General features: G+C 44.6%; 1 protein-coding gene across 2 annotated transcripts; it reads right to left on the bottom strand.

Moving 5' to 3' along the window:
* Window positions 1–52,452: 52,452 nt before the first annotated feature.
* Window positions 52,453–62,152, bottom strand: LOC123449724 (probable inorganic phosphate transporter 1-12). 2 transcript variants are annotated; one of them, XM_045127044.1, is made up of 3 exons: window positions 62,138–62,152; window positions 59,534–59,587; window positions 52,453–54,042 (listed from the first exon to the last, which is right to left on the bottom strand). In XM_045127044.1, the coding sequence occupies exon 3, from the start codon at window positions 53,974–53,976 to the stop codon at window positions 52,453–52,455; it is 1,524 nt and encodes a 507-aa protein (XP_044982979.1). In that variant the 5' UTR covers window positions 53,977–54,042; window positions 59,534–59,587; window positions 62,138–62,152. The 2 variants fall into 2 exon arrangements, with proteins under 2 accessions (XP_044982979.1, XP_044982978.1); XM_045127043.1 differs by lacking the exons at window positions 59,534–59,587; window positions 62,138–62,152 and having other exon boundaries at window positions 52,453–54,072.
* Between the last annotated feature and the right edge of the window lie 9,937 nt (window positions 62,153–72,089).

Below are 72,089 nucleotides of genomic sequence, written 5' to 3'. Positions count from 1 at the left end.
TGTATGAACGTCTTTCTCTCTACATCCTCCTAAACCTGAAATATGCAGATCTTTTGAAAGGTTCTAATTTGTATATATACGATGATAAGAAAAGGAAAAAAGTATTAAAACAGTTTCATATGTTTGGCCATGAGCCATTACAAACTTTGATATATCTATCTCTGCATATCGCAAACTATCACAAATGAAAACAATATTTTTTGTTTAGCTGCTTCATGGAACAATTCTCTATATACTAAACGTTCTCATAGATAACCAACAATGAAAATGCATATCAAGACATGAATATGTGTGTTTGACAAAGTAATTACCGGTCTCTAAACCATACTGCTAAAAATTGACATGAACATGATCATGAACTCCTCCCAAACGATCTCCGTGAAACCAAACACTAAAATTGACAAAAACAGAAGCAGCAAAATTGCACACGTTTACTGTTCGGATGATCTTGCGAATTTGTGAGGAAATGTTGAGATAGATACTTGATGAATTCCACTCTAAATTGCAGACATGTGTACTGACAATTTTCAGAGTTTTGTCTGAAAATAATAACAACAACAAAAGTGGTAACAATCCAGAAGTCAAGCGGTTTTATCAGTGTGACGAATCCACCAAGAAGCACGACACTATGGTAACCTGTAACCAACAATTACTGTCCCTGGTAGATACTAACATCTGCAAATTTACTGAACATGACCAAACGCATACAGGATGCCAATTTCAAAACAAGAGAGGTGATTACCAATTCAGAGACGTAGCAGAAACTGTATGCTAAGCTGTTGTAAGTGGGATGTTGTAGCGGCTGCGCAGGCCATCGATGGCTCTGGCCACGGACTTTGCCATCTCAGGTAAGGTCACCTTGCACACTGACCATTGTGAACCAAGTCAGTACTAAACGATACACCACTGCCATAGTGGCTTGAATGAAGACTGAAGTGCAGTAAAATTCAGATAGATAGATGTGAAGATTGAAGTGAAGTGAAATTGACAAGATAGAAGTGCAGTAAAATTCAGGTAGATGGAGGGCTCTGCTCGGTCGATGCAGTACCACGAGACGAAGAGGACTGCACCTATGTCACCAACTTCCTGTACGATCATGAATAGTTACGAGACGAAGTGTAACTTCCTGTGCAGTAAAAGCAAGTTGCACGCATGGTGAGTATTCTATGGCAGAGAGCATCATCGGATCAGGGCCATATAATTCTGAAGATCTGATCAGGACAGACCAAGGAGATCGTTAGTCAGAAGTTCGACATATCGCTCTGATGAAAGCGATGTGCAATCTCTGGATGAAGCGCAAAGTGTGGTGACTGAGCGCGAGATACATGTGAATTTTGAAGAACCAACTTACAGCGGTGCAGTGCCAGAGCTATCTGAAACTGGAGGAAAACTTGAGCATGATGGAAATTCTGACCATAGTTTATGTGGTGAACTACATGCACCGAAGTGGTCATACCTTCCCCGGACCCTGCGCAAGCGGGAGCTACATGCACCGGGTTGCCCTTTAGTTTATGTGGTGAACACGACTTATATAGCAGTCATGCAGTTCCAGAGTGGCAGGGGGAGGCTCAGTCTTCTGCACAGAACATGATTCTGGACCAAGAGCAGACATTTGCAATAGATGACCATTTTATTGTCCCTAGCCCACGATATTCTGCATCTCAGGTATGTTCATTTTATTGCTAAGCATTCATTGCATATACTTTATGAATTTATTATTTCTAACCCCTCTCGACAGATCGAAGATTTTGATTGGCCTATGAATTACTTATCTGTAGTTTACTATTCTTTATCCTCTGTAACAATTATCGATGAACTGACTGTTCTGCTGTACTCAGACTGAGAGGAATGAGCACGATCGATGTGAAGATAATCAAGCTCCATTCGATCATCTGACAGAAATAGTATCTGTCGTGAGCTCCAACGAAGACGAACAACCGAGTCCGGTGTCTGTCCTCGGATCTCGGTGGACGCAGAAGACTGTTGCGCAGGAGGTTTTGAGAAAATAAGTGCACACCTTCAAGGCAAGTGCACAAACCGTACATTGCCAAATCCATTTCCCTGGCACTGTCCATATCACCCACTTGCTTACTTTCTCTGCTACATGGCTCAGGATGCAACTTCGCCTGCTCAAGATGGAGGCGACAGAGACGCGGACGACACCGACCTCGCTCTATTCAGCGACGATGAAACTGCCGAGCTGACTAACCCTAGATAGATAGGTAGTAGCAGTAATGGAGTGGGGAATCGGTAGCTGCCGCGGTGAAATTGAAATTGAGCCTACGAAGGACAAGGGGAAGGGGGAAAGAAGAGGGGGTTATGTAAATCCGAAACGTTTTTAACTTAGAAACGTACTGCGGGTTGAATAACGGAAAAGCAAGGGGTGTTTTTGCAAAAATGCCACGACGGACGACAGAAGCGTTGCACGCTTTATTATTAGGGGAGAGGTAAAGATGGATGGCATAGTGGGTAATTTAATATAATATTAGAGTAATTTTAATGACATACGACCAGAAGCACTATTTACTTTATTATTAGAGAGATAGAGACTTCTTGTTTTATTTTACATAGTTTGGTTTCTCATTCTTCATTTTTTTTGTTCGCCTTTGTTTTTCTGTTTGTACGATTTTTATTTTTTATGTGACAACGTGAGTTTTTGTTAAGCCTTGTCCAGGCCATGAGCCATCGGATCAAATTTTGTCAAGACTTGAGCAGTTTTTCAAGTGGACATTATGTGTGGTCATCGTGATCATTTTTTCGTTCCCCTTTTTCTGATTCGTCCACTAACATTGCCGGCGGACCGTCATGTCATTTTCCATTTTTGGATATAACCTGGATCGACGGGCGACATTTGTTCATTCGTCTTCTTTTCATCTTTTTCTGTTGTAGAAAGTAAGAGAAGAAGACACAGCGTGTACACGGATACAATGGTTGTTCATTTCTTTGTTTCTTCTTTCTTTTATTTTATTTGTCATTTTATATTTTATTTCTAAGTTTTTTCTTTAATATTTTTTTATTCATTAATTACACCGTATGTTTGTTGAAATTAGTAGTGGGTTTTAGGTCCATAAGAGAATTTCAGAAATCTCCAAGGACCCATGTAGGTGGTGGCATGACAAGGTGGTGGTGGGAAGTTTAATCTCATCCCGCTAGTGGAGAAGAAGTTGAACCCCTTTATAAGGGTCTCTCTTCTACATTATATAGGCCCTCGCGCACTCGTTCTCCTCCTCCGCCTCCTCCCGACGCGCCGCGGGTTGCGGGAATGTGCCGAGCCGATCTCATACCTACGTGCTTATTTTTGTTGGTCAGGAACGGAGAATACCTAACGGATGTGCCACGATCTGAACGTCGCATCGTGGGCTGTTACCGACTCGGACGTGGGTTCAGCCCACGTCTCTCCACCCGGCTACCTATATAAGCAGGGCTAACGCCAACCCTAGCCGCCGTCACGAGATTAGATCGCCTCTGCCTCATGCGCTCGTTCCTTTTGCTGCTGCTGCCGCCGGCGATTCCGTCCCGTTCACCGCCTACACGGTCGACGGGAGAGCATGCCTCTGAAACCCCGCCTCTCCGGTTCCTATACGGGAGAGGGGCGATTAGGTTTTTGGGGGAGCGATCACGCGACTGCTCGCCTCCATCCGTCTGCTTCGTCTACGTCCACGTCGTCCTCGTCATCGCCATGGCTGAACCATCCGAGGCCGATCGTCTAGCCCTTAAAGCTGAGAAGAAGGCGACAGAGGATGCTGCTGCTATGGCTGCGTCCGTCGCCAACGCCGCTGCTACAACCAACTGGCCTATTGCATGGTATAACTCGTTTATCCCACTCCTGTTCGTTTCAATCCTAGCAGTACTACTTGCATGCATAGATGTATCAACTATATGCGTAGTATGTGCTAGATTAATTCATGATCAGTATGTTATTAGTCTAGTCAATGTCATGCTAGTTATTATCTCGTGGATTAATCTACTCGGAAAATTGCCTATTTCCTCAACAATGTTACCCTATTTCCTACATAGTTTTCTTACGTTAAATTTCCTTCTTATTTTGTCCTTCCCTTATTTATTTCTTAGTTTTTTTGAATTTTTAAAATGTAACAGCTAAAAGTTGAGGCCATGCAGTTGCATGTTGTTCTACAAAGAACACAAATCTATGACTTCATTGTTTTTCATATTTAATCCAGGAAATACTCACATGTGTATGAGTGAGACATGCAACTGAGTGAGACATGCAACTGTAAACATTGCAACACGACTGCAATTGCATGTGTCTAGGGTCGGATGGGGGCTTGTTGGAGCCAAATGCATGTCGACCACTAGGCATGCAATCGCAAGCATTTTAAGCTGATTGCAACTGCATGTGCACAAAGCGACCGCAGTTGGGGTTGGGAAGAGAGTTGTCGGTGCTACTTATATGGTTACCACTAGACATGCAACTACAGACAGTATAACTCGACTTGAGTTGTAGGGTACAAAGTGACTGCGACTGAGGTCGAGAGGGAGTTATCGGGGACCAGTTGCATGTCCATCACAAGACATGCAAGTGCAAGCATTGTAACCCGATTGCAACTGGGGTCATGATGGGGTTGTCGGGCTTTTGCATGTCCGCCAATAGACATGCAACTGCAAGTGTTGTAACCCGACTACAACTGCAAGAGCACACACTTTACTGCAATTGGGGTTAGTGGGGAGCTCTGGGGTTTACATGTCCATCACTATACACGCAACTACAGTAGTCATCGTAACTGGACTACAACCACACGTCCATAGAGTGACCACAACCGGACGAGCACAAAGTGGCTAACATGGTCACGACGAGGTTCTCAAGCCACTTGCATGTTCACCACTAGGCATGCAACTTCAAGCATTGTAATCCAACTACAACTGTAGGGACACGTACTTCACGGAAACTGGTGTCTGTTGGGGGTTGTCACGGCCAGTTGCAAGTGCACCACTAGACATGCAACTCTCGTAGCCCGGGTGCAATGCATGATTGGGGTCGGGTAGTGGGTCGTCGAGCAAGGTTCAAGGGCGCAACTGCAGGGGCGCGCATGTGACTACAACTGGGGTCGGGTGGGAGTTGTGAGAGCCAGTTGCACGTTCTCCACTAGACATGCAAGTGCAAGCGTTGTAACCTAGGTACAAGTGCAAGTGTAAAGCGACTACAACTAAAAATGGACCTATTGCATGTTCCTTTTTTTATGTTATCATGTTAGTTGTACGTGCGCAAACTTGATGAATATGCTCAATTTTTCTACTAGTCGCATGTGCACGAGTTACATGTGACGTACACATGCATAATTGCACCCATCGCTAAAATTATACAACATATGCGACTCAATTCTTTTTTCTCAAAAATAACATTTCTTCTACTCGCTCATCTTCGTGCAAGTACACATGACACACCTCTTTTTTTATTGTACCGACAACTATTTAAGATGCAATCGTTATATCCAGTTTGTATTGGTTTATATGTACGATTGTTAATGAACAAGACATGTGATGGGATGTTATCTAGGGGTATAAAAGGGCACGGTCCATGCAAATACAAAAAAACACAAAACACGAACAACAGTGGACATGATACGTCCTATATCCTACTCCGTACTTGACATGCTGCGTGTAAGCACTTCCTTCCTCTTTATCTCATAAATGCTCCAGCCATGCAAATGTAAAAAAAAAACAAGACACAAGCAGCAGTGGACGAGGCGTCCTATACATGGCAGAGCATTATGGAAGGAGCGAATACACTCAAGCTAGGATATGTTTGGCGAGTTGGAGATGGGAAAAATATTAATATTTGGTCTGATGCATGGATACCAGTCTCCATCTAGATTGCCGGTGACTAGAAGGGGCAATCAACTGCTCTCTAAGGTGTCTGATTTGATTGACCCAACCACATGTCAATGGAATATACAACTAGTTGAACATACTTTTTGGCTGGTGGATGTGATTATCCTCTCTATCCCACTACAATCATATGATATGGCAGATTTTGTTGCTTGGAACCTGACAAAAACTGTAGCTCTTTCGGTTAGGTCGGCTTACTATGCAGTATGGAAGGATAAATATGGATCAAGGGCTGCAATAGATCGTCCTAGTGCGGCTAATATTAACCCAATTTGAGATGTTGTGTGGAAACTGGGTTGCCCTACCAAAGTGATTTTCTTTTCTTTGAAGAGATCTTCATGGTACCCTACCATACCATGTAACCCTAGCTGATAGACATATGAAGGTAAATACAAAATGCCCAACATGCGAGTTGCGTGAGAGCGTCAAACATATGCTTTTCCAATGTCAGAAAGCTAGACAGGTTTGGTTGGGTTTGGGGTTGGAAGATGTTTTTGAGCCAGCTTGCAGAGTGGATCATGCGCGCGAGGCGATGCTTGAATATCTCCTTCGTCTTCCTGCACACGAAACATGTGTCCTCGGGCAAGTTAGATTGTATCATCTGATGGCTGTTGCGGTCTGGTACTTATCACTAGTAGAAAACAGGGCTTTGGTTTTTGTCAGATCAGAGCAACAGTCCTGATCGACTTACGAACTGGGACTAATGCGTGCATCAGTCCCGGTTCGAGCGTCCAAGGCGCCGGTCGGGCCTTGGCGGGCACCAGTCCCGGTTCTAGCCACCAACTGGGACTAAAGGGCCTGGCTCCTGACGCAACCCCTTTAGTCCCGGTTCGCGCGTGGAACTGGGACTAAAAGTCAGTCTTCAGTCCCGGTTCTAGATACCAACCAGGACTAAAAGAATGCCTATATATATGCTCGTCCCTGCCCGCTCACTCCTCTGTTTTTTGGCCGGTCAGCGTGTGGAAGATGTGTTCTACTATGTTCTCACCTCCTATGCACATGAGGTGTACACTGAAATGTCCGAGCCACACTTAAGCATTCTCTCCTCTTCAAGCTCGACCTCCAAGCTCCTTTTTCCCCAAGATTTGTCTAGATTTGGAGCTGCACCAACTATCCAAGTTTTGTAAAAAGGTTAGCAACTTCATCCTCATCTCTGACTACTAGTTTAGCTCATTTCAAATGCTCTAGAAGTAGTGTGGTTTGTGGGTTTTAGTGGAGGAGTGTATGTGGGAGTTTACTTGATTTAGATGCACAATTTAAGCTCAAATTAACTTTCAGTTTGCACATGTGTAGGGTGTCGTCCCATCCCCGTGCCCGGCGTCCTCACCCCCGTCGATCGCCTATGCCAATCTTGTCGCCAACACCATTGTGGTGAGCCTCTTGTTCTTAATTATCTTTTTTTAGAGAAAAAATTCTGACTTGTAAGATTTATATAGATACTTGTATAATTTTCTTACTTGTATTATTGTTTGTTATTATATAGTGCCATGGTTTTGGTACCCGCCCCTGTCAACTCTCGTCCGGTCTATGATTTAGATGTGGTATATTATGTTTTTTCAGTAATAACATTTGATCACTACTGAACTTTGGTTTTAATGTGATGATGAACTTGTATTCATTTGATCACTTCTCTATTCATGATGTTCTGTAATGGTTTTTTTATATACTTAATTATATAATGCATGCAGATGAACCGGCAATGGATATACCGTGATCTACGCACCTCCAACTACATTAATGGCATGCATAATTTTCTCGAAGTGGGTGAGGTAAACAAGCAGAATGGTTTTATGTATTGATCATGTACTGTTTGTGGGAATACGAAGGATTACATTTCCTCGAAAGCCCATCACTTGCAACTGCTTGAGAAGGATTTCATGCCACACTATAATTTTTGGACCAAGCACGGAGAAAGAGGGGTTATGATGGAATACAATGAAGAAGAAGAGGATGATGATGTTGGAAATATGCCCTAGAGGCAATAATAAATTAGTTATTATTATATTTCCTTGTTCATAATAATCATTTATTATCCATGCTAGAATTGTATTGATTGGAAACTCAAATACATGTGTGGATACATAGACAACACACTATCCCTAGTGAGCCTCTAGTTGACTAGTTCGTTGATCAAAGATGGTCAAGGTTTCCTGACCATAGGCAAGTGTTGTCACTTGATAACGGGATCACATCATTAGGAGAATCATGTGATAGACAAGACCCAAACTATGAACGTAGCATATTGATCGTGTCGTTTTATTGCTATTGTTTTCTGCGTGTCAAGTATTTATTCCTATGACCATGAGATCATATAACTCACTGGCACCGGAGGAATGCCTTGTGTGTATCAAACGTCACAACGTAACTGGGTGACTATAAAGATGCTCTACAGGTATCGCTGAAGGTGCCTGTTGAGTTAGTATGGATCAAGACTGGGATTTGTCACTCCGTGTGACGAAGAGGTATCTTGGGGCCCACTCGGTAATACAACATCATACACAAGCCTTGCAAGCAATGTGACTTAGTGTATGTCACGGGATCTTGTATTACGGAACGAGTAAAGAGACTTGCCGGTAAACGAGATTGAAATAGGTAAGCGGATACCGACAATCGAATCTCGGGCAAGTAACATACCGAAGGACAAAGGGAATGACATACGGGATTATATGAATCCTTGGCACTGAGGTTCAACCCATAAGATCTTCGGCGAATATGTAGGATCCAATATGGGCATGCAGGTCCCGCTATTGGATATTGACCGAGGAGTCTCACGGGTCATGTCTACATAGTTCTCGAACCCGCAGGGTCTGCACACTTAAGGTTCGACGATGTTTTATGCGTATTTGAGTTATATGGTTGGTTACCGAATGTTGTTCGGAGTCCCGGATGAGATCACGGACGTCACGAGGGTTTCTAGAATGGTCCGTAGACGAAGTTGATATATAGGATGACCTCATTTGATTACCGGAAAGTTTTCGGCATTACCGGGATTATACCGGGAGTGACGAATGGGTTCCGGATGTTCACCGGGGGGAGGGGGGCAGCCCACCCGGGGGAAGCCCATAGGCCTTAGGGGTGCCGCACCAACCCTTAGTGGGCTGGTGGGACAGCCCAAGAGGCCCTATGCGCAGGAATCAAAAGAAAAGGAAAAAAAGGGGGGAAGTGGGAATGTGTAGAAGGACTCCACCTTCCAATCCTAGTTGGACTAGGATTGGAGGAGGACTCCTCCTCCCCCCCTTCGGCCGACCCCTTGAGTCTCCCTTGAACCTCAAGGCAGGTCCCCCCTCACTCATATATATACTGAGGTATTAGGGCTGATTTGAGACAACTTTGCCACGGCAGCCCGACCACATACCTCCATGGTTTTTCCTCTGGATCGTATTTCTGCGGAGCTCGGGCGGAGCCGTGCTGAGATAGATCACCACCAACCTCTGGAGCGCCGTCACGCTGCCGGAGAACTCATCTACCTCTCCATCTCTCTTGCTGGATCAAGAAGGCCGAGATCATCATCGAGCTGTACGTGTGCTGAACACGGAGGTGCCGTCCGTTCGGCACTAGATCGGAGCGGATCGTGGGACGGATCGCGGGACGGTTCGTGGGACGGTTCGCGGGGCGGATCGAGGGACATGAGGACGTTCCACTACATCAACCGCATTTCTTAACGCTTCTTGCTGTGCGATCTACAAAGGTACGTAGATCCAAATCCCCTCTCGTAGATGGACATCACCATGATAGGTCTTCCTGCGTGTAGGAAAATTTTTGTTTCCCGTACCACGTTCCCCAACAGTGGCATCATGAGCTAGGTTCATGTGTAGATGTCATCTCGAGTAGAACACAAAAGTTTTTGTGGGCAGTGATGTGCGATTTGCTGCCCTCCTTAGTCTTTTCTTGATTCTGCGGTATTGTTGGATCGAAGCGGCCCGGACCGACATTACTCGTACGCTTACGAGAGACTGGTTTCATCGCTACGAGCAACTCCGTTGCTCAAAGATGACTGGCGAGTGTCGGTTTCTCCAACTTTAGTTGAATCGGATTTGACCGAGGAGGTCCTTGGAGAGAGGTTAAATAGCAATTCATACATCTCCGTTGTGGTGTTTGCGTAAGTAAGATGCGATCCTACTAGATACCCATGGCAACCACGTAAAACATGCAACAACAATTAGAGGACGTCTAACTTGTTTTTGCAGGGTATGCTTGTGATGTGATATGGCCAACGACGTGATGTGATATATTGGATGTATGAGATGATCATGTTGTAATAGTTAATATCGACTTGCACGTCGATGGTACGACAACCGGCAGGAGCCATAGGGTTGTCTTTAAACTAACGTTTGTGTTCGCAGATGCGTTTACTATATTTCTAGGACGTAGCTTTAGTAGTAATAGCATGAGTAGCACGACAACCCCGATGGCGACACATTGATGGAGATCATGATGATGGAGATCATGGTGTGGCGCCGGTGACAAGAAGATCGTGCCGGTGCTTTGGTGATGGAGATCAAGAAGCACATGATGATGGCCATATCATGTCACTTATGAATTGGATGTGATGTTAATCCTTTTATGCACCTTATTTTGCTTAGAACGACGGTAACATTATGAGGTGAGCTCTCACTAAAATTTCAAGACGAAATTGTGTTCTCCCCAACTGTGCACCGTTGCGACAGTTTGTCGTTTCGAGACACCACGTGATGATCGGGTGTGATAGACTCAACGTTCACATACAACGGGTGCAAAACAGTTGCACACGCGGAACACTCGGGTTAAACTTGATGAGCCTAGCATGTGCAGACATGGCCTCGGAACACAAGAGACTGAAAGGTCGAGGATGAATCATATAGTTGATATGATTAGCATAGAGATGCTTACCATTGAAACTAGTCTCGACTCACGTGATGATCGGACTTGAGATAGTGGATTTGGATCATGTACCACTAAGATGACTAGAGAGATGTACTTTTTGAGTGGGAGTTCTTAAGTAATATGATTAATTGAAATAATTATCATGAACATAGTCTAATGGTCTTTGCGAATTACGATGTAGCTTGCGCTATAGCTCTATTGTTTTTATATGTTCCTAGAGAAAATTTAGTTGAAAGTTGATAGTAGAAACTGTGCGGATTGAGTCCGTAAAACTAAGGATTGTCCTCATTGCTGCGCAGAAGGCTTATGTCCTTAATGCACTGCTCAGTGTGCTGCACCTTGAGCGTCGTCTGTGGATGTTGCGAACATCTGACATACACGTTTTTGATGACTACGTGATAGTTCAGTGCATAATACTTAATAGCTTAGAAGCAATGCGCCGAAAATGTTTTGAAACATCGCGAAACATATGAGATGTTCTAAGAGATGAAACTGAGATTTCATGCTCGTGCCCTTGTTGCGAGGTATGAGACCTCCGACAAGATTCTTTGTCTACAAATTAAAAGAGAAAAGCTCAAATCATTGAGCATGTTCTCAGATTGTCTGAGTACAACAATCGCTTGAATCAAGTGGGAGTAGGTCTTCCAGGTGAGATAGTGATGGTTCTCCAAAGTCACTGCCACTAAGCTGCTAGAGCTTCGTGATGAACTATAACATATCAAGGATAGATATGATGATCCTTGAGCGATTCACAATGTTTGACACTACGAAAGTAGAAATCAAGAAGGAACGTCAATTGTTGATGGTTAGTAAGACCACTAGTTTCAAGAAGCGCAAGGGCTAAAAGGGATACTTCATGAAACGGCAAGCCAGTTGCTGCTCTAATGAAACCCTAGATTGAACCCAAACCCGAGACTAAATGGTTCTGTTATGAGGGGAACGGTCACTGAGGCGGAGCTACCCTAGATACTTGGTAGATAAGAAGGATGGCAAAGTCGACAGAAGTATATTTGATATACATGATATTGATGTGTACTTTACTGGTACTCCTAGTAGCACGAGGGTATTGGATACCGGTTCGGTTACTAAGTGATTAGTAACTCGAAATGAAAGCTACGGTATAAACGGAGACTAGCTAAAGGCGAGGTGACGATACGTGTTGGAAGTGTTTCCAAGGTTGATGTGATCAAACATCGCACGCTCCCTCTATCATCGGGATTGGTGGTAAAACCTAAATAATTGTTATTTGGTGTTTGCATTGAGCATGAACATGATTGGATCGTGTTTATTGCAATACGATTATTCATTTAAAGAGAATAATAGTTATTCTATTTGCTTGAATAATTACCCTCAATGGTTTATTGAATCTCGATCGTTGTGTTACACATGTTCATAATATTGGTGCCAAAAGATACAAAGTAATCATGATAGTACAACTTAGTTGTGGCACTGCCACTTGAGTCATGTTGGTATAAAATGCATGAAGAAGCTCCATGCCGATGGATCTTTGTACTCAATCATTTTTGAAACGTTTGGGACATGCAAACCATACCTGTTGGTATAAAATGCATGAAGAAACTCCATAGAGATGGATCATTTGGACTCACTTGATTTTGAATCACTTGAGACATGCAAAACATGCCACATGAAACAAGAGAGTAACTTGTTGGGAGTAATGCATTTTTGATGTGTGCAGTTCAATGAGTGCTAAGGCACGAAGTGGATATCGTTATGTTCTTACTTCACTGACTATTTGAGTAGATACAGGAGTATTTACTTGATGAATCACAAGTCTGAAATATTGAAAAGTTCAAAGCAATTTCAGAGTGAAGATCGTCGTGACAAGAGGATAAACTGTCTACGATATGATCATAGAGATGAATATCTGAGTTACGAGTTTTTGGTACGCAGTTAAGAGAAAGTGAAAATTGTTTCGCAGTTCATGCCACCTGGAACACCATAGTGTGATGATGTGTCTGAACGTCATAGCCATGCCCTATTTTGATATGGTGCATACTATGATGTCTCTTATCAAATTACCACTATCGTTTATGGGTTATGCATTAGAGACAACCGCATTCACTTTAAATAAGGCACCGCGTATTTCCGTTGAGATGACACAATATAGACTATGGTTTGGAGAAACCTAAGTTGTCGTTTCTTGAAAGTTTGGGGCTGCGATGCTTATGTGAAAAAGTTTCAGTTTGATAAGCTCGAACCCAAAGCGGATAAATGCATCTTCATAGGATATCCAAAACAGTTGGATACATCTCCTACCTCAGATTCAGAAGCGAAGTATTTGTTTCTAGAAAAGGATCCTTTCTCGAGGAAAATATTCTCTCGAAAGAATTGAGTGGGAGGGTAGTGGAACTTAATGAGGTTAGTGAACCGTCACCTCAACCAGTGTGTAGCAGGGCGCGGGAAGATGTTCATGTGGCGCCTACACCAATTGAAGTGGAAGCTAATGATGGTGATCGTTAGACCTTCGGATGAAGTTACTACAAACCTCGTAGGTCGACAAAGTCGCGTACTACTACAAAGTGGTACAGTAACCCTGTCTTAGAGGTCATGTTGTTGAACAACAATGAACCTACGAGTTATGGAGAAGCAATGGTGGGCCCGGATTCCGACAAATGGCTGGAGGCCATGAAATCCAAGAAAGGATCCATGTATAAAACAAAGTGTAGACTTTGGAAGAACTACTTGATGGTAGTAAGACTATTAAATAAAGATCGTTCTTTAAAAGGAAGACAGACGATGATGGTGATAAGTCACTATTAAGAAAAGCTTGACTTGTCGCAAATATGTTTTCGACAAGATCAAAGAGTTGACTATGATGTGACTTTCTCACTCGTAGCGATGCTAAAAGTCTATTGGAATTATGTTAGTAGTTGCTGCATTATTTATGAAATATTGCACATAGGAAGTCAAACATTGTTTCCTCGACGGTTTCCTTGAGGAAAGATTGTATGTGATACAATTAGAAGGTTTTGTCGATCCTAAGGATACTAACAAGTATGCAAGCTCCAGCGATCCTTTTTATGGACTGGTGCAAGCATCTCGGAGTTGGAATATACGCTTTGATGTGATGATCAAAGCTTTTGGATTTGTACAAGGTTTATGAGAAACTTGTATTTCCAAGAAGTGAGTGGGAGCACTATAGTATTTCTGATAAAGTATATGTGGTTGACATATTGTTGATCAGAAGTAATGTAGAATTTCTATGAAGCATAAAAGGTTGTTTGAAAGGGGGTTTTCAAAGGAAGACCTGGATAGAGCTACTTGAACATTGAGCATCAAGATCTATGGCGATAGATCAAAATGCTAAACATAACTTTCAAATGAAATGCATGCCTTGACAAATTTTTGAAGGAGTTTGAAATAGATCAGCAAAGAAGGAGTTCTTGGTTGTGTTGTAAGGTGTGAATTTGAGTAAGACTCAAAACCCGACCCCGGTAGAAGAAAGAGAAAGGACGAAGGTCGTCCCCTATGCCTTAGCCGTAGACTCTACAGTGTGCCATGCTGTGTACCGCACCTGATGTGTGCCTTGCAACAAGTCAGTTAAGAGGTACATAGAGTGATCCAGGATTGAATCACTCAACAACGGTCAAAGTTATCCTTAGTAACTAATGGACTAAGGAATTGTTCTCAATTATGGAGGTGGTTAAAGAGTTCGTCGTAAAGGGTTACGTCGATGCAAGCTTTGACACTAATCCGAATAACTATGAGTAATGAAATGGATTCGTATAGTAGAGTAGATATTTGGAGTATTTCCGAATAGCACGTAGTAGCAGCATCTATAAGATGACATAAATATTTGTAAAGAACACATGGATCTGAAAGTTTTAGAACCGTTCACTAAAGCCTCTCTGACGAGCAAGAAATGATCAGACCCCAGAACTATATAGGTGTTGGATTCGTTGAAATCACATGGTGATGTGAACTAGATTATTGACTCTAGTGCAAGTGGGAGACTGTTGGAAATATAGCCTAGAGGCAATAATAAATTAGTTATTATTATATTTCCTTGTTCATAATAATCATTTATTATCCATGCTAGAATTGTATTGATTGGAAACTCAAATACATGTGTGGATACATAGAAAACACACTCTCCCTAGTGAGCCTCTAGTTGACTAGTTCGTTGATCAAAGATGGTCAAGGTTTCTTGACCATAGGCAAGTGTTGTCACATGATAATGGGATCACATCATTAGGAGAATCATGTGATGGACAAGACCCAAACTATGAATGTAGCATATTGATCGTGTCGTTTTATTGCTATTGTTTTCTGCGTGTCAAGTATTTATTCCTATGACCATGAGATCATAAAAGTCACTGGCACCAGAGGAATGCCTTGTGTGTATCAAATTTCACAACGTAACTGAGTGACTATAAAGATGCTCTAGAGGTATCTCCGAAGGTGCCCGTTGCGTTAGTATGGATCAAGACTGGGATTTGTCACTCTGTGTTACACAGAGGTATCTCGGGGCCCACTCGGTAATACAACATCACACACAAGCCTTGCAAGCAATGTGACTTAGTGTATGTCACGGGATCTTGTATTACGAAACGAGTAAAGAGACTTGCCTGTAAACGAGATTGAAATAGGTATGCGGATACCGACGATCGAATCTCGGGCAAGTAACATACCGAAGGACAAAGGGAATGACATACCGGATTATATGAATCCTTGGCGCTGAGGTTCAACCGATAAGATCTTCGGAGAATATGTAGGATCCAATATGGGCATCCAGGTCCCGCTATTGGATATTGACCGAGGAGTCTCTCGGGTCATGTGTACATAGTTCTCGAACCCGCAGGGTTTGCACACTTAAGGTTCGACGATGTTTTATGCGTATTTGAGTTATATGGTTGGTTAGCGAATGTTGTCCGGAGTCCCGGATGAGATCATAGACGTCACGAGGGTTTCCAGAATGGTCAGGAGACGAAGATTGATACATAGGATGACCTCATTTGATTACCGAAAAGTTTTCGGCATTACCGGGAATGTAACGGGAGTGACGAATGGGTTCCGGATGATCATCGGGGGGGGGGGGGCAGCCCACCCGGGGGAAGCCCATAGGTCTTAGGGGTGCCACACCAGCCTTTAGTGGGCTCGTGGGACAGCCTAAGAGGCCCTATGCGCAGGAATCAAAAAAAAGGAAAAAAGGGGGGAAAGTGGGAAAGTGGAGAAGGACTCCACCTTCCAATCCTAGTTGGACTAGGATAGGAGGAGGACTCCTCCTCCCCCCTTCGGCCAACCCCTTGAGGCTCCCTTGAGCCTCAAGGCAGGTCCCTCCCCCTCCCTCCTATATATACAGTGGTATTCGGGATGATTTGACACAACTTTGCCACCGCAGCTGATACGTCTCAAACGTATCTATAATTTTTGATGGTTTCACGCTGTTATCTTGTCCTCTTTGGTTGTTTTATGTACCTTTTATATGTTTTGTGGGACTAACTTATTGATTCAGTGCCAAGTGCCAGTTCCTGTTTTTTCCGTGTTTTTGACTCTTTTCATATCTGATTTTGGAACGACGTCCAAACGGAAGAAAAACCCCGAAATGTTTTTTTCCCGAACGGAAAAAGACCACGGGGCTTTTGGGCCAAGCCAGGTGGGCTCCAGGGAGCCCACAAGCCCCCACTCCGCCACCAGGGGGGAGGCGGCGGTGGGCAGGCTTGTGGCCTCCCTGGCCGCCCCCTGACCTAGGTCTTTGGCCTATAAATTCCCAAATATTCCGCAAAAAATCAGGGGAGCCTCGAAAATACTTTTCCGCCGCCGCAAGCTTCCGATTCCGTGAGATCTCATCTGGAGACTCTTCCCGGCGCCCTGCCGGAGGGGACTTTGGAGTTGGAGGGCTTCTTCATCATCATCATTGCCCCTCCAATGACTCGTGAGTAGTTCACTTTAGACCTACGGGTCCGTAGTTAGTAGCTAGATGGCTTCTTCTCTCTCTTGGATCTTCAATACAAAGTTCTCCATGATCTTCATGGAGATCTATCCGATGTAATCTTCTTTGGTGGTGTGTTTGTCGAGATCCGATGAATTGTGGATTTGTGATCAGATTATCTATGATATATATTTGAGTCTTTGCTGATTTCTTATATGCATGAGTAGATATCCTCGTAAGTCTCTCCGAGTCTTGGGTTTTGTTTGGCCAACTAGATCTATGATTCTTGCAATGAGAAAAGTGCTTGGTTTTGGGTTCTGCCATGTGGTGACCTTTCCCAGTGACAGTAGGAGCAGCAAGGCACACATCAAGTAGTTGCCATCAAGGGTAAAAATATGGGTTTTTTTATCATTGGTTTGAGATTATCCCTCTACATCATGTCATCTTGCTTAAGGCGTTACTCTGTTCTTATGGACTTAATACACTAGATGCATGCTGGATAGCGGTCCACCTGTGGAGTAATAGTAGTAGATGCAGACAGTATCGGTCTACTTGTTTTGGACGTGATGCCTATAGAAATAATCACTGCATAGATATCGTCACGACTTTGCGCGGTTCTATCAATTGCTCGACAGTAATTTGTTCACCCACCGTCTACTTGCTTTCATGAGAGAAGCCACTAGTAAACACTACGGCCCCCGGGTCTATTCACATCCATCGTTTACATCTCCGCTTTTACTTTGCTTTGTTACTTTGTTGCTTTTAGTTCTCACTTGGCAAACAATCTATAAGGGATTGAAAACCCCTTCATAGCGTTGGGAGCAAGTTTTTGTGTTTGTGCAGGATCTTGAGATACTCCTCCACTGGATTGATACCTTGGTTCTCAAACTGAGGGAAATACTTACCACCGCTATGCTACATCACCCTTTCCGCTTCGAGGGAACACCAACGCAAGCCTCCAAGGCCACGAGGGAAATCCTTTGCATACTTGCCTAGGAAGTCCCTTCAGGCGTAGCCGCAGCAGAAAGATCAAGCCAAGTATTCTCCCGTCCACCTGCCTATTTCTGGCGTCGTTGGAAGGTCTTTTGTTGCAGTAGCAGAAGTATTTCTGGCGCCGTTGCCGGTGAGGAGAAATCAAGATCTATCCAAGTAGGTCTCACAAACTCTTCTCTTGCATTTACTTTTGTTGCCAGTTGCCTCTCGTTTTCCTCTCCCCCACTTCAGATTTGCCGTTTTCTTTTGCCTGTTTCACTCTCTCTTCCTACTCGTTTGTGTGTGAGATAGTCCATCAATGGCTAGAGCCACCACTCCAAACGACGCCCCTGAAAATGAAGTTCTCAATTCCAGGCAGAATGAGGAATAAAATTTGAAGGACGTTTGGTATAGGATTTGCAATGCTCAAAGTAGATCTACTCGTAAGCAATCCGCTACCGTCCTCCTTCGCAGTTTCTATGTTGGAATTTCTCCTTGGAATAGGTATATCCTTGATACCATTGTAGGCGGGAACTTTTTGGGGAGCCATACTATTGACTCCTATAGAGCTATCATTAATTTGGTAGGCTCACCCCCGCTCATGGTTAATGGAACTATCTTGACCTTGGAACACGTGATGCAAAGGCTTGACGCTATTGAAAACAAAATTGCCACAGTTGAACTTATTGAGGGTTTGGATAGAAAGATCCATAATCAAATTACTCAGTACAGATCCAAAGTGGGAAACTTTTTGAAAAATTTAAAGGAGAAGGAACTTATCGTTAATGATTCTTCTAGACTTGGCAAATTAGAAGATGTCATAACCAACTTGGGTTCCGCTTTTGCCGCTGTGCAAAATACTCCAAATCTTACTCTCAAAAAGATCGTCAAGCCTGTTTTTGTTCCTAAAGCTAGTGGTGAGTCATCTAATAAAGACCAAACCTTAAGATGATAAATGATCACACTACTTATGGTTTGAGCACCAAAGATGACTATACGTGATTCCATCACTTTCGCCTAGCTAAGGGCGTTAAACAAAAGTGCTTGTTGGGAGGCAACCCAACGAATCTATCCTTTTTCTTTCTGTTTTGTGTTTTCCACGCTTTCATAATTCTGTTATGATTGTGTTTTTTGTGTTTCTTTTTGCGTTTGTGCCAAGCAAAACCGTTATGATTAGTCTTGGGGATGATCGTTTGGTCATGCTGGAAAAGACAGAAACTTTCTGCTCACGAAAAGAATTTTCATTTTTTTTGTAAGAGCTTTTGAGTTGATTCTTTTTGCTGCTAATTGCTACATAAATTCTTCAGACTTTCGTAATTTTTCAGAATTTTTGAAGTAACATAGGTATACGAAACATACAGATTGCTACGGACTGGTATGCTGTTAGCAGATTCTGTTTTTGTTGTGTTGGTTGCTTATTTTGATGAAACTATGGATAGTATCGGGGGGTATTAGCCATGGAAGACTGAAAGTACAGTAACCCAACATCAGCACAAGTAGAATTTAAGTTTGCTACAGTACCTAAGGAAGTGGTGGCTTGCTTTCTTGTACTAATGTTATCACGAGTTTCTGTTTAAGTTTCGTGTTGTGAAGTTTTCAAGTTTTGGGTGAAGTTCTTATGGACAAAGAGATAAAGAGTGGCAAGAGCTCAAGCTTGAGGATGCCCAAGGCACCCCAAGAGATTCAAGGATGCCGTAAAAGCCTAAGCTTGGGGATGCCCCGGGAAGGCATCCCCTCTCTTGTCTTCAATCCATCGGTAACGTTACTTGGGGCTATATTTTTATTCACCACTTATTATGTGTTTTTGCTTGGAGCGTCTTGTATCATAGGATTCTTTTATTTTTGTTGTGTCACAATCATCCTTGTTGCACACCTAGAGAGAGAGACATGCACACACCGTGATTTTGTCGAGTTTCACTTGTATCTTTTGATAGACAATTCAGCTCACATGTGCTTCACTTATATCTTTTGAGCTAGATACTTTTGCTCTGTGTGCTTCAGTTATATATTTTAGAGCACAACAGTGCGTGGCTTGGTAGTTGATCTATGCTTTGAAAGTAGTCTCAAAATGGGTAGTTATCCAAAGTGATACGAAAACTTCCACCTTCATGTGCATTGAATAGTTAGAGAAGTTTGATTCATCTCAATTAGTTTTGAGTTGTGGTTATGGTAATATTGAAGTCATGCTAGTAAGGTGTTGTGGATCTAGAAATACTTGTGTTGAAGTTAGTGATTCCCGTAGCATGCACGTATGGTGAACCACTATGTGATGAAATCTGAGCATGATTAGTATATTGATTGTCATCCTTTGCGTGGCGGTCGGGATCGCGCGATGGTTTATACCTACCAACCCTTCCCCTAGGAGTATGCGTTGAATGCTTTGTTTCGATTACTAATAAAACTTTTGCAACAAGTATATGAGTTCTTCATGACTAATGTTGAGTCCATGGTTTAGATGCACTTTCACCTTCCTGTTGGAATTATGCCCTAGAGGCAATAATAAATATAGTTGTTGTTATAATTCCTGTATCAAGATAATCGTTTATTATCCATGCTATAATTGTATTGAATGAAGACTCATTTACATGTGTGGATACATAGACAAAACACTGTCCCTAGCAAGCCTCTAGTTGGCTAGCCAGTTGATCAAAGATAGTCAGTGTCTTCTGATTATGAACAAGGTGTTGTTGCTTGATAACTGGATTACGTCATTAGGAGAATCACGTGATGGACTAGACCCAAACTAATAGACGTAGCATGTTGATCGTGTCATTTTGTTGCTAATGTTTTCTGCGTGTCAAGTATTTGTTCCTATGACCATGAGATCATATAACTCACTGACACCGGAGGAATACTTTGTGTGTATCAAATGTCGCAACGTAACTGGGTGACTATAAAGATGCTCTACAGGTATCTCCGAAGGTGTTAGTTGAGTTAGTATGGATCAAGACTGGGATTTGTCACTCCATGTGACGGAGAGGTATCTGGGGGCCCACTCGGTAATACAACATCACACACAAGCCTTGCAAGCAATGTAACTTAGTGTAAGTTGCGGGATCTTGTATTACGGAACAAGTAAAGAGACTTGCCGGTAAACGAGATTGAAATAGGTATGCACTACTGGAATCCAGAAATTTGCCGTCTGCTTGGCCTTTGCCGTCAGCTCACACATGGCAAAGGTACTCTTTGCCGTCAGCTGCCACAGTGCTGACGGCAAAGAGGTGGCAGATGGAAAAAGATTATTTTGCCGTCGGCCACTTCTTTGCCGTCCGCTGGCCGACGCAAAGAGCCCTAAGCGGACGGCAAAGGGAGGGCGGACGGCAAAGCCCCGCCACACAACGGCCGAAACGTCACCCCACACACCCCTCCCCTTTGCCGTCTGTTTGGGGCCCTTTGCCGTCCGCCTGGGAGCGCGGCGGACGGCAAAGGTGACGGCGGCCCACCACCCAACCACCCACCCGGTGCCTCCCCCCCGGGAACTTTGCCGTCGGCCTTGGGGGCCTTTGCCGTCAGCCTAGGAGCGCGGCGGACGGCAAAGGGCCGGCAGCCTAGCCACGTCCACGCGCACCCCCGCCCCCCTTCCAACCGTTCCCACGTAGCCCCCCTCCAACCCTACCGCTGCCCCGCGCCGCCGCCTGCCCCGCACCGCTCCTCCTCCCTGCCCCGCGCCGCCGCCTGCCCCGCGCCGCCGCTCCCCTGCGCCGCCGCTGCCCCGCGCTGCTCCTCCTCCCTGCCCCGCGCCGCCGCCTGCCCCGCGCCGCTCCTCCTCCGTGTCCCGCGCCGCCCCTCCTCCCTGCCCCGCGCCGCCGCCTGCCCCGCGCCGCCCCTCCTCCGTGCGCCGGCCACTCCCCTGTCACCTGCCCCTCCCGGCGCCGCCCCTCCTACACCGCCCCTCCTGCGCCGCCCCTCCTCCCTGCGGCACCCCTCCTCCCTGCGCCTCCTCCCTGCGCCGCCCCTCCTCCCTGCACCGTCCTTCCAACATAGGTAAATTTATTTCTGTTTTTTTGTTTTTTGCTCTTTTTTCATTTTTAGGTTCATGGTAATTAGTTTGTTAGGTTATACTATATATGCTAATTGTTTATGGTAAAATTAATGACACGAGGATGATAACATTAGTTATCAAGCATGATGTGTTTTTTTGGTTTTGTTTCTATTTAATGGTATTTGTAGTTTGAAAACGCCGATGTGTTCTGTGTCACACATGTGTTGTCATAGTACCTCTTCATCGGAATGGCTAAAAAACAATATTTTTTTGACTCGGGAGTACTGATGATGTGTTTCAAGAAAAAAGTGGTGTCATTAGAAAAGAAAAAGGTTTAGGGTTGAGCACATTATTCTATCTTCGAAGATCGACCCGGTACCCTCCCAAAAAAAAGATCGACCCGGTCCAGCTGATTCATGAGCACAGCGACGTGGGAAGCACTATGTTGTGGTGTGTGTGCTTCCACCGGACAAAACAATGAAATTTTGAAACATGGACGCGGCGCCGGACCAGGCGTTGACGGCGGAGGCGGCGGCCGTGCTCTCCCCGAGCGGGCCGGTCAGGTAGCTGATGAAGTTGGAGGAGATGCCGTAGTACGCGAACCCCCGACCCCCCGACCCCCGACGCCACTGACCCCTGACCCCGGACGCCACTAACCCTCGACCCCCGACCCCCTACCCCGACCGTGACGCCACTGACCCCCAACTCCCGAGCCCGGACACCTCTTTGGCCTCTTGTTGACCGAAAAGACCCCAACCCCCGACGCTAGTGACCCTCAAACCCCGACAACACTCACCCTCGACCCCCGACCCCCGACCCCGACCCCCGACGCCACTGACCCCCGATCCCCGACGCCCGACGCCACTGACCCTCGACCCCCGACCCTCGACCCCCGACAACACTCACCCTCGACCCCCGACCCCTACCCCGACCCCCGACGCCACTGACCCCCGACCCCCGACGCCCGACGCCACTGACCCTCGACCCCCGACCCCCGACCCCCTACCCCGACCCCCGACGCCCGACGCCACTGACCCTCGACCCCCGACCCCCGACCCCCGACAACACTCACCCTCGACCCCCGACCCCCTTCCCCGATCCCCGACGCCACTGACCCCCAACCCCCGAGCCCCGACACCTCTTCGGCCTCTTGTTGACCGAAAAGACCCCAATCCCCGACGCCAGTGACCTTCGACCCCCGATGACACTGACCCACATAGTTATGAGTTAGGTCATATAGTTATGTTAATTATAAAAACATCATATTTGTGTTGATCGGGTGAATTTCAATGTGCAGTTGTTCGACTACCTCCACGTGCGTTGGACGAGCTCCGCCCTTGCGTTGTTGGTGAGCACAAATGACTTCTCCTCCTAGCCCCTTAATTTGCTCTGTCCCGGTCTTCGTGCCGATGAAACTTGCTAGCTATAGGTTTCTTCAATCAAGAGTATGCCTGACCAGTATGCGTCTCCCATTCGAAAGGGCGACATCTATAATTATGCATTTCTTTCGAATTGTCCAACATTATAGCCGCCATCCTTTCGAATTGTCCAACATTATCCTTGGACAGCCCGAGTATGTGTAGATTGGGTTTGTTTTCCCGTATGCTGTGCTCCGGATCTGATGCGGAATTTCGTCAGTGCCTCCCCTGTTGTTCTCCGGGTACACATCCTCTCTGCTTATTGCCGAGACGTGTATCAGGAGAACAGCGGGGAGGTGCTGTCGAAATTCTGCGTCGCATCTGGAGCAGAGCATGGGAAAACGAACCCAGTCTACACATACTCGGGTGGGATTAGGACCTATCTTTACCTATTAGCGTGTAGGTTGCATGGACGTAATAAAACTGACAAACTTGATTAGCGTATGAATATAGATGATGAATTATATATTTATTTCTTGTGCTCCCATAGGTAGCTAGGCAACATGAGTGATCGTGCTTGGATGTACACTGGTCACCCTAATCAGAAAGACATGACCCATGAATGGTTAACAAAAACCAGGGGGTTTGTGAGAGCCGCATTTGCAAATGGCCAGCATAAAACATGGTGCCCCTGTCCCAACTGCGACAACTGGAAAAAGCAGACAGAGTTTGAAATGGGTAAACACCTGCAGAAGTGGGGTTTTACGCCTAATTATACGGTGTGGACTTTTCATGGTGAGTCTGACCAACGTGCTAGAGCTGAGGTGATTCGTCGTCGCACCGACGAGCATGGTACCGGGATTGAAGACATGGTGCAAGACTTTGATGATGCTCGTGATTCGGACGATGAGATGGAGGAATCTGCAAAGGCCTTCTATGAAATGCTGGAGTCTTCAAAACGTCCTCTCCACGAGCAGACTGAGCTTTGTCAGCTGGATGCCATCGCGCAAGTAATGGCTCTGAAGGCTCAATTCAACCTAGGCAGAGAATGCTACGACGCGATGATGACGATATTTGGACGCTTTCTACCCAAAGGCCATGTACTGCCTGCAAACCTGTACCAGTCAGAGAAAATCCTCCGTGTACTTAAGATGCCCTATGAGAAGATACATGCCTGTGAGAATGGATGTGCCTTATTTAGGCTTGAGTATGCGGCCTTGAACTATTGCCCCATTTGCAATTCTTCAAGGTATATTGTGGTAGACAACGGCATGGGTGAGAAGAATCAGACCAAAATCCCCATTAGTGTTCTTCCATATCTGCCAATCGTACCAAGACTTCAACGTCTTTTCATGGTCGAAGAGACGGCCAGACAGATGACATGGCACAAATTGGGCAAAAGAACCGAACTAGATGCGGATGGGAACAAGATGCTGGTACACACTTCAGATGGTTTTGCGTGGAGGCACTTCGATGCATTACATAAGGATAAATCGGAAGATCCAAGGCAACCTAGAGTTGCCATCAGCACGGATGGGTTCAATGTGTATGGTATGACGGCAGCACAATACAGTTGTTGGCCTGTATTTGTCATTCCACTAAATTTGCCACCCGGATAGATTATGAAAAAAAAGAACATTTTCCTGACGTTGATAATTCCAGGGCCCAACTATCCGGGGAAGAATATGAATGTGTACATGCAGTCGCTTAAGGATGAGTTGCAAGAAGCCTGGGATAATGGGATCAAGACCTACGACGCGGCTACCAAAACAAATTTCAAAATGCATGTGTGGTACATGTACTCGACGCATGATTATCCGGCGTTTGCGCTATTCGCTGGCTGGTGTGTGCATGGAAGGTTCCCGTGCACCACATGCAAGGCAGCTCTTCAGTTCCGTTGGCTGCAGGCTGGTCGCAAGTATTCTTGCTTCGACATGCATAGACAATTCCTGGATCCTGACCATAAGTTCAGAAAAGACAAGAAGAATTTCATCAAAGGTAGAGTTGTCAAAAACACTGCACCAGCTGCGTTGACAGGCCAACAGACCCTTGATCAGTTAAACGCTCTTGAGCCTGATCCTTTGCGTCCAGGATACTTCAAAGGGTATAATACGGAACACGCCTGGACTCACAAGTCATGCTTATGGGATCTCCCTTACTTCAAAGACCTCCTTTGCCCACACAACATTGACATGATGCACACTGAAAAGAATATTGCGGAGGCCATTTTTGGTACATTGTTCGGCATAGAGGGGAAGTCAAAAGATAATCCTAAGGCTAGAATCGACCTGGAGGCTCTGCGGATGACCTGTCACTTCTTGACCGATTACATAATGGTGGCCTTCCACATGTTCTTCTAGATAGTGATGATGATGATGCATTTATTGATGATAGTGATGATCATGATGCATTTATTGACCCCGAAGCATATATAGACGAGGACGATTGTTATTAGTTCATGTCAGGTATTCAACTATTATACTATATATAAATTTTGAGTTCATGTTAGGTATTCAATTTTTATTAGTCATGTTGGTATTTATGTTGTACTAATTTCATTTACTCTTTGTCATGACAGGTGTTGAAAGATGGTGGGAAAGGGTCGAAAGCACGCCGCGGCTGCTTCTTCGTCGGCGGGTGATGGGATGGGTACTTCCATTCCTGCCTCGCCTCTTCGGAGAGTGTTGCTCTCTACTATGCACGGAGCGCCCCCCGTGAGAGGAGGTCGACCACCCGCGAAGCCGAGAGGCACTAAAGGTACACGTTGTATTCATGTTGGTATTTATGTTGTACTCATGTTGTATGCATATTGGTATTTATATACATTTTATTACTCATGTTGGTATTTATGTTGTACTAAAGGTACACGTGGCCGCGGGAGAGGTAGGGCTAGACGGTCTCCGCCACCACCCCAAGCTGATTCACCTGAGCACAGGAGGACTTCTAGGGTGGATTCGTCTGAGGTGGAGGCTACACGGTCTCCGGTTCACGAGCCTCGGGTCGACGAGCCTCAGGTCGACGAGCCTTCGACCCACGAGACTCGTGTCCCAGAGGCTTCCTTCCAGACGACTGCGGAGCACAGCAGGGATGAGGGTACGTCCCAAGAGACCCAGTGGGATACCTGGCCTGAGCCAACTGGCCATGCTGGTAGCGACGAGGAGCTGGGTGAGGGGGATACCGTCTACCAGCGACCCCCGACCAGAGGTGGTCGATTAGGCCAAATGGGGACAAGTAAGTTAATTTACTCTTATTTAACCTTTTGCCTTCACGTTTTCTCAAATATCTAATGTTTTGGCTTCAATTTGTCATACTGTAGGGGTTGGATTGTTGCCAAGGGTGTCCGCAAGCCCAACAGCGTCCTTGGTGTTCTTTGCCGTCAAAACTTCCCAGGGTTTGTTACGTTGCCCGGTCGGGAGCGAGAGGTAGGGCTGACCTGGGAGCACTACTTGGGTGCCCCGGCCCCGCCGGAGGTGGAGATCGACGGTGTTTTGTGTGACACGAGGGCGGACATAGTGATCCGAAAGTTCTGGGTAATTTCTCTTTCACACAATTATAAATTAACCATAGCTATTTATTGTACTAATCGGTGTTGTCTCGTTTGCAGACCTTCTACAGGTGTGAGGAGGGATACGAGGACGACGCGACAAAGGTTATCGAAACCGAATTTTGCCGCCTACTTCAAAACTTTCGGCACGAGGCTCGGGTGCAGGCTGTTCGAGACTACTATGCCACGCGGCGTATTAGGATTGATAAGGCGAAGTGTCGTGATGCTAAGATGGAGAAGGAGAATTAGATGAAGGTAATTACATATTATTAAGGCTTTGTAGTTAGTTTCCTTGATTTGGTTCTTACGCACTCAATTTCTCTTTACTAACTTAGGTGCCCCCGAGATGGTGTGTGGATAAGATGGATTGTTGGGAGGCCTTGGTGGATCAGTGGTGCTCCGAAACGTGGGAGACCAGCCACAACAACGCCAAGGGGAGGCGTGGCAAAATGGTTGGCGTGCCACACCATCAAGGGAGCGTGAACTTAATCCAATTTGGCGAGAACTGGGTATGTGGTTTGCTTCATACCTCATGCAATTCATTCCTAATGCTATCTTGAGCCCTTTACCAATACAATTTTCTGCTCTCTCTCTTTTAGGCGCGTCACAATAAGACGGAGGCGCCACAGATGTACGACCTGTATGCGATGGCCCATACTGCCTCGTACAAGAAGGTCAAGGCATTCTCTGAGTCTGACCTCGAGCATCCAGAAAACTTCACCAACATCTCCTCCCACGACAAGCTCGTGAAGTACAGAGATCACGGGAAGGCGAGGAAAGGGGAGGACTTTAACCCGAGCGAGGGGCCTATTGATCCAGAGCTGGTGATGATAGCTGGCAACGGGAGGCCCCATGGCTCGATCGCCATTGGAGACGGCCTTATACGTTGTCCTAGCACTCTCCGGCAGATAAAGGCACGCCAAACGAGCTCTTGTCCGGAGATAACACGTCGTCCACGGCCAGTCGAGCTCGCCATCGAGGTTAGTTTAATGGACTCAACTATCTTTCCGCATTATGTTGTGCGTTGGAACCAATATGATTACATTGCTAACAATGAGTTCTGTTGCAGGCTGCTATTCAGAAAGAGAGAGCGGCAATGCAGGCGGCTATGGCGGAGAAGGATAAGGAAATTAGGGAGCTGGAGGAGAGGACGACTGCATTGGTGGAGGCGGAGAGGGCACGGAATGAAGCGTCTACCAGGGCCATATACGAGCTCTTCGTGGTAAGTTTGTTCTTCATGTTATTTAAAATCTTGCATTTGAATGTCCGTTTCATTAATAAATAAAAAGTTTGACCTGTCGAAACCAAATGTACAGTCTATGTGCGAGAAGAATGGCCAAGTCCCTCCGCCGATGCGAGTCATTAACGTGGCGGGGACGGTGAGTTTCATTTCAGTGGAGTGATCTTAAGAGTGTCCTCATGCTAACTACACATTGCAAACGACGTTTGTTTGCAGAATATGTCCCGAAACGCATCGCATGACCCTTCTACAATCGAGCCTTCTCCAGGGCAGCCTTCTCCAGGTGAAACAAGCCAGAGCCACCGTGCTTCACCCTAACTTAGGTATGTTATTTCTAGTGTTTTAATAAAAAATAGCTAGACTTCCATCTAATGACATAATTAGCTTAGTTAGCTCCAAAATAGCTAGACTTCCATCTAATGACATAATTAGCTTAGTTAGCTCCAAAATGGCCTATTTAATAAAAAATGACCTATACTTAGCTCCAAAATGGCCTTCTTCCTCCTTCTCCTTCTCCTTCTTCTTTTCCTTCTCCTTCTTCTTTTCTTCTTCTTCTCCTCTTCCTTCTTCTTCTTCTCCTCCTCCTCCTCCTCCTTATTTTACTTCTTCTTCTCTATCTCTTCTTCTACGTAGCTTAGACTCCTCCAAGAAAGGCTAAATTGGCTAATTATCCTACGAAATGACATAATTAGCGTAGTTAGCTCCAAAATGGCCTATTTAATAAGAAATGACCTATACTTAGCTAATTATCCTCGAAATGACATAATTAGCTCCAAAAAGGCATTCTTAGCCAATTTAGCCCGAAGAAGGGGACAAGAAGAGAAAAAGAGGAAAAATGAAAGGAAGGAAGAGGAAAAATGAGGAGAAGAAGAAGGAGGAGAGGGAGGAGGAGAAGAAGAAGGAGAAGGAGAAGGAGCTCCTCCTTCTCCTTCTTCTTCCTCCTTCTTCCTCCTTCTCCTTCTCCTTCTTCTTCTCCTTCTCCTTCTTCTTTTCTTCTTCTTCTCCTCTTCCTTCTTCTTCTCCTCCACCTCCTCCTCCTCCTTATTTTACTTTTCTTCTCTATCTCTTCTTCTACGTAGCTTAGACTCCTCCAAGAAAGGCTAAATTGGCTAATTATCCTACGAAATGACATAATTAGCTTAGTTAGCTCCAAAATGGCCTATTTAATAAGAAATGACCCGTACTTAGCTAATTATCCTCGAAATGACATAATTAGCTCCAAAAAGGCATTCTTAGCCAATTTAGCCCGAAGAAGGGGACAAGAAGAGAAAAAGAGGAAAAATGAAAGGAAGGAAGAGGAAAAATGAGGAGAAGAAGAAGGAGGAGAGGGAGGAGGAGAAGAAGAAGGAGAAGGAGAAGGAGCTCCTCCTTCTCCTTCTTCTTCCTCCTTCTTCCTCCTTCTTCTTTTCTTCTTCTTCTCCTCTTCCTTCTTCTTCTCCTCCACCTCCTCCTCCTCCTTATTTTACTTCTTCTTCTATATCTCTTCTTCTACGTAGCTTAGACTCCTCCAAGAAAGGCTAAATTGGCTAATTATCCTACGAAATGACATAATTAGCTTAGTTAGCTCCAAATTGGCCTATTTAATAAGAAATAACCTGTACTTAGCTAATTATCCTCGAAATGACATAATTAGCTCCAAAAAGGCATTCTTAGCCAATTTAGCCCGAAGAAGGGGACAAGAAGAGAAAAAGAGGAAAAATGAAAGGAAGGAAGAGGAAAAATGAGGAGAAGAAGAAGGAGGAGAGGGAGGAGGAGAAGAAGAAGGAGGAGAGGGAGAAGGAACTTCTTCCTCCTTCTTCCTGCTTCTCCTTCTCCTTCTTCTTCTCCTTCTCCTTCTTCTTTTCTTCTTCTTCTCCTCTTCCTTCTTCTTCTCCTCCACCTCCTCCTCCTCCTTATTTTACTTCTTCTTCTCTATCTCTTCTTCTACATAGCTTAGACTCCTCCAAGAAATGCTAAATTGGCTAATTATCCTACGAAATGACATAATTAGCTTAGTTAGCTCCAAAATGGCCTATTTAATAAGAAATGACCTATACTTAGCTAATTATCCTCGAAATGACATAATTAGCTCCAAAAAGGCATTCTTAGCCAATTTAGCCCGAAGAAGGGGACAAGAAGAGAAAAAGAGGAAAAATGAAAGGAAGGAAGAGGAAAAATGAGCACAAGAAGAAGGAGGAGAGGGAGGAGGAGAAGAAGAAGGAGGAGAGGGAGAAGGAACTTCTTCCTCCTTCTTCCTCCTTCTCCTTCTTCTTCTCCTTCTCCTTCTTCTTTTCTTCTTCTTCTCCTCTTCCTTCTTCTTCTCCTCCACCTCCTCCTCCTCCTTATTTTACTTCTTCTTCTCTATCTCTTCTTCTACGTAGCTTAGACTCCTCCAAGAAAGGCTAAATTGGCTAATTATCCTACGAAATGACATAATTAGCTTAGTTAGCTCCAAAATGGCCTATTTAATAAGAAATGACCTGTACTTAGCTAATTATCCTCGAAATGACATAATTAGCTCCAAAAAGGCATTCTTAGCCAATTTAGCCCGAAGAAGGGGACAAGAAGAGAAAAAGAGGAAAAATGAAAGGAAGGAAGAGGAAAAATGAGCAGAAGAAGAAGGAGGAGAGGGAGGAGGAGAAGAAGAAGGAGGAGAGGGAGAAGGAACTTCTTCCTCCTTCTTCCTCCTTCTCCTTCTTCTTCTCCTTCTCCTTCTTCTTTTCTTCTTCTTCTCCTCTTCCTTCTTCTTCTCCTCCACCTCCTCCTCCTCCTTATTTTACTTCTTCTTCTCTATCTCTTCTTCTACGTAGCTTAGACTCCTCCAAGAAAGGCTAAATTGGCTAATTATCCTACGAAATGACATAATTAGCAGTTAGCTCCAAAATGGCCTATTTAATAAGAAATGACCTGTACTTAGCTAATTATCCTCGAAATGACATAATTAGCTCCAAAACGGCATTCTTAGCAAATTTCGCCCGAAGAAGGGGACAAGAAGAGAAAAAGAGGAAAATGAAAGGAAGGAAGAGGAAAAAGGGATAAGAAGAAGAAGGAGAAGAAGAAGGAGAAGAAGGAGAAGAAGAAGGAGACTCCTTCTTCTTCTTCTCCTTCTTCTTCTCGTTCTTCTCCTTCTTCTTCTTCTCCTCTTCCTTCTCCTTCTCCTCCTCCTCCTCCTCCTCCTCCTTTTTCTTCTTCTTCTCCTCTTCCTTCTCCTTCTCCTCCTCCTCCTCCTTCTTTTACTTTTTCTTCTCTTTCTCTTCTCCTATAGTTAGCTAGGGTTCCACCTAAATGACATAATTAGCTTAGTTAGCTTCTAAATGGTCTATACTTAGCTAATTTCTATCCGAAATAACCTATATATACACTACTTCATCTAGTATTATTTTTGTAACTTTCTTATTTGTCATTTTGCAGATTACCTTCACTTCACGGGAAGCTTGGTTGATGGAATGCTTGAAGCTGATTTCTTGTACCATGGGTTGTATTGAAACTATTGTAGTATATGAATATATGAAACTTTGTATGCACGTGGATGAAACTGGCGTAATATATGGTTTGGTACGGATGTAACTTGCATAATATGTATGCACTATGGATGAGAGTTATTTTAATATGGTTATGAGTACGGAAAGAAATTTATTTATGTCAAATATATATATATATTCTGATTATTGTTAAAAATGCTGGATATAACAAAAAATAAATAAAAAAGGGGTTGGTTCCCCTCTTTGCCGTCTGCCAACACATGGCAAAGGGGGGAAGGCACATGGCAAAGGGGGAATCTACCCCCTCTCTCTCCCCCTTTGCCGTCAGCCCCCACATGGCAAAGGGGGCAAGGCACATGGCAAAGGGGGAATCTACCCCCTCTCTCTCCCCTCTTTGCCATCTACCCCCACATGGCAAAGGGGGGAGGCACATGGCAAAGGGGGATTCTGCCCCCTCTGTCTCCCCTCTTTGCCGTCTGCCCCCTCATGGCAAAGGGGGGAAGGCAGACGGCAAAGGGGGAATCTACCCCTCTCTCTCTCCCCTCTTTGCCGTCTTCCCCCTCATGGCAAAGGGGGGAAGGCAGACGGCAAAGGGGGAATCTGCCCCTCTCTCTTTCCCCTCTTTGCGGTCAGCCCCCTCATGGCAAAGAGGGTATGGCAGACGGCAAAGAGAGGAGGCCTGCCGTTAACACTTAACGGGGACGTTGCAATATATGCCGTCCCATTTATTTTGCCGTCTGCCCCCTCATGGCAAAGATTCTTTGCCGTCCGCTTTGCAGAGGCAGACGGCAAAGAGCCTCTTCACCGGATTTTTTTACCGTCTACTTTGCCATGAGGGGGCAGACGGCAAAGCCTTTGCCGTCCGTGGTTGCCCCCTTTGCCGTCCGCCTTGGCAGACGGCAAATTTCTGGATTTCAGTAGTGATGCGGATACTGATGATCGAATCTCGGGCAAGTAACATACCGAAGGACAAAGGGAATGACATACGGGATTATATGAATCCTTGGCACTGAGGTTCAAACGATAAGATCTTGGTAGAATATGTAGGATCCAATATGGGCATCCAGGTCCTGCTATTGGATATTGACCGAGGAGTCTCTCGGGTCATGTCTACATAGTTCTCGAACCCGCAGGGTCTACACACTTAAGGTTCGATGTTGTTTTATACGTATTTGAGTTATATGGTTGGTTACCGAATGTTGTTCGGAGTCCCGGATGAGATCACGGACGTCACGAGGGTTTCCGGAATGGTCCGGATGTTGGAATTATGCCCTAGAGGCAATAATAAATGTATAGTTATTATTATAATTCCTGTATCAAGATAATAGTTTATTATCCATGCTATAATTGTATTGAATGAAGACTCATTTACATGTGTGGATACATAGACAAAACACCGTCCCTAGCATGCCTCTAGTTGGCTAGCCAGTTGATCGATGATAGTCAGTGTCTTCTGATTATGAACAAGGTGTTGTTGCTTGATAACTGGATCACGTCATTGGGAGAATCACGTGATGGACTAGACCCAAACTAATAGACGTAGCATGTTGATCATGTCATTTTGTTGCTACTGTTTTCTGCGTGTCAAGTATTTGTTCCTATGACCATGAGATCATATAACTCACTGACACCGGAGGAATACTTTGTGTGTATCAAACGTCGCAACGTAACTGCGTGACTATAAAGATGCTCTACAGGTATCTTCGAAGGTGTTCGTTGAGTTAGTATGGATCAAGACTGGGATTTGTCACTCCGTGTGACGGAGAGGTATCTCAGGGCACACTCGGTAATACAACATCACACACAAGCCTTGCAAGCAATGTGACTTAGTGTAAGTTGCGGGATCTTGTATTACGGAACGAGTAAAGAGACTTGCCGGTAAACGAGATTGAAATAGGTATGCGGATACTGACGATCGAATCTCGGGCAAGTAACATACCGAAGGACAAAGGGAATGACATACGGGATTATATGAATCCTTGGCACTGATATTCAAACGATAAGATCTTCGTAGAATATGTAGGATCCAATATGGGCATCCAGGTCCCGCTATTGGATATTGACCGAGGAGTCTCTCGGGTCATGTCTACATAGTTCTCGAACCCGCAGGGTGTGCACACTTAAGGTTCGACGTTGTTTTATGCGTATTTGAGTTATATGGTTGGTTACCGAATGTTGTTCGGAGTCTCGGATGAGATCACGAATGTCACGAGGGTTTCTGGAATGGTACGGAAACGAAGATTGATATATAGGATAACCTCATTTGATTACCGGAAGGTTTTCGAAGTTACCGGGAATGTACCGGGAATGACGAATGGGTTCCGGGAGTTCACCGGGGGGGGGGGGGAACCCACCCCGGGGAAGCCCATAGGCCTTGAGGGTGGTGCACCAGCCCTTAGTGGGCTGGTGGGACAGCCCAAAAGGGCCCTATGCGCATTGGAAGAAAAATTAAAGAGAAAAGAAAAAAAAGGAGGAGGTGGGAAAGGAAAGAAGGACTCCACCCACCAAGTAGGGCTCGGTTTGGGGGGGAGTCCTTCCCCCCTTTGGCTCGACCGACCCCCTTGGGGCTCCTTGAGCCCCAAGGCAAGGTCCCCCCCTCTCCCACATATATATACACATGTTTTTGGGCTGATTTGAGACGACTTTTCCACGGCAGCCCGACCACATACCTCCACGGTTTTTCCTCTAGATCGCGTTTCTGCGGAGCTCGGGCGGAGCCCTGCTGAGACGAGATCAGCACCAACCTCTGGAGCGCCATCACGCTGCCGGAGAACTCTTCTACCTCTCCGTCTCTCTTGCTGGATCAAGAAGACCGAGATCATCGTCGAGCTGTACGTGTTCTGAACGCGGAGGTGCCGTCCGTTCGGCACTAGATCGTGGGACTGATCGCGAGATAGTTCGCGGGGTGGATCGAGGGACGTGAGGACGTTCCACTACATCAACCGCGTTCACTAACGCTTCTGATGTACGGTCTACAAGGGTACGTAGATCACTCATCCCCTCTCGTAGATGGACATCACCATGATAGGTCTTCGTGCGCGTAGGAAATTTTTTGTTTCCCATGCGACGTTCCCCAACAGTGGCATCATGAGCTAGGTTCATGCGTAGATGTCTTCTCGAGTAGAACACAAAAGTTTTTGTGGGCGGTGATGTGCGTTTTGCTGCCCTCCTTAGTCTTTTTTGATTCCGCGGTATTGTTGGATTGAAGCGGCTTGGACCGACATTACTCGTACGCTTACGAGAGACTGGTTTCATCGCTACTAGTAACCCCGTTGCTCAAAGATGACTGGCAAGTGTCGGTTTCTCCAACTTTAGTTGAATCGGATTTGACCGAGGAGGTCCTTGGATGAGGTTAAATAGCAACTCATATATCTCCGTTGTGGTGTTTGCGCAAGTAAGATGCGATCCTACTAGATACCCTTGATCACCACGTAAAACATGCAACAACAAAATTAGAGGACGTCTAACTTGTTTTTGCAGGGTATGCTTGTGATGTGATATGGCCAACGATGTGATGTGATATATTGGATGTATGAGATGATCATGTTGTAATAGAAATATCGACTTGCACGTCGATGGTACGGCAACCGGCAGGAGCCATAGGGTTGTCTTTATACTAACGTTTGTGCTTGCAGATGCGTTTACTATTTTGCTAGGATGTAGCTTTAGTAGTAATAGCATGAGTAGCACGACAACCCCGATGGCAACACGTTGATGGATGATCATGGTGTGGCGCCGGTGACAAGAAGATCGTGCCGGTGCTTTGGTGATGGAGATCAAGAAGCACGTGATGATGGCCATATCATGTCACTTATGAATTGCATGTGATGTTAATCCTTTTATGCACCTTATTTTGCTTAGAACGACGGTAGCATTATAAGGTGATCTCTCACTAAAATTTCAAGACGAAATTGTGTTCTCCCCGACTGTGCACCGTTGCTACAGTTCGTCGTTTCGAGACACCACGTGATGATCGGGTGTGATAGACTCAACGTTCACATACAACGGGTGCAAAACAGTTGCGCACGCGGAACACTCGGGTTAAGCTTGACGAGCCTAGCATGTGCAGACATGGCCTCGGAACACATGAGACCGAAAGGTCGATCATGAATCATATAGATGATATGATTAGCATAGGGATGCTTACCACTGAAACTATACTCAACTCACGTGATGATCGGACTTGGGATAGTGTAAGTGGATCATGAACCACTCAAATGACTAGAGAGATGTACTTTTTGAGTGGGAGTTTAGCATATAATTTGATTAAGTTAAACTCTAATTATCTTGAACATAGTCTAAAGTCCACTTTGAATATATTTGTGTTGTAGATCATGGCTCACGCGACAGTCATCCTGAATTTTAATACGTTCCTAGAGAAAGCTAAGTTGAAAGATGATGGAAGCAACTTTGTAGACTGGGCTCGTAATCTTAAGCTAATCTTACAAGCTGGGAAGAAGGATTATGTCCTTAATGCTGCGCTAGGAGATGAGCCACCCGCTACGGCTGATCAGGATGTTAAAAACGCTTGGTTAGCACGTAAGGAGGACTACTCAATAGTTCAATGTGCAGTCTTGTATGGCTTAGAACCGGGACATCAACGTCGCTTTGAGCGTCATGGAGCATTTGAGATGTTCCAGGAGTTGGAGTTTATCTTTCAGAAGAACGCCCGGATCGAGAGGTATGAGACCTCCGATAAATTCTATGCTTGCAAGATGGAGGAGTACTCGTCTGTCAGTGAACATGTGCTCAAAATGTCTGGGTACTCAAACCGTCTAGCTGAGCTGGGGATTGAACTCCCGCAAGAGGCTATCACTGACAGAATCCTTCAATCACTGCCGCCAAGCTATAAAGGCTTTGTGTTGAACTACAACATGCAAGGGATGAACAAGTCTCCCGGCGAGTTGTTTGCGATGCTGAAAGTCGCAGAGTCTGAACTCCGTAAAGAGCATCAAGTGTTGATGGTGAATAAGACCACTAGTTTCAAGAGAAGCGGCAAAGGAGGGAAGGGTAATTCAAAGAAGAGCGGCAAGCCTGTTGCCAATCCGACAAAGAAACCCAAAGCTGGACCTAAGCCTGAAATGGAGTGTTACTATTGCAAGGGTATGGGTCACTGGAAGCGCAATTGCCCCAAGTATCTGGCACATAAGAAGGCGGCCAAAGAAAAATAAGGTATATTTGATATACATGTTATTGATGTGTACTTAACCGGCTCTCGTAGTAGTGCATGGGTATTCGATACCAGTTCTGTTGCTCATATTTGCAACTCGAAACAGGAACTGCGGAATAGACGAAGGCTGGCGAAAGATGAAGTGACGATGCGCGTAGGAAATGGTTCCAAGGTTGATGCAATCGCCGTCGGCACAGTTTCACTTCAGTTACCATCAGGATTAGTTATGAACTTGAATCATTGTTATTTAGTGCCTATGTTGAGCATGAACATTATATCTGGATCTTGTTTATTGCGAGACGGTTACTCTTTTAAGTCAGAGAATAATGGTTGTTCTATTTCTATGAGTAACATCTTTTATGGTCATGCACCCAATGTGAGAGGATTGTTCATATTGAATCTTGATAGCAATACACACATACATAACATTAAGACCAAAAGAGTTAGAGTTAACAATGATAGCGCCATATTTTTGTGGCACTGCCGCTTAGGTCATATTGGTGTAAAGCACATGAAGAAACTCCATGCCGATGGACTTTTGGAGTCACTTGACTTTGATTCACTTGACACGTGCGAACCATGCCTCATGGGCAAGATGACTAAAACTCCGTTCTCCGGAACAATGGAGCGTGCAGGCGACTTGTTGGAAATCATACATACCGATGTGTGTGGTCCGATAAGCGTAGAGGCATGTGGCGGATATCGTTATTTTCTCACCTTCACTGACGATTTGAGTAGATATGGTTATGTCTACTTAATGAAGCACAAGTCTGAAACATTTGAAAAGTTCAAGCAATTTCAGAGTGAAGTTGAAAATCATCATAACAAGAAGATCAAGTTCCTACGGTCTGATCGTGGGGGTGAATATCTGAGTTTCGAGTTTGGTGCTCACTTAAGACAATGTGGAATTGTTTCACAGTTGACACCGCCTGGAACACCACAGCGTAATGGTGTGTCCGAACGTCGTAATCATACTTTATTAGAGATGGTGCGATCTATGATGTCTCTTACCGATTTGCCGTTATCGTTTTGGGGTTATGCATTAGAAACAGCTACATTCACTTTAAATAGGGCACCATCAAAATCCGTTGAGACGACATCATACGAACTGTGGTATGGCAAAAGGCCAAAGTTTTCATTTCTTAAAGTTTGGGGATGTGATGCTTATGTCAAAAAGCTTCAGCCTGAAAAGCTGGAACCCAAAGCGGAAAAGTGTATCTTCATAGGTTACCCAAAAGAGACAGTTGGGTACACCTTCTATCTCAAAACCGAGGGCAAAGTGTTTGTTGCTAAAAACGGAGCTTTTCTCGAGAAGGAGTTTCTTTCGAGAGAATTGAGTGGGAGGAAGATAGAACTTGACGAGGTTGTCGAAACTCTCATCCCTCTGGATGGTGGCGCAGGGCAAGGGGAAACCTCTGTCGTTGCCACGCCGGTTGAGGAGGAAGTTAATGATGATCGTCATGAAACTCCGGTTCAAGTTTCTGTCGAACCACGCAGGTCGACGAGACCACGTGCTGCTCCAGAGTGGTACGGTAATCCCGTCTTATCAATCATGTTGTTGGACAACAATGAACCTGCAAATTATGAAGAAGCAATGGTGGGCCCAGATTCCAACAAATGGCTAGAAGCCATGAAGTCCGAGATAGGATCCATGTATGAGAACAAAGTGTGGACTTTTGAGGTACTGCCTGAGGGCCGCAAGGCTATTCAGAACAAATGGATCTTTAAGAGGAAGACGGACGCTGACGGCAATGTGACCGTTTATAAAGCTCGACTTGTGGCAAAGGGTTTTTCACAAGTTCAAGGAGTTGACTACGATGAGACATTCTCACCCGTAGCGATGCTTAAGTCCGTCAGAATCATGTTAGCAATAGCTGCATTTTTCGATTATGAAATCTGGCAGATGGATGTCAAAACGGCGTTCCTTAACGGTTTCCTTAAGGAAGAATTGTATATGATGCAACCCGAAGGTTTTGTCGATCCTAAGAATGCTAACAAGGTGTGCAAGCTCCAGCGATCCATTTATGGACTGGTGCAAGCATCTCGGAGTTGGAACAAACGCTTTGATGAGGTGATCAAAGCATTTGGGTTTATACAAGTGGTTGGAGAATCTTGTATTTACAAGACAGTGAGTGGGAGCTCTGTGGCATTTCTAATATTATATGTGGATGACATATTGCTGATTGGAAACAACGTAGAGTTTTTGGAGAGCATAAAGGATTACTTGAATAAAAGTTTCTCTATGAAGGACCTAGGAGAAGCTGCTTACATTCTAGGCATTAAGATCTATAGGGATAGATCAAAACGCCTGATAGGACTTTCACAAAGCACATACCTTGATAAAGTTTTGAAGAGGTTCAAAATGGAACAGTCCAAGAAGGGGTTCTTGCCAGTTTTACAAGGTACGAGATTGAGTAAGACTCAGTGCCCAGCAACTGATGAAGTTAGAGAGCATATGCGCTCCGTCCCCTATGCTTCAGCCATAGGTTCTATCATGCATGCAATGTTGTGCACTAGACCGGACGTTAGCCTGGCCATAAGTATGGCAGGTAGGTTCCAGAGTAATCCAGGAGTGGATCCTGGACAACGATCAAGAATATCCTGAAGTACCTGAAAAGGACTAAGGAGATGTTTCTCGTGTATGAAAGTGACAAAGAGCTCGCCGTAAAAGGTTACGTCGATGCAAGCTTTGACACAGATCCGGACGACTCTAAGTCGCAAAACGGATACGTATTTATTCTTAATGGGGGTGCGGTAAGCTGGTGCAGTTCCAAGCAAAGCGTCGTAGCAGATTCTACATGTGAAGCGGAGTACATGGCTGCCTCGGAGGCGGCTAAGGAGGGTGTCTGGATGAAGCAGTTCATGACGGATCTTGGAGTGGTGCCAAGCGCACTGAATCCAATAACCTTGTTCTGTGACAACACGGGTGCCATTGCCTTAGCAAAGGAACCACGGTTTCACAAGAAGTCCAGACACATCAAACGACGCTTCAACCTCATCAGCGACTACATCGAAGGAGAGGACGTAAATATATGCAAAGTGCACACGGATCTGAATGTAGCAGACCCGCTGACTAAACCTCTTCCATGGCCAAAGCATGATCAACAACAGAACTGTATGGGTGTTAGATTTATTACAATGTAATTCGCATGATGATGTGAGGGCTAGATTATTGACTCTAGTGCAAGTGGGAGACTATTGGAATTATGCCCTAGAGGCAATAATAAATATAGTTATTATTATAATTCCTGTATCAAGATAATCGTTTATTATCCATGTTATAATTGTATTGAATGAAGACTCATTTACATGTGTGGATACATAGACAAAACACTGTCCCTAGCAAGCCTCTAGTTGGCTAGCCAGTTGATCAAAGATAGTTAGTGTCTTCTGATTATGAACAAGGTGTTGTTGCTTGATAACTGGATCACGTCATTAGGAGAATCACGTGATGGACTAGACCCAAACTAATAGACGTAGCATGTTGATCGTGTCATTTTGTTGCTACTGTTTTCTGCGTGTCAAGTATTTGTTCCTATGACCATGAGATCATATAACTCACTAACACCGGAGGAATACTTTGTGTGTATCAAACGTCGCAACGTAACTGGGTGACTATAAAGATGCTCTACAGGTATCTCCGAAGGTGTTCGTTGAGTTAGTATGGATCAAGACTGGGATTTGTCACTCCGTGTGACGGAGAGGTATCTCGGGGCCCACTCGGTAATACAACATCACACACAAGCCTTGCAAGCAATGTGACTTAGTGTAAGTTGCGGGATCTTGTATTACGGAACGAGTAAAGAGACTTGCCGGTAAACGAGATTGAAATAGGTATGCGGATACTGACGATCGAATCTCGGGCAAGTAACATACCGAAGGACAAAGGGAATGACATACGGGATTATATGAATCCTTGGCACTGAGGTTCAAACGATAAGATCTTCATAGAATATGTAGGATCCAATATGGGCATCCAGGTCCCGCTATTGGATATTGACCGAGGAGTCTCTCGGGTCATGTCTACATAGTTCTCGAACCCGCAGGGTCTGCACACTTAAGGTTCGACATTGTTTTATGCGTATTTGAGTTATATGGTTGGTTACCGAATGTTGTTCGGAGTCCCGGATGAGATCACGGACGTCACGAGGGTTTCCGGAATGGTCCGGAAACGAAGATTGATATATAGGATAAGCTCATTTGATTACCGGAAGGTTTTCGGAGTTACCGGGAATGTACCGGGAATGACGAATGGGTTCCGGGAGTTCACCGGGGGGGGGGGGCAACCCACCCCGGGGAAGCCCATAGGCCTTGAGGGTGGCGCACCAGCCCTTAGTGGGCTGGTGGGACAGCCCAAAAGGGCCCTATGCGCATTGGAAGAAAAATCAAAGAGAAAAGAAAAAAAAAGGAGGAGGTGGGAAAGGAAAGAAGGACTCCACCCACCAAACCAAGTAGGACTCGGTTTGGGGGGGGAGTCCTTCCCCCCTTTGGCTCGGCCGACCCCCTTGGGGCCCCCAAGGCAAGGTCCCCCCTCCCCCACCTATATATACGGAGGTTTTAGGTCTGATTTGAGACGACTTTTCCACGGCAGCCCGACCACATACCTCCACGGTTTTTCCTCTAGATCGCGTTTCTGCGGAGCTCGGGCGGAGCCCTGTTGAGACGAGATCATCACCAACCTCCGGAACGCCGTCACGCTGCCGGAGAACTCTTCTACCTCTCCGTCTCTCTTGCTGGATCAAGAAGGCCGAGATCATCGTCGAGCTGTACGTGTGCTGAACGCGGAGGTGCCGTCCGTTCGGCACTAGATCGTGGGACTGATCGCGGGATAGTTCGCGGGGCGGATCGAGGGACGTGAGGACGTTCCACTACATCAACTGCGTTCACTAACGTTTCTGCTGTACGGTCTACAAGGGTACGTAGATCACTCATCCCCTCTCGTAGATGGACATCACCATGATAGGTCTTCGTGCGCGTAGGAAATTTTTTGTTTCCCATGCGACGTTCCCCAACAGATAGAGCATAGCCAGACGATATGCTTTTGTAGGGATAACTTTCTTTTGGCCTTGTTATTTTGAAAGTTCATGATTACTTTGCTAGTTTGCTTGAATTATTATCGTTTCCACGTCAATAGCAAACTATTGTTTTGAATCTAATGGATCTGGACATTCACGTTACATAAGAGGAATTACAAAGTACACCTATGCTAGGTAGCATGAAAGCATCAAAAATTCATTCTTATCACTTCCCTACTCGAGGACGAGCAGAAGTTAAGCTTGGGGATGCTTGATACGTCTCAAACGTATCTATAATTTTTGATGGTTTCACGCTGTTATCTTGTCTTCTTTGGTTGTTTTATGTACCTTTTATATCTTTTTTGGGACTAACTTATTGATTCAGTGCCAAGTGCCAGTTCCTGTTTTTTCCGTGTTTTTGACTCTTTTTAGATCTGATTTTGGAACGGAGTCCAAACGGAAGAAAAACCCCGAAATGATTTTTTCCCAAACGGAAGAAGACCAGGGGGCTTTTGGGCCAAGCCAGGTGGGCTCCAGGGAGCCCACAAGCCCTCACTCCGCCACCAGGGGGAAGGCGGCGGTGGGCAGGCTTGTGGCCTCCCTGGTCGCCCCCTGACCTAGGTCTTTGGCCTATAAATTCCCAAATATTCCGCAAAAAATCAGGGAGCCTCGAAAATAATTTTCCGCCGCCACAAGCTTCCGTTTTCGCGAGATCTCATCTGGAGACCCTTCCTAGCGCCCTGCCAGAGGGGACTTTGGAGTTGGAGGGCTTCATCATCATCATTATCGCCCCTCCAATGACTCGTGAGTAGTTCACTTCAGACCTACGGGTCCGTAGTTAGTAGCTAGATGGCTTCTTATCTCTCTTGGATCTTCAATACAAAGTTCTCCATGATCTTCATGGAGATCTATCCGATGTAATCTTCTTTGGCGGTGTGTTTGTCGAGATCCGATGAATTGTGGATTTGCGATAAGATTATCTATGATATATATTTGAGTCTTTGCTGATTTCTTATATGCATGATTTGATATCCTTGTAAGTCTCTCCGAGTCTTGGATTTCGTTTGGCCAACTAGATCTATGATTCTTGCAATGAGAGAAGTGCTTGGTTTTGGGTTCTGCCATGTGGTGACCTTTCCCAGTGACAGTAGGGGCAGCAAGGCACACATCAAGTAGTTGCCATCAAGGGTAAAAAGATGGGGTTTTTATCATTGGTTTGAGATTATCCCTCTACATCATGTCATCTTGCTTAAGGCGTTACTCTGTTCTTATGGACTTAATACACTAGATGCATGCTGGATAGCGGTCGACGTGTGGAGTAATAGTAGTAGATGCAGACATTACCGGTCTACTTGTTTTGGACGTGATGCCTATAGAAATAATCATTGCATAGATATCATCACGACTTTGCGCGGTTCTATCAATTGCTCGACAGTAATTTGTTCACCCACCGTCTACTTGCTTTCATGAGAAAAGCCACTAGTAAACACTACGGCCCCCGGGTCTATTCACATCCATCGTTTACATCTCCGCTTTTACTTTGCTTTGTTACTTTGTTGCTTTCAGTTCTCACTTGGCAAACAATCTATAAGGGATTGACAACCCCTTCATAGCGTTGGGAGCAAGTTTTTGTGTTTGTGCAGGATCTTGAGATACCCCTCCACTGGATTGATACCTTGGTTCTCAAACTGAGGGAAATACTTACCACCGCTATGCTACATCACCCTTTCCGCTTCGAGGGAACACCAATGCAAGGCTCCAAGGCCACGGGGGAAATCCTTCGCATACTTGCCTAGGAAGTCCCTTAAGGCGTAGCCGCAGCAGAAAGATCAAGCCAAGTATTCTCCCGTCGACGTGCATATTTCTGGCGCCGTTGGAAGGTCTTTTGTTATAGTAGCAGTAGCCCGACCACATACCTCCACGGTTTTTCCTCTAGATCGTATTTATACGGAGCTCGGGCGGAGCCCTGCTGAGATAGATCACCACCAACCTCTGGAGCACCGTCACACTGCCGGAGAACTCATTTACCTCTCCGTCTCTCTTGCTGGATCAAGAAGGCCGAGATCATCGTCGAGCTGTACGTGTGCTGAACGCGGAGGTGCCATCCGTTCGGCACTAGATCGGAGCGGATCGTGGGACGGATCGCGGGACGGTTCGCGGGCGGATCAAGGGACGTGAGGATGTTCCACTACATCAACCGCGTTTCTTAACGCTTCCTGCTGTGCGATCTACAAGGGTACATAGATCCAAATCCCCTCTCGTAGATGGACATCACCATGATAGGTCATCGTGCGCGTAGGAAACTTTTTGTTTCCCGGACCACGTTCCCCAACAGATGACAACTATCAGGATCCTATGTTCCCTAAATACGGTGATACTCCATCGGGGGAAGCTGAAGATGAAGAGTCACAAGATGTGCCAGCTGATGATGATCTTCGCCGAGTCATTGTTGATGCACCGATAGAATGCAAAAGTGAAAGCGAGAAGTTGAAGTTCCATCGCATGTTAGAGGATCACAAAAAAGGGTTGTACCCAAATTGCAAAGATGGCAACACAAAGCTTGGTACCACATTGGAATTTCTGCAATGTAAGGCAGAGAATGGCAAGTACATACGAAGCAAAGATGGTTCTCTTCCCTCTAGGAATAGAGGTGCAAGAGATACATGCAAGCCCTAATGACTGCATCCTCTACCGCGGTGAGGAGTACATAATTTGAATGCTTGCCCCGTATGCGTTGCATTTCGGAATAAGATCATACGAGATGACCCCGGTGATGTTGAGGGCCAGCGCCTCGAGAAGAGGGTTCCTGCCAAGGTGATGTGGTATGCTCCTATAATACCACGGTTGAAACGTTTGTTTAGAAACAAAGAGCATGCCAAGTTGTTGCGATGACACACAGAAGGTCGTAAGAAAGAAGGAATTTTGAGAGTACCCGCTCATGGGTCGAAGTGGAGAAAAATCTAGGGAAAGTGGGGGGACTTTGCAGTAGATGCAGGGAACGTATGGTTTGTCTTAAATGCAGATGGCATTAATCCTTTTGGGGAGCAGAGAAACAATCATAGCATCTGGCATGTAACTCTATGCATCTATAACCTTCCTCCTTGATTGTACATGAAGCGAAAGTTCATTATGATGTTAGTGGTCATCCAAGGCCCTGAGCAACCTGGCAACACCATTGACGTGTACCTAAGGACATTAGTTGAAGAAATTTTACAATTGTGTAATAAAAAAGGTGTATGTGTGTGGGATGAGCACAAACAACAATAATTTGACCTATGAGCATTGCTATTTGTAACCATCAATGATTGGCCTACTCTTAGTAACCTTTCAGGACAGACAAACAAGGGATACGACACATGCACGCACTGTTTAGATGAGACTTAAAGTGTATATTTGGACAAATGTAAGAAGAATGTGTACCTGGGACATCTTCAATTTCTTCCGAGCAGGCATCACTTAAGAAAGAAAGGAAAGCATTCCAAAGGTGAGGCAGGTCACCGGAAGAAGCATGTCCTCCATACAGGTGATGTTATATTTGATATGGTCAAGGATTTACAAGTAATCTTTGGAAAGAGTCCTCGCGGGCAATATGTTCCGAATGACGCTGAGGAACACACACCCATGTGGAAGAAGAAATCTATATTTTGGGACCTACCTTATTGGACACACCTAGAGGTCCGCTCTGCAATCAGCGTGATGCACGTGACGAAGAATGTTTGCGTGAACCTGTTAGGCTTCTTGGGCATGTATGGGAAGACAAAAAAACTGGAGGTACAAGAGGACCAACAACGTATGAATGAAAAAGACGGCATATGCATCCATAGTAGCATCATGGTCCTGCCAGCTACACTCTTACCAGAGCAAAGAATGAATATTTTTTCAATGCCTACTCGGTATCAATGTCTCGTCTAGCTTCTTGTCGAATATAAAGGGAATAATAAATATGACAAACAAAAAAATTCCAGAACGTAAAGTCTCGTGACTACCACGTGATTATGATGCAACTTCTTCGAATGCATTGAGGGGGCTTCTACCAGAAAATGTTCGATTAGCAATTGTGAAGCTATGTCCATTCTTCAATTCAATTTCTTAGATGGTAATCGATCCAGAAATCCTACCAAGGTTACAGAATGATTAGGTCCAATGTCTTGTCAGTTTCGAGTTGGTGTTTCCATCATCCTTCTTCAATATTATGACACACATCCTAGTTCACCTAGTCGATGAGATTTTCATTCTGGGTCCTGTATTTCTACACAATATGTTCCCCTTTGGGAGGTTCATGGGAGTCTTAAAGAAATATGTGTGTAACCGTGCTAAGCCAGAAGGAAGCGTATCCAAGGGCCATGAAACACAAGAGGTCATTGGGCAGGGCCGGCCCATAGGCCGGGGCAACGGGGCGACCGCCCTGGGCCCCTGGGAGATAGGGGCCCCGGCCCAGGTAATAGCACAGTATATGTTTTGCGATATTTCTTTCTTAGATCCAGAAAATAGGAGGAAAAAATAAAGCCCAAGACACTAACTAGTTAGCACCGACGGATCAAAAGAATCGATCGCTAGTTTGGTTTTCTTTGTCCACAAGGGCCCCATTTGGTTTTCCCGCACCATGGCCCAAAATATGTATGGACCGGTCCTGTCATTGGGTTTTGATTAGACTTTATTACCGACATTAAGCCGATTGGTGTGCCTTAATCGCGACATGAGGGGAGACTGAGTGGAAAAGGCACGCTAGGACCAAACCCAATAATATGTAGGGACGAGCATTTTTGGGTGCAAGCACACTACACAGTTCTATAGAATTCCACCTTGGTGACCCTGTATATCAATGAACACAAGAATATTTTACGCTCCAAACACCTGAAGCAGTGTGACAAATGGATTATACGTGAACACATCGGGACTTTTGACAGTTGTTTGCAAACACATCTCATGGGTAACAACATTGTTGGAGATGACATGTAGTTGTTGGCCAGGACACCATCTTCGATTGTATTGACTTTCCATGGGTATGAGATAAATGGGAATACATTTTACACAATCGCCCGAGATAAAAAGAGAACCAACCAAAATAGTGGTGTCCGCTTTGATGCAACACACACCAATAGGGAAAAGGACACATATTATGGTTACATAGTGGACATATGGGAACTTGACAATGGACATGATTTTAAGGTCCCTTTATTTCGGTGCAAATGGGTCAATCTGTGAGGAGGCGGGGTACCGGTAGAGCCGTAGTACGGAATGATAACAGTGGGTCTCAACAATCTTGGGTACACAGACGAACCATTCGTCCTAGCGAATGATGTGGCGCGAGTTTTCTATGTGAAGGACATGTCTACCAAACCGAGAAAAAGAAAACATAAGAAAGTGAATACATCATACGACGATTCAAAGCGTCACATAGTTCTTTCAGGGAAAAGAAACATCGTGGGAGTGGAGGACAAGACAGACATGTCAGAAGATTATGAAAAGTTTCATGAAATTCCTCCCTTGAAAGTGAAGCCTAACCCAAGCATCGTGTTAAATGGTGAAGGTTATCCATGGTTACGGTGCAATAAGAAACAAGATTATCCAAGATTTGATCTACAATATCACTGCAGTTATATGTCAAAAAATGAAATCCGCTTGTAATAGATGAGATTTTGTCCGAAACCCTGATACTTCGGAAGAGATTCTCCAGTTTGTACACGAAGTAAATCCAACTTTATCGTAACCCTCTCAACTTTTTAGCACATGCTATATGGGTGAAATTATGATACCATGCCAAGTTTCAACCTTTTTAGAGTTCATTTGTAGTGTTTTTCAATTTCAGGGTCATTTAGCTAAAAAATCATTAAATGCATGAAAAGTAGCAAATGAAGTCAGAAAAGGGTTGAAAATTGATAACGTGGCTTTGAATTGTGCATATTGAATGCATAAAAAGTCTGGAGTTAAAATATGTTATACATGAAATCCCTTTGTAATTGATGAGTTTTCGTTTGAAACGTGATACTTCAAAAGAGATGATCCAGTTTGTATACGAAGTGCATCTAGTTTTTGCCGTAATCCTCTCAACTTTTTACCACATGCTATTTGGGTGAACTTATGATACCATGCCAAGTTTCAACCTTTTCAGAGTTCATTTGTAGTGCTTTTTCAATTTCAGGTTCATTTAGCACAAAAAATCATTAAATGCATTAAAAAATAGCAAATGAATTCAGAAAAGGTTGAAAATTGATTAACAAAAAGTATTAGGTTAAACTAGTTACTTAACATACAAGAAAATATAACATTATTATGTTAACAAAAAGTATTTTATAATACTCTTCATTCGTAGTGTTTTTTAATTTCAAGGTCATTTAGATAAAAAAACTCATTAAAATAATCAACTAGAAAGCTTTTATAAAACTGTAATATCAAAAACAATCAACTAAAAAGAATCAATAAAATATTTTATTATGATCAACTAAAACAAATTATAATATTCTTCAATAGCAAAAAGAATCAATCAAAAAACTTTTTTATCCCTTAGTTATGATCAAAATAATATTAACTTAAAATTATACAAAATTTATGCAACTATAATTATTAAAGTATTTTTTGTTAAAAACTTTAATACAAAAAAAATTCATAAAGTATTTTTGTTAAAAACTTTAATAGCAAAAAAATAACATACAAAAAATTCTTGGCTACTAGGCCACACGGCCTACATACGACTAGAAATCCATTTACCAATGGGCCAGGATGCAGGCCTGCGGCAAGTAGGCCCAACAGTGCAGAATAGAAAATAGACATTTACTGTCTGTTGTACACAGAAGCTCGCGGCTGTAGCCGCATCGGGGCTTATAAACCGCTGGGAGCGGCCTTTGCTTGGCGAGGTGGGACTAAATGTCCACCACACGTCGACCATGCCAGGAATAGACCCTTTAGTTCCCGTTGGAGACACCAACCCCGGGACCAAGGGTGAATTTCACCAACCCAAAGAGCGGGAAACCTAGACCTTTACTCCTAGTTGGCGGCTCGAACCGGGACTAAAGGGTATATTTAGTCTCGGTTGGAGCCACCAACCAGGACTAAAAGCCTATGTATATAAGCCCTCGATCTCCACCTCACCTCAATCCAGTTTCTTAGATCCTCCCCGACGGCGTCGACGACCACCTCGACGCTGCTAGGCTGCCGGACCTTGCCGTCGACGCCCTCTCCATGCTCTGCCCCTCTACCCCGACGCGCGCCCTGCCCTCCCCCCCCTTTGCCTCAACGCCGCCGCTCCACGCGCCTCTGCCCTGCCCCGACACCGCCGCTCCAGATACGACCAGGTACTCCCCTCCACACCCTCCTCCCTCCTTCCTCCCTCTTAATTCCATCCCAAATAGCAGATTAAAGTTTGCTAAATGTTCGTTGTTCTTCATCTTGTGGTATCATATCGTAGAAATCAACCTGTATATTCATAAAAAGAGAATATATAATCTGATATTTGAACTAAGTATTGCTAGGCAATCACATTAGGAATATATTTGGGAATAAAAGCATAAGAAAATACAACCAAATTTGCTTGTGCGTTAAATATATGAGTAGAAATTACTCACTTTTGATATTTGGAAAGAAAAGCATATGAAAATACAACCAAATTTGATATTTGAACTAAGTAATTGATTCTTATCGGTCCGTTTTCCTTCATTAATCCCTCAATGGACTATTTGAATAATGAGTAGAAATTACTCACTTTTGTTATCGTACAAAAGGAATGGGGCAGCTCCTTGGACTATTTGAATTCACTTCAGAGTTTTATAACATGGTAGTGAGTATCGAAATCCTGTTGCTAAACTATTCCTACATGTACACCTACCTGCATATATTTCACACAATACATGGTCTCGAGCCTAAAAAAATAAAATTAGGACTTAGGAGAAGTAACAACAATCAATCGTAATAAAATTCCATCGGTGTTTTGTATGGAAAAAAAGTGATGGCGTGTGTGCAAAAAACTATTTATTCCATACATAAACACCATCTTTGAGATATATTATTTATATGTAGTTATCTTGCAGATTGAAGTAATATAAGTTGCTTAAATTTTATGTTAACTGAAAAGAATTTCTTCAAATATTACATGGAAGTGTGTGTATGTATGTTATTGCAGGAAACACCTCCTAGTGCCTATGTTTTGCCGGAATGTTGATTCATTTCCATTACGGCAATTTTCAGACGCTCAATATGTCTTATTTTAATAATAATGATGCCGAATTTTTGAATCATGAACACAGAAAATGTGTGACGACGATTGGGAGTTTGAATTTTGCGGCGACGATTGGGGTGTGTGCGACACGCGTCACGTGCGAGACGGCAGATTCTTCACCATCAAGCTAGACGAGACCTTCATTGTTTGTACGGTACGCAATGATGACAAGTGTTTTTTCGTAATTAAGCATGACTTCTGTTTCTTTGCTTCAATGTGTAATTTCTCTTTTATACAACTTTACTAGTTCATCCCGTTCCATGCAAGAAGGTATGTCTTGGAGAGGCTCGGTTTCAAAGACCACGAGAGTATGGAGACGAGGAGAGCTAACCTGAGGACTAAACATGGTCTCACATTTCTGGTCAAATTAATGAATGCAGTTAATAACACAAAATTAGGATGCTCAAATTGGAAAGCTCTAGCCAAGGCATATTGATTCAAGAGGATATGGAAATAACCTTCGATCTTCGTCCTGAAGATCATATTGAAGGTAATATCGACATTTGGGTGGATTTCGATATGCTTCCAGTTTTACCTCCATGTGAGTTTGTCAACCATATTTTTTAAGTAATTTGCATTTTATATTTATAAATAGTTGGTGTTCATCCATACTTAATTTGTTAATTTATAATTTACAGCTTATTTCCTTTCTTCAAGTGAAACACGGAACATAGTTGACACGCTACACTACACTTATGGATCACATCTAACTTGGAAGGAGAAGAATGTTCTTATCACCTTTGTTATTAGTGTCCTATTTCGTAGGGACAACTTCCCGTATAATATGGGACCTGTCATAAATTATACTTCATATATGTCACTAGTGCATAGGTTGAGGGCTGATGACATTCGCACAAATATCTTGGTAGGAGTTGTTAATTAAGTACACTACTATTGCGTAAATGGTGTTGATTACGTTGCTAACTAGGCTACTATTATGTTCTTCAACAGAAACTGCCAAATGATGTTGTGTCTCCGTTGATGCATGGCAAAGGTCATATGACAATTAAAAGCCCTATGAGGGTTCAGTTCGATTTTCCATACTCGACTGAGCGCAAATCACAAGGACGACTCCAAATTGAAGCATGGAGGGAAATAAAGAAAGATCACAAGCCACAAGTTGGAGACAGTTGGATCTCTCTGCTTCATCACGGAGACATAGGTGTTATTCTCTTTTATGATATTTTACCTAGAAGAGAGAAATAGGTCCTATGAGAGAGAACTTCTTCTGGTTTATATATATTAACTTGGCATGATCGATTAGGATGATGTTTATTATGATATTTTTATGTTTTATGAGATTTTAACTTGGTGTGATTAAGATGATGATGAGTTGTTAGACGAGTAAGATGATGATGAGCTATATGACATAATATTTGATTAAAGTGGATGGATGCAAGTGATCATGTTGAATTAGAGGAAAATATGATGTTGCTAATCTCGCAACATCATATTTTTCTCTAATTCAACATGATCAACACAATGTAGAGTTGAATGAAGAATATAAAATGAAAATGAAACCCTACATGTAAAATAATTGAAGACTAAACACAAAAATAAAAGGGTGAAACACAATATGAAACCCCTAAACCGCTACTTAAAAAAACAGCGTCTGGTAGCTGCTGACGCGTGGTTGCCTTTTAGTCCTGGTTGGTGTTATCAACCGGGACTAAAGGTCCTCCTACTCTCGCGCCCCATAGCGGTCACGTGGAGCAGCGTTAGTCTTGGTTCTCAACACAACCGGGACTAAATTTTTTGACCTTTTGTCCCGATTGTTTAGTCCCGATGGCAGAACCGAGACTAAAGGCCTTGTGAAATCGGGACTGATGTCATGTTTTCTACTAGTGTATGATGGGAAAGAACATGTTGGTGCACGACGAGCAACCGCAACAACCTACTCAAATAATCTCTGCTATTTGAGCTGTGACAGATAACTTTTCAGCAGCCTATAAGCCTAAGGAAAATGTGAGAAGGATCCTATGGACTCGCCCTAGTGCTGGCTTTGTAGAACTTAACTTTTCAGCAGCCTATAAGCCTAAGGAAAATGTGAGAAGGATCCTATGGACTCGCCCTAGTGCTGGCTTTGTAGAACTTAACGTGGATGCTGCTTATGATAGTGATTTACTCCGAGCTATTGTGGGTGTTGTATTACGTGACAGTTTAGGAAAGTTGTTGGCCGCAAGGAGCAATAATGCAGGGGAGTGTGTGGATGCTCTTATGGCTGAAGCTACTGTTCTTCGCTTCGGTCTAAATCTTGCCTAGTTATTCGGACGCTCCAGGTTAATCATCATTTCTGATAATTCTAATGTAATCACTACAATGCAAGATGGTGGTACTTTCACTATTTTCGATGATTGTTATCATATGGCTTGCAATCTATCACAAGTCCACTATGAACACTGTCATAGAGAAGGAAATTCTGTAGCACATGAACTGGAGAGGATTGCTATGTTTTATCCACCCGGTACCTGGTTTGATAAGGCACCTAGTGCCATTGTCCTTATGCTTGTAAATGATGCTATTTTGATTACCACTTAATAAAGGGGTTTGAATTTTCAAAAAACAACAAGAAGAAAAGGCATCACAAGGGAAAAAAATAATGACATACCATATTAGTGAAGAAGGGACAAAAAAATGTGAATGAGATCAAACTATATCCCATCTAGATGAGTTCTAGGCACTCTTTAAAAAAATGTGAATGAGACCAAAATATATCTCATCTAGATGAGTTCTACGCACTCTTTAAAAAAATTACACGTTAGTGTCGACCTTTTGGCTATGGCTAAGATTAAGTGTAGTGTAATACACACCTACCCAAAGTTCTACAGTAGTCACGACACAAAAACTCGTCGCATGCGCAAACATGCACGTATGCGCGTGTTGCTTTCTCGCGATTCAAACCAGCTGCTCTCCCGACGGGCGAACGTTATTGGCGCCGTTGCCTTCCTCGGCGTCGGCCTCGCCGGACATCTCCTCGAGCGACTTCCCTTTCGACTCCGGCACGAGGAACGTGACCAAGAACCCCAGGAGGTTGCACGCAGCGAGCACATACAACGCCTTCTGCACGCCGATCCCAGGCTTGTACCCGGCGTCCACGTGCGCCGGGTCCGGCGACTGTGCCGCGTAGAGGAACCCGAACGCCCCGATGATGGCACCGGCCTTCCCCGCCGCAGCGGAGATGCCGTGGCAGGTCGACCGGAGCCGCGCCGGGAAGATCTCGGCCGGCACGATGAACGTCGTCGCGTTCGGCCCGAAGTTGGCGAAGAAGAAGGTGAGCCCATACATGACGACGAAGCCGACGTGGTTGCCCGGCGTCGTCCAGTGGTGGTACGGCACCGCGAGGCCGAGCATGAAAACAGCCATCATGGCGAACCCCACGAGCTGGATCCAGAACCTTCCGATGACGTCGATGAGGAACACGGTGAACCAGTAGCCCGGCACGGTGCCGCAGAGCGCGATGAGCGTCTGCGCGCGGGAGATGCGGAACACCTCCTCGAGCGCGTCCATTGTGCGCGCCTTGGGGATCCAGCCAATGCTGCCGAAGATGTCCTTCTGGAACAGGTTCTGGCTGTAGTACGCGACGTCGACCAGGAACCACGCCGTCGCCGTGCCGAGCAGGTGGAGGCCGTGGCGCTTGGCGAACCGCGACGTCAAGAGGCCGTAGTCCTCGCCTCTGGCCATGATCTCGTCCAGCTTCTCCGGCTCCGCCTCGACCTCCGACTGGAGCACCTTGGACATGTCCAGCGAGGCCTTCTTCGCGTTCTTTGCGACCAGCGCCGTGTACCGCGCCGTCTCCGGCATCTTCGTTCGCCAGTAGTACGTGAGCGCCGCAGGCAGCGCGCCGAGCATGAGGATGATGCGCCACACATAGTCGGCCTGCGGCACGGTGGACGCTGCGGCGTCGGTCTGGTACGCCGGCGCCGGGAACGCGCTACGGAAAACCGTGGAGAGGACTAGCGTGACGACGCCGCCGGCGAGGATGCCGAAGCCCTGCATTGCGAAGACGGCCGCGATGAAGGCTCCGCGCGTCTTCTTGTTGGCGTACTCGGACATGATGGTGGCGGACAGAGGGTAGTCGCCGCCGATGCCGAAGCCGAGCCAGAAGCGGAAGAAACAGAGCGTGGCCATGACGCTGGCCGGGGTGTGCCCGAACGAGAGCCCGGAGGCGACGGAGCAGACGACCATGAGGATGAGCGTCATGCCGTAGACGCTCTTCCGGCCGAGCCTGTCGCCGAGCCAGCCGAAGAAGAGCTGGCCGGCGAGGGTGCCGCAGAGCGCGACGCCGTTGACGGCCGCGGCCACGTTGGGCGGCAGCGATCCAGGGTTGGGGCTGGAGGGGTCGGCGTAGTAGATGCGGCCGAGGAGCTTGGTGACGAGCGAGATGCAGAAGAGGTCGTAGGCGTCGGTGAAGAAGCCCATGCCGGCGACGACGACCGCCCTGAAGTGGTACAACTGCGTCTTGGCGCCGTCCAGCGCGCTCAGCACCTGCAGCTGCTGCTGCTGCCGGCTCGCCATCGCGCCGCTGGGTGTTGGATGTCTCGTGCCAAAGCTCGTGTTGCTGCTTTGATCTGTCGCTGCCAACCTGCTGTGCCCCGGCGATAGAGCGGAATGTTTATATAGATTTGGTGACAAAACCGAGTCGGCATGGAGTTGGAAGACTTGCTCGGATACAGCTACGGAAAACCGGACAGATCACGATTTGGTAATTCGTTTTACTAGCAAAAGGGTGTGCGTTGCAACGGAAGAAAAACAATTATAATCTCCAATCGTGCTGATCATATTATGTCTTTTAAATTTTAAGACCTTTCTTGAAATGCATGAACATTTTTTGAATTAGCAAACATTTTTTAATTGCGCTCAAAAAATAATACACAAACTTGTTTTTCAAAATCATAGAATTTTATTATTTTTAGCAACATTGTTCTCAAAATTATGAACATTTTTCTGAATATGCGAATATTTTTACAAAAATCCCGAGCATTTTTTAAACTCACAAACATTTTATGTTTTCTTCAAAATTTTATTTCAAATTCTAAGTTTTATAAATTGCAAAAGTTTTTCAAAGTTCTAAATTATTTAAATTAGAAAATGGGACAAAAAATGAAAATAAAAAACGAGACTAAAAACAGAGGCACGAACTGTTTTTAAGATTTTTACACAGACTTTTGTTTAAAATCATTGACTTTTTTTTATTTTATGGACAATTTCCCAAAATTTAAACATTTTTTGTATATGCAAACATTTTTCAAAACTCCTGAGTACTTTTTGAATTCTCAAAAAAATTATGTTTTTTTTGAATATTTTAGTTCGAAATTCCTAGTTTCTTAAAATTAAGAAAAGTTATTTGAAGTTCTAAATTATTTAAAGTAGAAAAACAAAATGGAACTGAAAAGAAAAAAAATTAAAACTAAACTAAAAAAAACAGGCACTCACATGGGCGCATTTGGGTGCTGCATCTTTTTCTAATTCCCAGAGCGTAATATAGGAGACGCCTACATGGGCCGGCCCAGTCCGGAGATTTTCCTGTTTGAAACGTTTTCTATGAGTGGCATTGGTGGGTAATTTTAGCCAACTTTAAGAACAATTTAAATGACGTACGACGGAAGCAATATTTGCTTTATTAGTAGGTAAGATAAGATTATTGTTAGACATTGTAATTATCTTAGGGGTGCGTGTGTTTAATTTAGAGATAGAATATTAGGATTGATCTTGTAGATAGATCTTGTATAGATAAAGATCAATCCTAACCACTTCTATCTCATGTAATCTTTGTATTCGGTTGGCTTTATGCCCTATATAACACGCATACGTCCGTGCTGGTAAAGCATACGTTTCTACCCTATCAATTCTCACATGGTATAGAGCCTTTTCTGTTCCTATGTCCAACGCATCTTCTTCCTCAGCCGTCGCCATGTCTTCCTCCTTCTCCCTAGCCGCACTAGGTCATAACATCACCGAAAAGTTATCGAGAGACAATTTTTTGGTGTGGAAGGCACATTTTCTTCCTCACATCAGGGCTGACGGCCTCATGGGGTACCTCAATGGTTCCTCTCCGGCGCCCCCTGCAACTCTCGCCGTGGAGACAGATGTCTCCGGGAAGAAGGAATCCATCACCACCCCCAATCCTGCCTACACCACTTGGTATAGCCAGGACCAGCAGGTCCTCACCTTCCTGCTGGCATCTCTCTCGCGGGATGTCTTCCTCCAAGTCCACGACGTCGCTACTTCCTCCGGCGTGTGGCAGATGATTCTGTTGCTTTTTGCCTCCCAATCTCGGGCGCGCAAAATTCAGTTGCGTGGGCAACTCTCCACTATGAAGAAAGGTGATCTCTCTGCCGCCTCTTACTACACCAAGATGAAGGGTTTTGTAGATGAACTTGCAGCGGCTGGCACGCCCATTGATGAAGAGGAAGTCGTCTCCCACATCCTGCACGGTCTTGACTCCGATTACAACTAGTTTGTTTCGGCAATCTCGACCCGTGCGGCGGCTGACAACCCAATCGGGCTTGGTGAGATCTTCTCTCTGCTCCTCTCTGCCGAGACTCGAATCGAGGCACAGATTACCAGCGCTGCCCACTCCCTCAACCTTGCCTCCAAGGGGAGTGGTCGCGGCAACATGGCTCGTTTTTCCCTTGGCGGCGGTGCCTCCTACACCAACAACTATGGCACCGTCACTTCATCACCACCACGGGGAAATCCGCCTCCTCAGGGTACGCTCATCTGTCAGATGTGCAAGGCTGGTGAACATGGCGCATGGTCTTGCAAGAAACGCTTTGACAAATCCTTCAACAACAATCCCAAACGTCAAGGCAATCCTCCCAAAGCTGCCAATGTCGCGGCTGCCTCATACGGTGTCGATACCAACTGGTATCTCGACACCGGTGCTATTGATCATGTGACGGGTGAACTAGAGAAACTCCAGGTCCACGATAGGTACACGGGACCGGAGCAGATCCACAATGCCAGTGGGCAAGGTATGCAAATTGCACATATCGGTCATGCACTACTTCCTACTCCCCATGAATCTCTTCAATTGAACAATATCTTGCATGTTCCTACCGCTTCTAAGAGTCTTCTTTCTGGCCATCAACTTACTAAAGATAATGATGCTTACCTCATTGTTTACCGGAGTTCTTTTCTGTGAACGATCAGGAAACGGGGAGAACCATCCTTCACGGTCCAAGTAGAGATGGCATGTACCCTGTTGATGGCAAACCAGCTGCTTCTGGACGGCAAATCCTTGGTGCTGTAAAACCATCTACCTCTAGGTGGCATCGGCGCCTCGGTCATCCATCCCTCCAGGTTGTGCAACAGATTCTTCGCCACCAATCTTCCAGTGTCCAATAAAACAGATCATCACCTTGTCTGTGATGCGTGTCAGATGGGCAAAAGCCATCAATTACCATATCCTCATTCCACTAGTGTGTCAACAGCTCCTTTAGAGCTTATTTTTTCCAATGTATGGGGCGCTGGCCATCTCTCTGTTGGTAGACAAAAGTACTATGTCAGCTTCATAGATGATTTTAGCAAGTTCAGTTGGATTTACCTCATCAAACATAAATCTGATGTGTTTTAAAAATTTCATATATTTCAAGCACTTGTTGAACGCTTGTTTGATCGCAAGATCATTGCCATGCAAACAGACTGGGGTGGCGAGTACCAAAAGTTAAATCAGTTTTTTGAAAGCATCGGTATTACACATCATGTCTCATGTCCTCACGCCCACCAGCAAAACGGTTCCATTGAGCGCAAACACCGTCATATCGTAGAAGTTGGTCTCTCTTTATTAGCTCATGCCTCCATGCCTCTTAAATTTTGGGATGAGGCTTTTCTCACCGTTGTTCATCTTATCAACAGAGTGCCTACTCGCGTCATCAACAACCAAACACCTCTCGAACGCCTTTTCCATACCACCCCAGAGTACTCTTCACTTCGCATTTTTGGATGTGCAGTTTGGCCCAACCTCCGCCCGTTCAACAAACACAAGCTAGAATATCGTTCCAAGCAATGTGTTTTCATTGGCTATAGCTCTCTCCACAAAGGCTATAAGTGCCTTGATGTCTCCACGGGTCGTGTATATGTCTCGCGTGATGTTATATTTGACGATCATATTTTTCCATTTGCCGCTTTAAACCCCAATGCAGGTGCACAACTTCGCGCGGAACTTGTTCTTCTCCCCTCTTTTCTCCTTAATCCACCACCTCCAACTCCTCCGGAACAAGTGTGTACCGATATTGTGTCAATTGCTACTGAAAATTTGCCTAACACTGATGAAATTCCTGCAGCAGATAGTCATGATTTTATGCAGATACAACCTGATGCAGCATCCGCAGCCACAGAAAATCTGGGCGGCGCAAACACCGGGGCAGATTTGCCTGCCAGATCCCCCTCGGGATCATGGGCAGATTCTCCTGCGAGCTGCGCCTCGGGATCCTCTGCGTCAGGTGCGCCCGCGTCGCTGCACCAACCGCGGTTGCGGATCCCACCTACCCAGGGGCCGGTTGTCGCCCCACTTGCGTGGCAACCTGGCTTCGACTCGGGCCTAGAGCCGCTACCCGACAGCACCCGCGTCGCCTCTCCCGATACGGTGCGCCCCGCTGCGCCTGACTCCGACCATATCCTGCGCCACCCTCGGGAGAGCGACCCGCAGGTGGTTACCTCATCGCCTCGAGACTTGGAGCCGCAGGTGGCCACCTCGTCACCGACACCATCTACAACTAGCCACCTGCTGACCTCTGATTCGCTACAAGCTGCTCATGCCGACATCGAGCCCCCTGCCTCTCCGTCGGTCTCCTCCGACACCCCTGTTGCACGACATCTTCACCAGCATATGCTTCTTCCACCGCCACCGCCCCTTCCGTCTCGTACTCATACACGATCACGCAGTGGTATTCTCAAACCCAAAAAATATAAGGATGGATATATTCGTTGGGGTGCTTTTTGTGCCACAGGTGAACCACAGAATCTCCAGGAGGCCCTTGCCCATCCAACCTGGAAAGCTGCCATGGATGAAGAATACCGTGCTCTCATGGATAATCGTACGTGGCATCTTGTGCTGCTCACAAAAGGTATCAATATCATTGACTGCAAATGGGTTTATAAGGTCAAATGCAAATCTGATGGTAGTATTGATCGGTTTAAAGCACGCCTGGTAGCCAAAAGTTTTAAACAACGCTATGGTCTTGACTATGAGGATACCTTCACTCCAGTTGTTAAAGCTGCAACTATCAGGCTAATTCTTTCTATAGCCGTCTCTATAAACTGGTGCATGCGACAGTTGGACATTAAGAACACGTTTTTTACATGGTGTTCTGGAAGAGTTTGTTTTCATGAAACAACCACCTGGGTATGTGGATCCTCCATTACCTACACTAGTTTGTAAACTTGACAAAGCACTCTATGGTCTCAAATAGGCACCTCGAGCATGGTACTCTCGCTTATCTGTTAAATTGCACTCTCTTGGCTTTGTTCCCTCAAAATGTGATACCTCACTATTTCTCTACTCTCGGGCTGGTGTAACTATCTTTATGCTCATATATGTTGATGACATTATTGTTACTAGCTCATCTCCTCAAGTAGTTGAAGCTCTTCTTACTGATCTTCGCATGGACTTTGCTCTTAAAGATCTTGGTCCTCTCCACTATTTCCTTGGTATTGAGGTAACCCCTGCTGGTAGTGACATTATCTTATCTCAAGGCAAGTACCTTCTTGAATTGCTTCAACGTGTGGCTATGCCAGGATGCAAACCAGTTAGCACACCTCTGTCCACTTCTGAGAAATTATCATTGTTTGATGGACATCCACTTGGGCCTGAGGATTCTACTCAGTATCGCAGTATGATTGGTGCTTTGCAATACTTGACACTAACTCGTCCTGATATCTCTTTCCCAGTAAACAAAGTTTGTCAATTTTTGCATGCACCTACTTCTGTACACTGTACTACTGTCAAACGTATTCTTCGGTACTTGCAAGGCACCTTAACACATGGGCTTGGTATTCGCAAGTATGATTCTATGTTGGTAAGCGCTTTCTCTGATGCTGATTGGGCAGGCTGCCCTGATGACAGGAAATCTACTGGTGGATTTGTTGTTTTTGTTAGAAGTAACTTGGTATCTTGGACTGCTCGCAAACAACCTACTGTCTCCCGTTCCAGTACTGAGGCAGAATATAAAGCTCTTGCTAATGCCACTGCTGAGATCATTTGGGTCCAGAATCTCTTGACTGAACTGGGTATTCCTCATCCTCCATCAGCTTCCTTTTGGTGTGATAACTTGGGTGCTACATATGTGTCTGCCAATCCCATTTTTCATGCTCTCACAAGGCACATTGAAAATGATTATCACTTTGTGCGTGAACGTCTTGCTCAGAAGCTACTCAACATTCATTTCATTCCTACTAGTGATCAAGTGGCAGATGGTTTTACTAAACCTTTAACAACTCAGCAGTTAGAGGAATTTCGTCACAATCTCAACTTGGATAAGTTGTGATTGAGGGGGAAAGTTAGACATTGTAATTATCTTAGGGGTGCGTGTGTTTAACTTAGAGATAGAATATTAGGATTGATCTTGTAGATAGATCTTGTATATATAAAGATCAATCCTAACCACTTCTATCTCATGTAATCTTTGTATTCGGTTGGCTTTATGCCCTATATAACACGCATACGTCCCTACTGGTAAAGCATACGTTTCAACCCTATCAATTCTCACAATTATTACTAACAAAAAGCCCGTGCGTTGCAACGGAAGAAAAAAAATCTTACACGTCATAATTTATATTTCTACTTGAATGGCACATATTATGACTGAAATTTGTTTGGAGATAAAAAAAGAGCAATTTGCTTTAGTATCAACTTCCACTTTGCATATTTTTTTCAATACATTATAGCTTTTCATCAACTGAAGCATCAGAATACATTATAGCTTTTCATCTTTAACTGGAACACCAGAGTACATTATAGCTTTTCATCTTTAACTCGAGCACCAGAGTGTACGCAATCAAGCGTTGGTTTGTATACCACATAAGACATTTTTTAACCTACAAAAGAGAAATCTAGTCTGTATCACTACTGGAAACACAATTTTTTGCCATCTGCCTAATCTTTGCCGTCTGCTAGCTGATGGCAAAGAGTGTCTTTGCCGTCAGCTTCCACAAAGCAGACGACAAAGCACTGGCTGATGGAATAGAGTGTTTTTGCCATCAGTCACATCTTTGCCGTCAGCTAGCAGACGGCAAAGAGTCTCACAGCAGACGACAAACATGTAGATGGGCCCACCTGACCGCGGGGTGGTTAGGTCAAACTGGAGTCCCTTCTATGCCGTCTGCTAGCGGACGACAAAGAGTCCGGAGGCAGACGGCAAAGAATTTAGACTCTTTGCCGTCCGCCGGCACACGACAAAGAGCTAACTCCGTTAACGGCTCCTTCCCCACCCCGCCCCTCTCTCTCTCTCTCTCACCCACATTGTGTAACGGCTCACCCCGTGCGCCCCTCTCTCTCTCTCCCAATCCCCGACGCCCACCGCCTTCGCCACCGTCGCGCCATCGCCCCCGTCACCCCCGTCGTTGCCCCTGTCGCCCCCACCGCCGCCCCTGTCCCACCCCCCCGTCGCCACCGTCGCGCCACCACCACCGTCGCGCTGCTGCGCCACCTCACCCCCGCTGGCGCTGCCCCACCACAGTCGCGCCGCCGCCCCTGGCGCCCCCGGCGCCCCCGGCGCCTTGCCGCCACCCCCAACACCCCCGGCCCCGCCACAGCCACCCCTCCCGGTGAGCCCCCACAGCCACCCCCCGCACCCGCATTATTTTTTGGAATTAGATTATAACTACCGGCATGAATTTTTATTGTTGTTGTAGTTGTTGTTCTTGTTAGTAGTTTTAGTAGTTGTTCTTGTTAGTAGTTTTAGTAGTTTTTCTTGTTAGTAGTTTTAGTAGTTGTTCTTGTTAGTAGTTTTAGTGGTAGATTTAGTTAGTTGGTAGATTTAGTAGGTAGTTTAGTGGTAGATTTTGTTTTGTTAATTAGTGGTAGCTTGTTAAATTAGTTAGGCCAGTTAGTTAGCTTGGTTAGTTAGGTGGAGGAGGAGAAGAGGAGAAGAGGAGGAGGAGGAGGACGAGAAGAGGAGAAGAAGAAGAGGAGTAGGAGGAGGACAAGAAAAAGAAGAAGAAGAAGAAGAAGAAGAAGAAGAAGAGGAAGAAGAGAAAAAAAATAAGAAGGAGAAGAAGTAAAGAAGAAGAGAAGAAGAAGAGAAGAAGAGAATAAGAAAAAAATAAGAAGGATAAGTTAGTTAGCTTGGTTAGTTAGCTAGATTCTTTTTTAGTTACTTAGTGGTAGATTCTATTTTTGTTATTTTTTTATTGTTTAGTGCTATCTAGGTTTAGCGATAGGTTTAGTTAGCTTGGTTAGTTAGGTTAGTTAGTTAGTTAGCTTAATAGAAAGAATAGGAAGAAGAAGAAGAGGAGGAGGAGGAGAAGAGGAGAAGAGGAGGAGAAGAAGAAGAAGAAGAAGAAGAAGAAGAGGAGGAGAAGACAAAAATAAGAAAGAGAAGAAGAAAAGAAGAAGAGAAGAAGAAGAGAAGAAGAATACCTTCTCCTCCTTCTCCTTCTTCTCCTCCTTATTCTCCTCCTCCTCCTTCTCCTTCTTCTTGATTTCTTCTTCTTCTTCTTCTCCTCCTCCTCCTCTTTCTTCTCCTCTATCTTATTCTCCTTACCTTATTTTCCCCAACTATGAGATAATTAGCCCATTTAGCTACAAAATGGCATAAAAACCTTGGTTAGCTCATGAATATTATATTCTTAACTTGTTTTCCTCTAAAATGACATAATTTGAATATTTGTGTTGATCGGGTGGATTTACATGTGATAGTTGTCTCGTCGCTATGAGGTTTGCTGTGGGAAGACATCCCCGTGCGTTGTACGAGCTCCGCCCCTGCATTCGTGGGTCAGTACAAATTTCATCTCCTCCCCGCCCCTTCATTTACTGTGGCTCGGTTTCCAGATGAAACTTCTAGATTTAGGTAATTAAATTAATTTATCAGTATGCGTGACCAGTATGCGTCTCCCGTTCGAAAGGGCGACATCTATAAATATGCATGTCTTTGCATATTTATAACTGCCATCCTTTCGAATTGTCCAACATTATCCATCGACAGCCCGAGTATATGTAGATTGGGTTCGTTTTCTCGTATGCTGTGCTCTAGATCCAATGCGGAATTTCGTCAGTGCCTCCCTGTTGTTCTCCGGATGCACATCCTCTCTGTTTATTGCGGAGACGTGTATCAGGAGAACAGCGGGGAGGTGCTGCCGAAATTTTGTGTTGGATCCGGAGCAGAGCATGGGAAAACGAACCCAATCTACACATACTCGGGTGGGATTAGAACCTATCTTTACCTATTAGCGTGTAAGTTGCCTGGAGGTAATAAAAATGGCGAACCTGATTAACCGATGAATATAAATGCTAAATTATATATAAATCTATTTCTTCTGTCTTTAGTAGCTAGGCAAGATGAGTGATCGTGCGTGGATGTATACCGGTCACCCTAGTTAGAAAGAGATGATGAAAGAATGGTTTGTAAAAACAAAGGAATTTGTGAAAGCCACATTCAAAAATGGCCAGGAAAGAAACTATTGCCCCTATCCTGGATGCGACAACTATAAAAAGACGATAGAGGCTGTAATGATTAAACACCTTTAGAGGAGGGGTTTTAAGCCTAATTATACGGTGTGGAAATTTCTTGGTGAGTCTATACAACGCACAAGAGCTGAGGTGGTCCGTCGTTGCACGGACGAGCATGGTACCGGGATCGAAGACATGGTGCAAGACTTTGATGATTCTCGGGATTCGGAAGATGAGATGGAGGAATCTACAAAGGACTTTTCTGAAATGTTGGAGTCTTCATAACATCCTCTCCATGAGCACACTGAGCTCTGTCAGCTGGATGCAATTGCACAAGTAATGGCTCTGAAGGCTCAGTTCAACTTGGGAAGAGAATACTACGACGCGATGATGACACTATTTGGACGCTTCCTACCCAAAGGCCATGTCATGCCTGCAAACCTGTACCAGTCGGACAAAATACTTCATGTACTTAAGATGCCCTATGAGAAGATAGATGCATGTGAGAAAGGATGTGTCTTATTTAGGAAGGAGTATGCACACTTGGACTATTGTCCCAATTGCGACTCTTGCAGGTATCTTGTGGTAGACAACGGTATGGGTGAGAAGAGGCAGACCAAAATCGCAGTTAGTGTTCTTCGGTATATGCCAATCGTACCAAGACTTCAACGTATTTTCATGGTCGAAGAGACAGCCAAACATATGACATGGCACAAATTGGGCAAAAGAACTGAACTAGATGCGGATGGGAATAAGATGGTGGTACACACATCGGATGGGGAAGCGTGGAAACATTTCGATGGATTGCATCAGGATAAAGCGGCAGATCCAAGGAATCCTCGAGTTTGCATCGCCACGGATGGTTTTAATCCCTTCGGCATGGCGGCAACCAAATATAGTTGTTGGCCTGTATTTGTCATTCCACTCAATCTCCCCCCGGACAGATTATGCAAAGAAAGAACATATTTCTGACGTTGATAATTCCAGGGCCCAATTATCCGGGGAAGAATATGAATGTGTACCTGCAGCTGCTTAAGGATGAATTGGAAGACGTTTGGGATAATGGGGTCAAGACATACGATGCCGCTAGAAAACAAAACTTCAAAATGCATGTGTGGTACATGTACTCTATGCATGACTTGCCGGCGTATGCACTATTCTCTGGATGGTGTGTGCCTGGAAGGTTCCCGTGCCCCCAATGCAAGGCAGCTCTTCAGTTTCATTGATTGCAGGAGGGTCGAAAGTATTCTTTCTTTGACTTGCATAGACAGTTCCTGGATCCTGACCATCAGTTCAGAAAAGGCAAGAAGAACTTTACCAAAGGTAAAGTTGTCAAAAACTTGGCACCACCTGCGTTGACAGGCCAACAGATCCTGGATCAGTTAAACGCCCTCGAGCGTGATCCAGAGCGTCCAGGGTATTTCAAGGGGTATAATTCAAAACACGCGTGGACTCACAAGCCATGCTTCTGGGATCTGCCTTACTTCAAAGACCTTATTCTTCCACACAATATCGACATGATGCACACTGAAAAGAATATCGGAGAGGCTATTTTTGGTACATTGTTTGACATAGATGGGAAGACAAAGGATAATACTAAGGCTATAGTCGATCAAGAGACATTATGTCATAGACCGTTACAAAACATGCGAGAAGGCGAAGGAAAGCAGAAGTGGTCGAAGCCAAAGGCCTGGTTCAATCTTGGAAGGCCAGCTATGAGGGAAATTATCTTGTGGGTCAAAATGCACTTGATGTTCCCCGATGGGTATGCATCGATCTAAAGAGGGGAGTGATACGTCCATTTTGCATCATGCTTTCATGTTGATATTTATTGCTTTTTGGGCGGTTATATTACTTGTGGTACCATATTTATGCCTTTTTGCTCTTATTTTGCAAGGATTATTTGAAGAGGGAGAATTCAGGCAGATGGAATTCTGGACTAGAAAAGGAGCAAATCCATAGTCCACTATTCTGCACATCTCCAAATGCCCTGAAAATTTACGTGGATTTTTTCTGGAATATATTAAAAATACTAGGCGAAAGAACTACCGGAGGGGGCCACCAGGGCCCCACAAGCCCCCACTCCGCCACCACCCCCTGGTGGCGGTGGGCAAGCTTGTGGGCTGCCTGAAGGCCCACTAGCCCCCCTCTTTTGCTATATGAAGCGTCCTGGTCTAGAAAAAATCATTGGGGAGATTTTTCGTGGTTTCGCCGCCGGCACGAGGCGGAAATTGAGCAGATCCAATCTAGAGCTCCGGCAGGACGATCCTGCCGGGGAAATTTCCCTCCCGGAGGGGGGAATCGTCGCCATCGTCATCACCAACACTCCTCTCGTCGGAGGGGAGGCATCTTCATCAACATCTTCATCAGCACCATCTCCTCTCCAATCCCTAGTTCATCTCTTGTAACCAATCTTCGTCTCTCGACTCAGATTGGTACTTGTAAGGTTGCTAGTAGTGTTGATTACTCTTTGTAGTTGATGTTAGTTGGATTACTTGGTGGAAGAGTTTATGTTCAGATCCTTGATGCTATTCATTACACCTCTGGTCATGATTATGATTATGTCTTGTGAGTAGTTACTTTTGTTCCTGAGGACATGGAATAAGTCATGCTGATAATAGTCATGTGAATTTGATATTCGTTCGGTATTTTGATATGTTGTATGTTGTTTTTCCTCTGGTGGTGTTATGTGAACGTCGACTACATAACACTTCACCATATTTGGGCCTAGAGGAAGGCATTGGGAAGTAGTAAGTAGATGATGGTTTCCTGGAGTGACAGAAGTTTAAACCCAGTCTATGCGTTGCTTCGTGAGGGGCTGATTTGGATCCACTAGTTTAATGCTATGGTTAGACTTTGTCTTAATTCTTCTTTTGTAGTTGCGGATGCTTGCGAGAGAGGTTAATCATAAGTGAGATGCTTGTCCAAGTAAGGGAAGTACCCAAGCGCCGGTCCACCCACATATCAAACTATCAAAGTAGCGAACGCGAATCATATGAACATGATGAAACTAGCATGACCGAAATTCCCGTGTGTCCTCGGGAGCGTTTTTCCTCTTATAAGACTTTGTTCAGGCTTGTCCCTTGCTACAAAAGGGATTGGTCCACTTGCTGCACTGTTGCTACTACTTGTTACTTGTTACTCTTTGCTTGCTACGTTTCACCTCGCTACACAATCACTTGTTACCGCTACTTTCAGTGCTTGCAGTTATTACCTTGCTAAAATCCATTTATCAGAGCCTTCTGCTCCTCGTTGGGTTCGACACTCTTACTTATCGAAAGCACTACGATTGATCCCCTATACTTGTGGGTCATCAAGACTCTTTTCTGGCGCCGTTGCCGGGGAGTGAAGCGCCTTTGGTAAGTGTAAATTGGTAAGGAAACATTTATATATTGTGCTGAAATTTATTGTCACTTGTCACTATGGAAACTCTTCCTTTGAGGATTTTGTTCGGGGTATGTTCACCACTAACGGAAGCACGAGGAGTTCCTCCTCAACCTGAGGTACCTACTGAAAATATCTTTTATGAAATTCCTTTGGGTATGCTTGAGAAACTTCTGGCTAATCCTTTTACAGGAGATGGATCTTCACATCCAGACTTTCATCTAATCTATGTAGATGAGGTTTGTGGTTTATTTAAGCTTGCAGATTTGCCCGAGGATGAGGTAAATAAGAAAGTCTCTCCTTTATCTTTTAAGGATAAGGTGTTGACATGGTATAGGCTATGTGATGATGCTGGATCATGGGGCTACAATTGGTTGAAATTGGAATTTCATCAAAAGTTCTATCCTATGCATTTAGTCCATCGTCATCGGAACTTTATCTATAACTTTTGGCCTCATGACAGGGAAAGCATAGCTCAAGCTTGGGGGAGGCTTAAATCAATGCTATATTCATGCCCCAATCATGAGCTCTCGAGAGAAATCATCACTCAAAAATTTTATGCTTGGCTTTCTCATGAAGATCGTACCATGCTTGACACTTCTTGTGCCGGTTCTTTTATGAAGAAGGATATTGATCACAAGTGGAATTTATTGGAGAGAATCAAACGCAACTCTAAAGATTGGGAGCTGGAGGAAGGTAAGGGCTCAGGTATGAATTTCCAGTTTGATTGCGTTAAACCTTTTGTTGAGACAAACACTTCTAGAGATTTTAGCACTAAGTATGGACTTGACTCTGAGATAGTAGCTTCTCTATGTGAATCTTTTGCTGCTCATGTTGATCTTCCCAAAGAGAAGTGGTTTAAATATCATCCTCCTGTAGAAAGCACCATAGCAAAAACCAATCTAGTTGAGGAGAAGTTCATTGCTTTTAGTGATCCTGTTGTTCCTTGTGCTTACACTGAGAAACCACCATACCCTGCTAGGATAAAGGATTATTCTAAAGATCCAACTGTGATACGTAGGGGTTACATTAGACCACTTGCACCCCCTGAGGAGATTAGAGTTGAACCTAGTGTTGCTATTATCAAATATCTCTTAGCCGAAGACATAGACAGGCATGTTATTAAATTCTGTGAGGACTCCGCTAGAATTGCTAAACCTCACGCGAAAGACAAACACGGACCTGTAGTTGGCATGCCCGTTGTTTCTGTTAAGATAGGAGATCACTGTTACCATGGTTTATGTGATATGGGAGCTAGTGTTAGTGCAATACCCCATTCTCTATATGATGAAATCAAAGATGAGATTGCACGTGTTGAGTTAGAACCCATTGATGTCACTATCATGCTAGCTAATAGAGACACTATCTGCCCTCTGGGAATTGTGAGAGATGTAGAAGTCCTGTGTGGTAAGATGAAGTATCCTACTGATTTCCTCGTCCTTGGTACTGCACAAGATAGCTTTTGTCCCATCATATTTGGTAGACCCTTTCTCAACACTATCAATGCTCACATTGATTGCATTAAGCAGACTGTCACAGTTAGCTTCGAGGGTGTGTCTCATGAATTTAACTTCTCCAAGTTTGGAAGACAACCCCATGAAAGAGAGTCGTCTGGTAGGGATGAAATCATTGCTCTTCCCTCTATTGCCGTACATCCTACGGATCCTTTAGAGCAATATCTGCTTGAGCATGAAAATGACATGCATATGTAGGAGAGAGATGAGATAGATAGAATTGTCTTAGAACAACATCCTATTCTCAAGAATAATATGCCTCTTGAACTGCTTGGGGATCCTCCCCCACCAAAGGGTGATCCTGTGTTCGAGCTTAAATAGTTGCCTGATACTCTTAAGTATGCCTATCTTGATGAGAAGGAGATATATCATGTCATTATTAGTGCTCTCCTCTCAGAGCGCGAAGAGAAGAAGTTACTAAAAACTCTGAGGAAGCACTGCGCTGCTATTGGATATAGTCTTGATGATCTTAAGGGTATTAGTCCTACTCTATGTCAGCACAAGATTAAAACCGATCCTGACTTTAAACCAGTTGCTGATCATCAAAGGAGATTCAATCATAAGATGAAAGAGGTCGTTAGAAAAGAAATATTAAAGCTTCTGGAAGAAGGAATCATTTATCCTGTTGCTCATAGTGATTGGGTAAGTCCAGTACATTGCGTACCTAAGAAGGGAGGTATCACCATCGTTCCTAATGATAAGGATGAACTAATTCCACAAAGGATTATTACCGGCTATAGAATGGTGATAGACTTCCGGAAACTGAACAAGGCAACCAGGAAAGATCATTATCCTTTGCTGTTCATCGACCAAATGCTAGAAAGGCTATCAAAGCACAAACACTTCTGCTTTCTAGACGGTTATTCAGGTTTCTCGCAGATACCTGTTGCACAATCTGATCAAGAGAAAACCACTTTCACCTGCCCTTTCGGTACCTTTGCCTATAGACGTATGCCTTTTGGCTTATGCAATGCACTTGCCACCTTTCAAAATGTATGATGGCTATATTCTCTGACTTTTGTGAAAAGATTGTCGAGGTTTTCATGGATGACTTCTCTGTTTACGGGTCTTCCTTTGATGATTGCCTCAGCAACCTTGATCGAGTCTTACAGAGATGCGAAGAAACCAACCTCGTCTTGAATTCGGAGAAGTGCCACTTTATGGTTAATGAAGGTATCATCTTAGGACACAAAATTTCTGAGAGAGGCATTGAAGTTGATAAGGCTAAGGTTGATGCAATTGAGAAAATTCCTTGCCCCACAGATATCAGAGGTATACGAAGTTTCCTAGGTCATGCTGGTTTCTATAGAAGGTTCATTAAAGACTTCTCTAAGATTTCTAGGCCTCTTACCAACCTCTTGCAGAAGGATGTTCCTTTTGTTTTTGATGAGGATTGTGAGGAAGCCTTTGAAATACTTAAGAAGGCTTTGATAACCGCACCTATTGTTCAACCACATGACTGGAACTTGCCCTTTGAAATCACGTGTGACGCTAGTGATTATGCTGTTGGTGCTATTCTAGGACAAAGAGTTGACAAGAAGTTGAATGTCATTCACTACGCTAGTAAAACTCTAGACAGTGCCCAAAGAAACTATGCCACTACGGAGAAGGAATTTTTAGCAGTCGTGTTTGCATGTGAAAAGTTCAGATCTTACATAGTTGACTCCAAAGTCACTATTCACTCTGATCATGATGCTATTAAGTACCTCATGCAGAAGAAGGACGCTAAGCCTAGGCTGATCAGATGGGTTCTTCTGCTACAGGAATTTGATTTGCACGTCATTGACCGAAAGGGTGCTGATAACCCTGTAGCAGATAACTTGTCTAGGCTGGAGAATGTCCTTGATGACCCACTACCAATTGATGACTGCTTTCTTGATGAGAAATTAAATGTCATCCGCACTGCACTTAGTGCACCGTGGTATGCCGATTATGCAAACTATATCGTAGCCAAATACATAACACCCGGTTTCACCTATCAGCAAAAGAAGAAATTCTTCGTTGATTTGAGACACTACTTTTGGGATGATCCTCACCTTTATAAGGAAGGAGTAGATGGTGTTATTAGACGTTGTGTGCCTGAACATGAACAGGGACAGATCCTGCAGAAGTGTCATTCCGAAGCCTACGGAGGACACCATGCTGGAGATAGAACTGCCCATAAGGTATTGCAACCAGGTTTCTATTGGCCCACTCTCTTCAAGGATGCCCGCAAGTTTGTCTTGTCTTGTGACGAATGCCAAAGGATAGGGAACATCAGTAAGCGTCAAGAGATGCCTATGAATTATTCACTTGTCATTGAACCATTTGATGTTTGGGGCTTTGATTATATGTGATCCTTCCCGAGTTCCAATGGGTACACTCACATCTTAGTTGATGTGGATTATGTTACTAAGTGGGTAGAAGCTATCCCCACTAAAAATGTTGATCACCACACCTCTATTAAGAGGCTTAAAGAAGTCATATTCCCAAGATTTGGAGTCCCCTAGATACTTGATGACTGATGGCGGTTCACACTTCATTCATGGTGTTTTCCGCAAGATGCTAGCTAAGTATGATGTCAACCATAGAGTTGCATCTCCTTATCATCCTCAGTCTAGTGGTCAAGTGGAGTTGAGTAACAGGGAGATCAAGTTGATGCTACAAAAGACCGTCAATAGATCTCAAAAGAACTGGTCTAGCAAACATGACGATGCACTATGGGCTTATAGGACAGCTTATAAGAATCCCATGGGCATGTCACCGTATAAAATGGTTTACGGTAAGGCCTGTCATTTACCTCTTGAGGTGGAACACAAAGCTTATTGGGCAATCAAAGAGCTCAACTTTGATTTCAAACTTGCTGGTGAGAAGCGGTTGTTTGATATCAGCTCATTAGATGAATGGAGAGCCCAGGCATATGAGAATGCCAGGTTGTTCAAGGAAAAGGTTAAGAGATGGCACGACAAACGAATACAGAAACGAGAGTTCAATGTAGGTGATTATGTCTTGCTATACAATTCTCGTTTGAGATTCTTTGCAGGCAAGCTTCTCTCTAAATGGGAACGTCCCTATGTTGTCGAGGAAGTATATCGTTTTGGTGCCATCAAAATCAATAACACGGAAGGAAATTTTCTTAGAGTGGGAAATGGGCAAAGAATCAAGCATTACATCTCTCGTACTCCCATAAATGTTGAGACCAGTATCATCAATGTCATAACCCCAGAGGAGTACATAAGGGATGTTTATCAGCCTGTTTCAGACCTTGAAAACGGAGATGTATCTGTTTCGGCAAGAAATTGGACTCCGATACTTTTCCAATAGGAAATTTCTTCCGTTTTGGAATTTTTGGGAAATTAGAAAAATAAAAAGCAGTCTGGAGAGCAAACGAGGCAGCCACAAGGGCCCAGTCCGCCACCACCCCCCTGGTGGCGATGGGCAAGCTTGCGGGCACCTCGTGTGCCTCCCGGACTCCGTTTTCTTGCGGAGGACTCCTTCTGGCCCAGAAAAATCTATATATAGTCGCTCGAAGGTTTTGATCTCCGTATCGCGTAGTTTTCCTCTGTTTTCGTTTCGAGCTTGTTGTGTGCCGCAGATTTAGAGCAAAGACATCTCAGGAATTTGTTAGGGAGAATGATCTTTATCAAGTTCATGAGGAAGTAGATGCTCATATGAAAAGAGTAGAAGTCTCGGAAGCCAGGGACCAAGCTAAGGAGAAAACCCAAGCTAGGGAGGAAGTTCAACCTATGTTCAACATTGAAGACATTGAAGGAGTAGATTTTCTCCAACCCTTCCTCCACGTGCTGTCTCCATCCTTGATTGAACTCTTGAGGTTTTGCAAAACAACTCGTGCTCACAATATTTATCTTTCTCGTGAAGTTGTTTTGCTGGAAAACCATGTCACAGATCTCAAAGGTATAAATCAGATATTGATAGCTCTCTTGTAATCAAAGGCGACAACAACACCACCATCACCACCAAAGGAAGACAACTAAGCATTGGTATGGGCAATCCCCTTGGCTTCTGCCAAGCTTGGGGGAGTTTCC

The sequence above is a fragment of the Hordeum vulgare genome, chromosome 4H (genome assembly GCF_904849725.1).
Source record: "Hordeum vulgare subsp. vulgare chromosome 4H, MorexV3_pseudomolecules_assembly, whole genome shotgun sequence".
Classification (NCBI taxonomy): Eukaryota; Viridiplantae; Streptophyta; class Magnoliopsida; order Poales; family Poaceae; genus Hordeum; species Hordeum vulgare.
Note: the sequence above shows the minus strand (reverse complement) of the source record. Positions and strands in the feature narration are given on the sequence as shown.

Coding starts and splice junctions, on each gene's coding strand:
- LOC123449724 (XM_045127043.1), bottom strand. CDS start 54,072: ATGGCGAGCCGGCAGCAGCAGCAGCTGCAGGTGCTGAGCGCGCTGGAC.